This window comes from Lissotriton helveticus, chromosome 2_1, assembly GCF_964261635.1.
Source record: "Lissotriton helveticus chromosome 2_1, aLisHel1.1, whole genome shotgun sequence".
In the NCBI taxonomy this organism is placed as follows: domain Eukaryota; kingdom Metazoa; phylum Chordata; class Amphibia; order Caudata; family Salamandridae; genus Lissotriton; species Lissotriton helveticus.
The window spans coordinates 1,806,009,766-1,806,081,854 of NC_136059.1; positions in this window are offsets into that span (position 1 = coordinate 1,806,009,766).

Consider the following 72,089-nt stretch of genomic DNA (forward strand, 5'->3'; position numbering starts at 1 on the left):
GCCAGTCAACCGAATTCATCAGTATTTGCAGTTGTTGAACTTTAAATGAGACGATTTTGAGATGCTTAATGAAAAAAAAGGCCAATATTAGAAATTGCAAATGTCCAATTTCTCAGCTATGCAATGCATTTCATCCGCCAATGACTGAACATGTTGCAGAGCACACGAAGGAAAGCTGACGTGTGTCGTATGGGTCCCACCCCTGGCCCATGGCTCAGGGTACCCCCTGCCTCAAAACTGGAGACCTTACCGTCCCCGACCGTCACTGAAATAATTAACCACCCCCAGGGCGATGCTCAAATGTGCTTACAGTTCAGTGGCCTAGCATGCAAAAGTTAAATACGCAATCATGCATACGGGTATAAAACATTCCTTCCTTGAACGGATAATTACCTCACCAGCGTGCGCTAATGAGCTAGGGATGTTGCACGGTATATGAACGGGCCTTGCGCCAATGTGTGCGTCTTGGGTTCAATTTCTTGGAGGTAGAAATGGTTAATTACCTCACATTCAGGGGGCTAATGAGTTAAGCACGTGACCACGATACATGCAACGAGGTCACGTGCCAGAGTGTGCGTCTTTCATTCACTACCTGCTGTCAGGGTTTTAGTCTCGCGTACAATGAAAGGTGCTGTGCGTTCTGCTGCATGCGTTATTTTTATTATATATATATATTGGCACGTGGATGGAAACACCGATGAACTGCTGACCAGTGCGCCCATAAAATGGTGAAATTATCTGTAAAAAACGGCTTGGATTATATTAGCCAGAGTTAGTTTACATTGTTGGTCGTTTTATTATCTGACTCAACACAATATTTACAACGTTGACAATAAATCCAAGAGGCTCGTTTAATGGCATGTGGGAATATTGGGCACACAACTCCCACGCTCAATTACATGTGCACTGAGTTTCCAATGAGATTTTGCACGTGATTAAAGGCTTGGCGTAGTAAACGAGGTATAATGCACGCTGGCCGGATTTTTTTGTGGCATTGGTGCATTTTTGCAATGTTTTGCACCCAGTGTTTAACAAATGTAAAACTATAGTGACCTTTAAAGGGATGCAGTCCGTACTGCACTCTCTGATAATTGGACCCTTATTTATTATGAGTTTTATATTGTGCATGGCACCAAGAGATACAGGTGGGCTTTATAAAGTAACAGCGATACCAGCCTTACAATAAAATGAAGCAAGCACACAAACAAGAGCAAGTAATAACAAGAATGGAGGAAGGGTGGATGAGTTAATGGGAGGAGGGCTCAAGCATGGTGAGTGAGAGAGAGCTCGAAGAAGAGAAAGATGAAGTTAGCTAGGCAGAACTGGAAGAAATGGAGGAAGCGGCAAGGTTAGGGAATGTTATGGAGGCTGATGGGGGACAGCAAGAGTGAGGTGAATGAGAGGGAAGCTGGAAGGTAGAGATCAAGGTCCAAGGGTGGGGAAGGGAAAGAAGGAGGGAAGAATACAGGAAAAAGAGAGGGAAGGGAAGTAGGGAAAGAACAGGCAAGAGGGGGAGAGAGAAGGAAGGAAGGGACCAGATAGAAAGAGTGAAGAGATTAAAGTGGAGGAACTAGGACTTTCTATAAAGTCCCATGAAGTAAGCTTCAAACCGCAGCATAACGTGTTGTGTTCATTTCTAGAAGGCACACCTGCATGGAAAAAGTCATTGTTTCAGAAGTTTACCCATAAATACTCAATGCGAGTAGGGAAATACGTTGATTACTTATGAGTAATTCCATTACTCTGATTCTACCTCCATGTTTAGTCCTTACATCATTGTGTGTGAACACACCTCATGATGTAAGAAGTGGCACCTGGGCGAGGAGATAATACCCACTGGGCAGGTGATGTCCAGTTAGCTCATCTGGCATTTGTTTTGTAGGGGATGAAGGGCTGGAGCCATGGGAGGCTGGTTTTTGAAAGCCCACTGCCTCTGATGGCACCGCTGTCGCTCTCTCCTGTTACCCGGTGTTTATTGAAGCAGCTACAGTGAGGGTTTAAGAAGAAAGAGAGAACAGAAATTGACGAGGGGAGGAAGAGGAGAAGATGGAGAGTTTAAAGAGGCATGAGAGTCAGAGAATGGATGGATGGAATTCGTGAGGGGATGAAGGAACAGAGCTGGTTTAAATATTTTTGCCAAAGCTACTCTTGGTTCCCACACGCATGTTCCTCACAAAGTCATCTCCCCAGCCCTCTGATTTCTACCCCCTTCCCCATGATGACCTCTGCCTCACTTTCTTGCTACCTGCTTACCTCCTTACCTCCTCTCCTCCTTTTTTACAGACCGTGTGAGAAGACCCCCCGAAGGTGTCTTCCATTGCATCCTATGTTTCCATCATCAGTTGAGATACAATCACTTTCAGAAAGATAATTTCCTTTGCTAATTTGTTTTCTCTCTCAATTCATCCTTTCTCGTCTCATGATCTTACCACTATCTATATCCATCTCCTCTAGGGGAAGTATGTAACAAAATCAAGTGACAAAACATCATCCTGCTATCATATCTTATCCGGAATATAAACTATTGCAATATGTTGAAGATAAGAGTATATTGGTAAGCATGGATTTACTGTTCTTAACTCCATATCTACATACCTTGAAGATCTATATCAACATGGTAAATAGATGCGGGTTTAAGGATACTAGATCTTTACTGTGGCTATGTAGACTTGTTTTCATGATATTGTTGTAGTCGATATTCTGAATGCAATACTTTGACAGGACTATATTTAAGATTCAGTGTAGTTGAAGAACACCACTATAAGTCACATCATGAATACAAGATGAGTAAAAGCCATAGGGGCCCTCGCTGTTCCATATATAAACTTTGGTGGCTCAGACCTATACAGTCTTGAACAGACTGAAACAGCAGCAACATTTGGGATGATTCTGATTGAGGCAGTAGGAATGAGTGATCGATGACCTTTGGTCACTGAAATTTCACTAGGGTTTCCAAATGAATCTGCTTATGTTCAAGTAGTTTAGGGGCGAGGCACATTGGGCGATATTTTGGTTGAACTACATGTACCCCTCAAGGTTCAGTTGTTTGGCATAGCAGAGAATAATCTTGACTAAACTGGGCATTTCTTGGTATTTCTCTGTATTTCTGCACCATTAAAACTTAAACTGCTGAGCAGTTCTGTAATAATTCCCTTTTATGTTGCCTACCAGTTCCGAATGTGCATTCATCACTTAACGTCCTTCAAATATTTGAATTTAGAAATGTTTATGAAAAGCAGTGGTGATGTGCATATATGACTGCAACACATGCTAAAAAAAATGACGTTTTTGTGTTAACCACTCATATGAGGATACAACATTTCATGGTTTCTCGTGCTTGATTTCCCAGTTCAGGAAATCGACAGAGATTTCCAGCACAATACCATGCGCCGGAGCCACGCCATTTTCATTAGACCGCTTCCATGTTTATCACTGAAAATAGGCACACTTAAGAAAACATACTGCTCATACTGAAAATTATATTGTCAGTGGCGTAAGAAAAAATGATAGAGACCCCCCCTCAAAAGGTGGCAAGGGGCCTTCAGGCTTCCTTATCTCACACATACCCATAGTCTTGGGTTGAAAGGAGGTCCCCTGAAGGGTGGGAGCAGCCCCTGTGCCTCGGGGGCTGCAGGAGCCTGCGTTGCACCCCTGGGTAATGTGACACACTTCGTTATATCTTTTACTAGATATGAAGTAATGCTTTGATCCTGAAACCAAGCTGCATTCACGTAATTAATTATCGAAGATAAATGTAATTCCAATATATACATGTGGGGTTCTATTTTGGAACATTTTTTAGTCTATTTTCTTCACATTTTCAACTGCTTTTTTCGTCCCAGTTCGCCTTTCCACATTTCAATTAACAGTTCTTTTATTTTCTTTAAAAAATAATGAAGTCCATAGTTATTGTCAACGCCCCATTGCAAATCACTCAGCGGGGTCATTTTGCAATGCATTGTACAGCCTGATATTCTACCAATTGTTCTGTCCTCTGAAAGACCTATGTACGTGGATAAAACTAGCTAATGAGGCCACATTGCCTGCATTTTTGGCGCAATACCTGTGGATGCCTTCTCCTTTGGCACAAGTCTTAGGGCCCGGATCCCCCAGCGTGCTCCACGCCCGCCCTACCCACCAATTAGTCAAAACTTTGAGATAAGGTGGGTGTAAAAAAGGCCATGTTTAATGACAACACTCATAAACATGACAATACATGATTAACAGAAAACACATTATCAAAACATTAACAACAGCTATTATTGAAGCATATCATCGAAATTGCATTGTTCATTATTAAATCTGCATTTGCTCTTAAAATATTCTTCTTTTTCCCAGCACCAAGGGGCCCTCTGGTTCGCATCTCCCAGGCCGAGATGCCCACGCAAGGTGCAACCCACCTGCACCCCTGAGTGATGGGCCCCAGCCCTCGGGTCCTTGTCCGCCATTTCCAAGGCCCCACCTCTCGTCCACCAGGCTGCCCAGGATCCCAGGAGGCTCGTACCTGTCGCCCTAGCCTCCCCAACCGGTGGCCTCCATCCCCCTGCGGAGAGCTTACCTTCTCTCCCCTCAGTGCTGGCCTAGGGAGTGCGCAAGGCGGACTCCCGTCCATTTTGTAAGTCTAAATCAATGGTCCAATGTCTCTTTTCCGCAACTCACCCCTACAAACTACTGAATTAGGGGACGGGTGGGTGGGAGTTAACTTCTTAATCTAAGGCGAGGGGTATGGGGTCCGGCAGGGTGAGAGCAGGTCCGGTGTAGGCGAAGGAAGGAAGAGGCCGCGATCCCTGTGTTACTGACCTAACTAGGTCACGGCCTCTGCCCCCGCCCCCCACCGGACGTGCGTCACCTCCCGCCCCGGAAGCACTTCCTCAGGCCGGCCTCCCATAGGGCGGCCGGCCACCTACACTGACCAATGGTGTTGCGTGGGCCAGGGGACCGGGCCCTAAAGGCGTGCTCGTCTAGCCTCACACTTGGTATAGGGCCCGGATCCCCCAGCGTGCTCCACGCCCGCCCTACCCACCAATTAGTCAAAACTTTGAGATAAGGTGGGTGTAAAAAAGGCCATGTTTAATGACAACACTCATAAACATGACAATACATGATTAACAGAAAACACATTATCAAAACATTAACAACAGCTATTATTGAAGCATATCATCGAAATTGCATTGTTCATTATTAAATCTGCAATTGCTCTTAAAATATTCTTCTTTCCCCCAGCACCAAGGGTCCCTCTGGTCCGCATCTCCCAGGCCGAGATGCCCACGCAAGGTGCAACCCACCTGTGCCCCTGAGTGATGGGCCCCAGCCCTTGGGTCCTTGTCCGCCAGTTCCAGGGCCCCACCTCTCGTCCACCAGGCTGCCCAGGATCCCAGGAGGCTCGTACCTGTCGCCCTAGCCTCCCCAACCGGTGGCCTCCATCCCCCTGCGGAGAGCTTACCTTCTCTCCCCTCAGTGCTGGCCTAGGGAGTGCGCAAGGCGGACTCCCTTCCATTTTGTAAGGTATATCAATGGTCCAATGTCTCTTTTCCGCCACAAGGGTGACTAGGGCCCACAGGTCCGTCGCCCTTCCCCCCTTCCGACAAGTTCAGCACAAAAGACCATATCCCTTTGCTCCATGTATCCGTACCAGTGGCAGATACATGAACTCCATCATGGTGACCCATTGCAGCTCCTGGAATCCTCTTTGTGTGGGAGGTGCAGCAAGCGGCCCCTCGCTGAGCACAACTTTGCCAACTCCCCATTGGGACGTTTCACTGACACATTCTCACCGTGATATTCGACGCTCTCAGTCACGCTCTGGGTCCATCCTTGAGATACAACACCTCTCTGGAAACCATTTGGTGTGTGATGCGACACGGGCGGCCCTTCGCTGAGCACAACCCGGTGCTCCGCCCCGCGTGGTATCATACCTGACCATGCATTTTCTATCCAGGGAAATGCACTTCCCAGCCAGGCAAACACGGTTAGCGGCGCCTCTTTGACCATCAGGGACGAATGCCCCAGTACCCCTACCACTTTGGCAGGGCACCCTAATGCGCAGGACAGAAATGGAAAAGTCAGGCACAGTCATGACCAAATTGCAAGCATTATTTAACAGCCACAGCCACCCAGGCTGGATATGAAGATAAAACCAGTGGATCGGCAGTATCCTCCTTTTTCCCAGCTGACCCGTGCCAGCCTAATCCCACCATGCTGTCTGGTAACCTGCCTCTGCAGCTAGCGTCGCTGCACCTATCTTGACAGAGTGGGCCGAGTATCCTAACCCACCTGCCCCTGTCCCGCTAATGCTAAGCCACACAGCTTACCTTGGTACTATACCAACATTCGCCAAGCCTGTGTAAAACCCAGGCCAGCCCCATTCATGCTGTGCGCCTGGCCGAATATTGACCGCAATCGGGCCACCGTGCGGGCCGCTTCCATTGTTTCCAGGTGTCATTGATTCTAACTCCCTTATCCCTGTCTTTAATTACTTCAGGGACACCTCCAAGGCTCCCAGGAGTCCACTTTGCATGGAGGAATTGGAAAAAGTTGAGAAGATCCTTGCCCTACAGAGGCAGCTATATTTTAGCAGCAGATGCGATAATCCACAGGCAAAGTGCATCTTAGCATTCCTCCTAGGTCTATGTGCCCCACCTTGCAATCGTATTGATAGGGAAGAGGACAATATTAGAAATATATTCCATTTTTTTATATAGAGCAGCAGCATAACGAAAACAGGGGGGGGGGGGGCTCCCACCTACCTGTTAGGGTTTACTCTCTAGGATTCCGAATCACTTATCTCTAAGAGAATGATGGCTTATGCTAACCTGTGTTTGTAAGCGTGCCGAAGAGCTGAGCCTAAGATTCAACATTACATTATATCCTTGAATTATATATGTATCCTCCTTTACCTCTTGAATTACCTGTTTAACTCAGCTATATGAAGGTTAGTGCTGTTTCACTGGGGACACCTTGAGGGTATAATCACTCCCTAACTGATAAACAGGGACACCTTTAACCCTCCTGATTCAATAGGAATAGATAAAATAAGGGAAGTTAGCTTCAAATTCTGTAACATCCTCAAATTCGACAATGCATCCCCAAAGAGACATTAATCACCTTTGTCCCCCAAACCCATCCATTTTTGTGAGCTGCCAGTAATACGGTAAATAAAAGTCACCCGTGTCCAATGTAACCTGTAACTCCGCACTTTAAACCTGACAAGGCCATCAGTATTGCTCGGACATCCATTTTCCTCCATAGAATACCATCACACTGGACAATAGCAACCTGACATTTATAAGGTTTAGTGAGGACCTCCCGTCCAGGAAGCGCTAGGCAAGCTTAGTAGTCAACTATCGGAATGTCTCTAGTACCTAATATATATGAGAGCATCGAAAGCTTTTGTCTATTGCTTGCTGCTGCACCACTGCTGTTTGGCACCACTATCGATAACAGGGTTCACTTAACTATTCGTAAGTGTAAGCTGCCACGTCCTTTACCTGCAGTGCATTATGAGGGCACCTATTAACCCATGATGTGACATTCTTGTAACAGAACGATGAGGCCCTCTCAACTCCTGAGGTCGACACTCCTCTCCCCAGCTTCCAGTAAAGGAGCTCCTTGTGTATGCTTCGCAGCTGGCGTAACCTTCACCACGCAATGCAACACACAATAGTAATCGAAGTTTGCTCATGGTCCTTCACATACAAAACCTGTTTCACGTCTCTCTTAATGCTTTCCAGCCCCATTCATTTGTGAGAGCTGCCATTAGTACGTTAATTCACAGTTGTACGTGTTCCCAACCATAGACTCCAGGCCCAAAGCAGCCTGCGCTGCTGCTGCTGAAAGGTTCGGGGCGAAACGCCCACTCACGGCTTCTATAGGCCTTATCCCGCCCTACTATGCTCTCAGCCTGCCCCCTTTCAACGTGCAATATTCGACACGAGAAATAGGGGGGGGGCATGAGTCTCACCGTGTTTGAGTCCGCTGGCACTGACGTATTTAACTCACCCTAGATTTGTGTTACCTATGTATCCCCCCTTCAGAATCAACAAGCAGTAGTGAGATATGTGCCAGCCACAATTTTCAGTGAACCCAGTTCAGAACTAGCCATATGCAAATCAGTATTGACCCTGCGCCTCCTATGAGCAGTCCAACCCGAACCGCTAATTCAGGCCCTCCTTGTGCTAGAAACAAGCCTCCCCTGACAAGTTGATTGTCAAAGCTGGTTAAGGAGGGTGGTATATCTGATATTACTAATAGCAGTAAAACCAAACAAACATTATTACAAGTATACGGTCAACAAACCCACATTCCCTTTGTAATGTAATTGTACCTTAATTTAGACACAGAGGGGCAGATTTATGAAGGCCATGCGCCGCCGGTGCGTCACTTTATTTGACGCAACGGCGGCGCAAACAATGCGCCCTATTTACAACGTGACGCATCTAGGAGATGCGTCACGTTGTAAAGCCCTGCGCCATCAGGAGGCGTTCTGGCGCAGGGTGGGCGTTCCGGGGCAGGTGCGCCTCGCAAAAGTGGCTGAGTGAAATCTATAAGATTTCACTCAGTCACTTTCAGGACAATGCTGCGTCAAAAGCCTGCGCCTGCTTGAAGCAGGCGTAGGTCTTGACGCAGCATTGTGGAGATGGGGCACCCCCGAGCCTTGCTGGAGCTGCGTCGCGCTTGCGACGCAGCTCCAGCAATGCGCCACCTTTTCGGCACAGATGCGTCACGCATCTGTGCCGTTTTTGCCCCATGGTGCGCCGCATTGTAAATGCGGCGCACCATGGGTGGCGGAGCAGCGGCGCAGGATGACTGGCGCATCCCTGGGGATGCGCCAGTCATCATAAATCTGCCCCAAAATATTGATGTCCCAGAGGCAACTATTTCCATGTGATGGAGAGGACATTCTATGGGAGACCATTCAGTGACATTTATAATTTAAACACAGTATTTTACTCAGGAGTCATAGCCAACAAAAGTAGCTGCACTAAGTGCGCCTCCTTTGTTACAAAACCTAGTGCTCGGGAGGAGAAGTCCCCTTCGTGAAGGACCTATTGTGAACTCAGATATGGGGTCATTGGAGAAACATAAAGTAGAGTAGAACACAAGGGCACGTCCTACCTACTAATTAAGGGCAAAATGAAAACACCAAATTTGAAGAACAGCACTAAGCTATGCGAATATTAAAAGAAAGAGGTCTAGAATGCAAACCCTTAGCTGCGCCTTCTGTCCAATAGATTACATTAGCTGGTGAATCGATGTTCCTTTTCGGAAGGCCTTAGAAAAGGAGTTTAGCTACCAGCAATTGTGAAATAGACGCCTTCAACATTTTTACTGGGGAGCACCACGCCCTCAGATCCTAGGACCTCTGTGACAGGAGAGTGGGCACTGCGCCCAGAAGTCTGTAAGCTTGGAGAGCATGAATGCATCGTGGAAGATGAAATGGTCAGGAAAGCCTTTCAATCGGGGGCCTTAGCCAGGGATCACCCGGAGATAAAATGGGAGTGCAGCAAGCACGTGTGCGTTGCAAATCTGTAGCCTCAAGCCCACAACTGTTTTTCAAACCATGACAGCTTCAATTTTGCTGAAACACACCTGCATGCCGATGTAACTGCTGTATGACTTGGGGTGTTGTATGCAGAGGAGAGGATGCAACATGGCACCGTGGAAAATAACTATCACATAACAGAATAAAACCCAAAGGGTCGCAGAGGAAAGGCAAAAGCAGCCGATGCAGCGCCACTGTTCTGTGTTATAATTGAGGCCGTGTACCAGGAAATTATCTGCTATTTATCGAGAAGAACATCACAACATCATACTGCTGTGCAGTTCTGCAGAGTTCCGCCCTCTCAGCCGCAGGCCTGAATCCCACAAGGAGAGCGCCAGGACAGTGCGCGCGTCAGAGGAACGCTCCTCCGCGCGCCCCGCAATTTTTTCCCCCACACTCGTCTATAATTGCAGCATTGGTATCTTCGCACTATCAGGATCCGGAGCCCCCCTGAAATAACAGAACATGCTTGTGGTGTTCTTATATTATTGAGAGAGCACAAGTCTGAAAAATGTATAAGTGCACCATATTTACAAGCACGTAGTTAGTTTAAACATGCTTTTGCACACAAGTGTTTTATATTTAGGAGTGAAATACACAGAGTGTCTTATATTCAGTAGTGAAATGTATAGAATGTTTAAGTAGAGTAACAATAATCATAACTGTGTGAGATTAATGTAGAAATGTTGGAATGAAAATGAAAACCTCATGTTCTCATGTTAAAGGAATCATGTTAGAGTTGAATAGAACTCTAAAAAAATCCAGTATATTGTGTAGGCCTTAGGGCAATTCACAGCAAATCTAAACGTGCTGCTAAAATAATGTGAGATGGAGTTAACCTGGTTCTTCCACAAATGTATTATCGAATTAAGTTTAAAATATATGCTTTATAGATGTGTTATTTTAGAAACGTATGCTAGTTAAGAATGTTGCTGTTTAAATTAAGTTAATGTTTTAAGAGTGCAGGGACCTGCTTCATGTAAATCAAGTAGGCCTGAACTGATAATGTCATATCGTTTGAACTGCCATGTGCTCGTTAGGGAAGAAGTCGAGAGGTGTCCAGCACCGAGCTTTGAGTGTGTTTTACGACCTAAAGATATGGTGGAGTCTGGAATTTGAGGCCCACTGCAGGACGAACTGTATGCAGGTGCGAGGGTCTTAATCAGCTCGAATGAAAGGGACTTTGTTCAGTGGCGCCTGGCGCAGGCCTGTAGGAGTTTCCAGGAATTTCAGGGGGTATCAGCGCACTGGAGAAGAAGCCTGGGAATCAAGGTCAACTATAACGAGGGTCTTGAAGAGTACCATCATGGAGTTTACCGCGCAAAGATGTACCACGTGAGGGGCGTCCCAAGGGGCGTTTCTATTGGAAATGTGATTTGGTATTAGGGAAAGCGACCCGGGAGGAGAGCAGAGCAGATGATTTTGGGAGCCTAAGGAAGCGGATGGGTAGGCAGATCAGGAGAGACCCATTATCAGAGAAGAGACAAAGAGAAGTGCGTGATCTTCTTAGGAAGTCACCACGGCTGACACCTAGAGGGGTAAAGATCTTGTTAAGTAGGGATGTCACTTAGTATAGTGTAGGGACAGACTAACCTTAATTTTCTTTTCTGTAATGACTTTGAGGTTGCAACTTGTATCCATTTTGGCAACGCTTATGTTGTTGGAAGTTGTACTCATTATTCTGTTTTTCAGACTCAGACTATTCAAAAAGTTCATGTTCATAGTGATACCAATTTATCTTCTGAATCTCATTTTGAGAAGTTTGTATCTTCAGTTATCTTTGACTTTATATTAAATCTTTGAAACTTAAATTTTGGTCAGTGGTCATTTAGAGTGGTGTAAGTTCTTAAATTGATTGACTTATTGTTAGATTACCTTTTACTCAATGACAGGTACCAACGATTCAGTCGACTTAGTTTGGGATCTGGTAAGGTAACTAATAACCAGTAATCCCGCGTTAACAGTTGGTAGCAGAGTGAGGATGGTTATCTTCTTGAGGAAGGTAATCTAGAGAGGTTAGTTTACCCCAAGGCCCCGAGACGTCGAGAAACGAGCAGCGGAAGAATCGTGTGCCGAAAGGTGCAGACGGTGCGAGAAAAGCAGCAGTATCGGAGGAGAGTGAGTATAAAAAGGGTCATGCGTGAACAGATTGCGGTGTTTTGTGTTGTATTTGTATTGTAATGTCTTGCGGAGTTGAATGCCTGTAGTGTGAATGAGAGAAGGTTGTGAGCGCGCGCAACCTGGTAAGCTGGTTACCTGGTAAACGGGTGAACTGGTGAAATCTTAAGTTCAGGCCAGAGCTTAAGTGGTTTTGGGTGTATCGAACATCCAGGGTAGTTGTCGACCATAGTACGGAGGTCACGAGGTACCATTGACCGCCGTGGATCCAAGATAGGGGGAGTGTAAGAGTGAGTGTATGAGTAACGGACGCTGGTCGAAAGTTACTGTGTGTGTGAGTAACCTATCGGAGAAGGCGATTGTCTGGAAGTAAACGGAAAGACATTTCGCCAAAGTTAAGGTGACAACTACAGAGAAAGACTGTGGGCGTACAGTCAAGAAAGGTGATCGCTTGGACGGAAGTAATCATTTTTTCAGAGTATGAATGGGACGCGTGCATGACCGAGGAGACGAGCTGAGAAAGGAGGGGAACTGCTGCGAAGGGGGACGGGTGACGTCGGCTAGAGCCGCGCTGTGATTGAGCGGTTGGTGTGACGTTAGCTAGAGCCGCGCTCTGGTTGGGCGGCTAGAGTGACGTCGGAGGAAAGTCGCGTACGGATAGGCCAGTTAGTGTGAACGGGGCTGAGATTGGTGGAATATCATCAGGAAGTAAACAAACGCAGAGAAAGAGCGAAATCATGAAGTGTTTTAAGTGTTTGAAAGGGATTTTTAAACGTAAACGAAGTGAACATTATTACGGGGAAGAGGCTCCGCCGGAGGGTACACCAGCTCATTATATGGCAACGAATGTTGGGCTGCATACGATATTATGGATTGGGGCTTGGAATAAGCTTACGGAAGGGAATGAGGAAATGCAGTTCCCGAGGTACGGGACGTTTAAGTTAGAGGTGTTACATCGGCTAAAAGCAACCATGTCCTCATTGAAACCCTCGCCCAGATCAACACAGTTTGAGGCCCTTAATGCATGGATTAGGGCTGCACACGACAGAAATTTGAACAGGCGTCAACAAAAACTGACGCGATCGGTAAGAGCAGTGCGAGATTCTAAATGGGATGAGGAAGCAAAGCGGTGGAGGGTACAGGTTATTGAGGTGGAAAAAATGTATCCGATGAGGGAGGTGGCAGGAGGAGGAGGAAACCTCATGGAAGAAGACGAGGAAAGCGAGTCGGAGGACAATCTGATAAACAGATTGTTAATGGATAGACCACCTCCGAGAGTGGGGGTGATAGAAGATAGAGGGCTCGCAAGGGAAGATGGGAATGCCATTGAGGGGTATACACCACTCCCTATATCGGAATGGACACCTACCAAAGGTGGGGAGACACCTCAACCCAGCACAGTACAGAGTGTAGTGGGAAGGTTTGTGGTGCAGAAAACGCCAGCCACCGAAAGGGTTGAGTCCTTTGGATTGCCAGATGCTCTTCAAGTGCCTGTTACCATAGGTCCTATAGTATCGATCTATAACCCAGAGAGAGATAGAGAGGAAGAACAGAGGCAGTTGGATAGAGAAAGGATCGAGATGGAAAGGAGGAATAACGTGACAAATGCATGGAAGCAATTGCCAGGTTCGGTAACGTGGAACACCCCATTAGATACATCTGTAGGTCCCAACACAGGACAGGGAGGTCAGAGAGGACCGATGGACCTAAGGGGACCGCGGCCAAAGTCCTATACAGAATTAAGAGCTGATTTGAGGGAATGGGATGGGTCCGCAGTAACCCCGAGTAATAGGTCAAGAACAGAACCAGAATGGGAAAGCAGGGGTAATGGGACTGTATCTCATTGTGGGGCCAGCGAAAGCAGTCAGGGGCGGGAAGGCCAAAGTCAGGAGAATAGAGGAGTTACACGTCCTACGGAGGAGAGGGAACAGCAGGAGCAAAATAGCAGAAGTGTAGAGTGTGAGGAGATGTCCCGTCTCTGGGAGAAAGGAGGAGACCAAATGGTACAGGCTTTTCAGAATAGATTTAGGTGCCCTCATCATACACCCGGGGAAGACGTCCAACATTGGAGAAAGGAGAACAGCGATAGGTCCCGCCACGCCTCGAATAATCAGGAATCACAGGGGAGTAGTGAAGATAGAGGGAGTAATGGAACATCTTACCCTGCATCCCGGGAAACTAGCCAGGATGGGGAGGCGTGAAGGAGTGTTTCACCACCCACCCCGAGAAGATGGAAAGGCATGGGACCTAGAGAGATGGGAACAGGGGAGGACTCCCTATAACTCACCAGTACCTAAACGTAGATCTCGGAGCTGGGATGGGAGAGATGTGGATGGAGGAGCTAAATTGAGTGTCTTGAAAGCTGAAATTAAGGCAAAGAGGCTCGATGTTACTAGTTTAAAATCAGATGTTGATGAGATAATAGATGGAACATTGCCTTTGGAAAGGATAGAATTGTATGAACAGGATGAGTTATTGTTCATGGCAAAGGATATTACTAGGAAAGCTAGAGCGTTTCATGAGAAACTGACTGATTTGGCAGACAGGTATGCCGTGGATTTATCTAGGACAAGGGCATTGCAGAGTAACCACAGATTACAGTACGCAGACCAGGATCTAGATGAGAAGAGAACTACTGGATTAAAAACACACATAAGAGAGCTGGTATCAGGGATAAGAGTGTGGAGAGAATTGGACAAATGGGAAGAAAGGTGGTCGAAAAAGGGCACAGTTAGACGAAGTGCAAATGTGATGACCCCCGAGGGAAGGGTAATGCATATGGAGGCATTCCCTTTGCGAGAAATATCAAACGGAAATTATGTACACGTGCCCTAGAGTAGAGGAGACTTAGCTGCATTTACCAACTCATTTCCGAAGTTAAGGGACAATCCAGTAGAGTGGTATAAGCAGGTAGAAAGGTTTGTCAAGATCTCGAAAGTATTGTGGATTGATTTGAACACGTTGTTTGACATCGTGGTCCCATCTGATTTGTGGACCCCGTGCAAGACTAGTGTTGAATGGCCAAATACTGAACCAGTGAGGGATGCTCGGACTAATGGACCGTCCGAGATTGTCATGTGAAAATATGAAAGGGTAATAGCATGGCTGAAAGATAAGGTACCACCACAGGATATAGATTGGGTGAAAATAGACCGAACAAGGCAGGAACCCAAGGAGACAGTTCACGAGTTTTATGAAAGATTATTGAAAACATTCAAGCAATACAGTGGACTCAATGTAATGGATCCCAAAGATATAGGGCAGTTTGTGTCAAAGTTTGTCTTGGGGTTGAGACCTGATATTTGTTTGATGATACAGCAACATTTAATCTGTTGGCAGAACAAACCACTAGATGAGATTCTACGTTATGCGAGATACTGTAGTGACGAAATAGATTCTAAAGCTAAGAATTTAAAGGAGAAATTAATGGTGGTACAAATGCAGTCCGCTGGGAAGGGGGGCCAGCAGAAGCAGGGGATGGGACGAAAACCAAACGGTCTGAACAAAGATAATGAAGAAGGGCAGAGACCTAGGATAGACTTTGCCACTTTAAAGACAACGACAAAGTGCCATCAGTGTCACCAGGTGGGGCATTGGCGACGCGAGTGTCCCTTTAACCCTGAAAATGGAGAGCTAGAAGTAGAAGAGCAGGTTCAAGAAGTCCCAACTCCAAAGGTGACAGTTCCAGGAGGCAAGGTGGCCAAAGGGGGGACTTCGGCCCCACGGGCCCAGTTCCCACAGCCACCGAAGGTAGTGACAGGGGGAAAGGTCTTTAAACAGATGCCTCTCTTCATCGAGGAAGAAAAGTGTTATTACATTGATCCATTGACAGGACAACGAGTGAGCAGTGAAGAGGACTGTACCCTCGGGGCAGTCCTCGAGGTGGATCAAAGAGGGCCATTTGTTGAGGCAGAAGTGGCAGGGTGTCCCACAACGTTCTTGGTGGATACTGGGGCTACCTGATCAACACTGAGATCGGCGGTGGTTCCAGACTTGCCGATGTCAGGGGAAACAATTCAGGTGGTAGGAGTCGCGAACAAAAGAATGACTAGCCCCTTGACAGAACCAGTGTCTGTGAAGATAGGAAACCATATGAACGAACATCAGTTTGTGGTTTGTGACTCGAGTCCGGTATGTCTGTTAGGAAGGGACTTGTTGTGCAAATTGAACTGCACTATATACTGCACCCCGCAAGGAGTGGAGGTACAGACTACCGATGAAGATGCTACTTTTAAGGTGGCCAATTCAAAATCCTGTGTAGAACTATATCCTACTCTGACAGTAGAAGATCTTCCCCAAGACCTACGAGATGCAGTGGCGTCAGAGGTATGGGATTTCACCGGAGAGGAAATAGGATTGATTAAAGGGGTAGAACCGGTAAAAATACTGGTAAAACCAAATGCTGAGTTTCCAAGAACGCCTCAATACAAATTGTCCCAGGAAACGATTGCAGGAATAAAACCTGTGATCGAGTCAATAATACAACAGGGAATACTGAAAGAAATCGTGGGTAGTCCTTGTAACTCCCCGATTATGGGTTTGCAGAAACCTAGTGGGAAATTCAGGATAGTGCAGGATTTGCGAAAAATTAACAATATAGTCGTTTCATGTTGTCCCGTGGTACCGAATCCTTCAGTGATACTGTTTCAAATACCATGTCAAGCAGAATGGTTCACAGTGGTAGATCTTTGCCAGGCTTTCTTTTCAATCCCATTGGATGAAGAGAGCAGGTATCTTTTTGCTTTTAAAATGGAAGATCGCGTTTTAACATGGTGTCGAATCCCACAAGGATTCACAGACAGCCCATCCATCTTCAATCAGTTGTTGAAAAGGAATCTCGAAAATCTAGTACTACCCCAGAACTCGGTTCTGGTCCAGTACATAGATGACCTACTTGTTGCGTCAGAGACAAAGGAAGCCTGTAAAGCAGATTCAATTGCCTTACTGAACCATTTAGCTGAAAATGGACATAAGGTATCTCCGAGCAAGTTGCAGTATTGTCTGACAGAAGTACAGTATTTAGGGCACCGGTTAGAAAAAGGGAAACGCAAGGTGTCCCCAGAGAGGATTGAGGCGATAATGAAGATGAATGCGCCTACAACACAGAGAGAAGTTAGAATGTTCCTAGGAATGGTGGGTTACTGCCGACAGTGGATAGTTAACTTTTCACTGAAAGCAAAGCCCTTACAGAAACTGACGCACAAGGAGGTGAGTGATCCGGTACCATGGGATGAAGAATGCTTGGTGGCGTTCTTGCAGCTGAGAGACGATTTGTGTCGTGCTCCGGCTCTGGGAATGCCCGATTACGAGAAGTCATTTTCACTCTATTGCTGTGAGAGAGAGGGATGTGCTTTGTCAGTCTTGGCACAGACCCACGGAAATGCCCGTAGACCAGTTGCATATTTTTCGGCTACATTAGATCCAGTAGCCGCAGCGTTGCCCGGATGTCTCAAATCCGTTGCTGCAACGGGTGTCAGCATTGAAAGGAGCGAGAGTATTGTGATGGGACATCCAGTGGTGGTGTATGTACCACATTCAGTTGAATTGCTAATGACCAGGACGAAGACGCAGCATCTGACCAATAGTAGGCTCACGCGCTACGAGCAAGTTATTCTTGCCGCGGAGAACGTGACTCTCAGGAGATGCTCTGTCTTGAATCCTGCTACTTTAATGCCATTACCTACTGTAATAGAAGGCGAAGGATGTGAAGACCACGATTGCCTTGATGTGACTGAACTATGCACGAAACCCAGACCAGATATTGTGGATGAGCCGTTGTCTGACCCCGATGAAATTTATTTTGTTGATGGCTCATGTTTAAGAGACGATACTGGTCGATTGAGAGCAGCTTATGCTGTTTGTACCATTACTGGAGTTGTGGAAGCCGCTTGCCTGGAAGGAGTACATTCCGCACAGGTAGCAGAAATCATTGCCCTAACTCGTGCCTGCATAGCAGGAAACGGAAAGAGAGTCACCATATACACTGTCAGCCAATATGGTTTCGGTGTGGTTCATGATTTCGGGCAGTTGTGGTCTCAGAGGGGTTACATGACCTCCTCTGGTTCGCCCATTCGAAACGGAGAATTTGTGAGATTGTTGTTAGAAGCATTACAAGGTCCAGTTGACATCGCAATAGTAAAGTGTGTAGCACATACTAAAAATACAGATTTTGTGTCACAAGGCTACAGATACGCTGATGAAGTCGCACGTTATTGTGCGGAACAAGATTATTCGTTTTCAAAAGTGGAAATAGATGGTGCTGAAGAAAAGACAGAATTAAGCATGATGTTAGAAACTGTAGACACTTGGGAGGATTTAAGAATAATGCAGGAGAACGCACCTGAAACAGAGAAAAAGGCTTGGGAAATAGCAGGTTGCGTGCGAAGTGAAATGGATTTTTGGGTTTCAGCAGATGGGAGGGCTGTGTTACCTGAAGAATTAGCTAATCCCATGGCGAGAGAAATACATGGTCCAGTACATCTAGGAAGGGATGCTATGATGAGAGTGTTTAGGCAAACTTGGTATTGCCCTAAATTTAGAATAGCAGCAGAATCAGTATGTAAGCGATGTGTTACCTGCCAACAACTGAACATAGGTAAACGAACACCAGTCACACTGAGTCACATTGGGAGGTCGGGGGGGCCTTTCAATAGAATGCAATTAGATTTCATCGAAATGCCAAGAGTAAATCGCCTTCGGTATGTGTTGGTGATAGTATGCGTATTTTCCAGATGGGTTGAAGCGTACCCTACACGTAGGTGCGATACACTCACAGTGGCTAAATTGTTGCTCAGGGAGTTGATACCGCGCTTCGGGGTGCCTGCCTCTTTGGAATCGGACAGAGGAAAACATTTTAACAGCGAAATAGTGAAGATGTTGTGCTCCACACTGAATATCGATCAAAAGCTGCATTGTAGTTATCGACCAGAAGCTTCAGGAATTGTGGAACAAGTGAACGGCACTTTGAAGAATAGATTGGCTAAAGTAGTGGCATCCACATCTTTGAGTTGGCCAGATGCTCTTCCTTTAGTGCTTATGAGCATGCGCAGCACCCCTGACAGGAGGACAGGTCTCTCTCCACACGAGATTCTGATGGGGAGGGCCATGAGACTTCCCACAGTTCCAACTGCTGCCCTGTTGAATATTACAGATGATCTGATCTTGGATTATTGTAAAGGACTGTCTGACGCCATCCATTCTGTGTCCCTTCAGGTGCATGCGGCTGAAGTTCCAGCATCGAGGAACCTGTGTCATGACCTGAACCCAGGGGACTGGGTGTTGGTTAAAAAGCACGTCCGGAAGAACTGCCTAGATGTTCGCTGGCGTGGGCCCTTTCAGGTAATCCTGATAACGAACACCGCGGTGAAGTGCGGGGGGCTACCAAATTGGATCCATGCATCCCATACTCGAAGAGTTCCAGCACCTCTAGAAGAAACAGCTCCTATCCCAGACGAAAGCCCGGAAGTGGAAGAAGAGTCGCAAGAAGGGATTGAAGCAGCTGAGGGGGTGTCGGAAGAAGTTGGGAACGCATCGGATTCAGAAGAAGAGCGAAGGCAGAACGGCAGTGAGACAGAAGACGCAACTGAAGGAGAGAGCAGCAGTGAATACGAAACAGACACGGATCAGTACCAAAGTGATCAAGAACCGAGTGTGAGGACGAGATATAGGAGAACAAGGTGTGAGGCTGCCACTTGGCCGGGAAGAGACAGGAGGCTAAGTTTGAGGTCGGCCCAGGAAGAAACACTTGTTCCTATATCCGAAGACTCGGATCAGGAGGAAGATACCCAAGAGGGAACTGAGGAGGGCCCTAGAAGATCAAGGAGGGTGCGAGTGCCTAGTAGAAGATACTCTACTCCTGATTGGACCTACCTCGTTGCAGATGTCGGTGGGGCACAGAACCGGGAGGGTCAGGGAAGTGAACCTGATCAGAACTGACCCAATCATCACTGTACAAATTCTGTTCCTGCTACCGGGGGCGGAGACTGAAAGGTTGCTGACACTCAACATCGTCTATCCTCCTCTCTTAAGCGGAATAAGAAAATTGATTTTAGAAACAGTTGAGTTTCCAGTTTGCTGTTCGCGATATCCAGTGTTGGAGGGAACTCTCCTTCGGTTAGAAATGCTTGAGCGAGTAGTGGAAGCTCTTGGAATGCTCATTGTTTTGGACTAACACTTTGTTGTAAAAAGACTTTTTGAAAGGACTTTGAAAAATTACTGCAAGATAACCTAGCGCCGAGTGGAAGAAGAAAATTGGTAGGGGTTTCCTTTTAGCGGATGGAGAAGGGCTAGGGTTGTCTATTTTCTACAGGACTTTAAAATGTTTTGCGGAGTAAATTGTCGGCTTCCAAGTGTTCCAAAGAGGGACAAGATGTAAAAGAAAGACTTTGTACAGAGAGAAGAAGAAGCGAATGTCGGAAGAAAGTCAAGAACTACACTGTTTGAGAACATGGAGGCTGGCAACCCGAACCGCAGGGCAAAATGTATAGTTGGCACATTATTGGGAGTGGTAATTTCCCTGATAGTTTTAGTGGTTACTGTTTCATACATAGTGGGACCTGAGAGAGATGCAGCTGCAGTCAAGGAGGTCAAGGGAGTTTCAACACCGAGAACCACTATTGTTAATGATAAGGGAAGCATCAATGATAAAGACAAAGCGTTGTTAGATGCAGAAATAAAAAGGTTACACACAGATGAGTCACAGGGAAATTACAGGTCAAATGCTTATGCTAAATTGCTTTATGAATACGTTGATGCCATGGAGGTGAAGAATTGCTACGTTTGTATGCAATTACCAGCTTCTGTGGAGGAGGGTATCAGATACCATCATCTTCCATTGACATATGGAATCACATGCAGTTTGTTGTTGAGCATATTTTATGGACGAGAAGGATTTGAGTATTATTTCTCGAATTTCGACTCGACATTGCCAGAGGTCCCGAATTTCAAGCATTTGAACAAGTGGGACTACTACAAAAGCGAAGACAGATTACACAAATGGTTTATTCCATGGAAAACATTAGATACTTCACATGCTCGAAGAAACAATCTGACTTGTCAAGTGTCAGAAATTGAGAAAAAGTTTATAGGGCAGGTAGATACTAGATACAGGAGGCAGAAGATTCTGAAGGCCTCAGAACAATGGGAAACTGATTGGACCAAGGAGGAAAGGGCACATCAAAGAAAGGGTAATATTGGTCCAATTGCTTTAGATAAGGAGAAACGGGGGAAACTGTGCATCCACAGGAGTTACTCCTATTATGAGAATTTTTATGTAGGTCAAGTCAATTGTGAACATGCCTTTCAACTGGAGTATTACTCTAAGGACTTTTTGAAAGGGATGCAAGCAATTCCAAATGTATATTTTGTATGTGGAAGAAATGCCTATGTGAAGCTACCAGATAATTGGTACGGATCATGCTATCTGGCTGTTGTCTTCCCTAAAATATATCATGTTGAGAATTTAGAAACGACAAAGAAAGAAATACCAACTAGGTGGAAGAGAGGGCTGGGTGCAGCAGAAGTAGTTGGAGATGTACTCGGTGCTGCATTCCCTTTCTTAGGACTGATATTGAATGACATTAAGATCAGGAGGTTAGCTACAGTCGTAGATAGGCTATCTGCCAGTACTGCTAGATCATTGATGCTGATAGAAGGTGAGATGCAATCGATTAGGGCAATGGTTCTTCAGAACCGACTTGCTTTAGACGTTCTGTTAGCTAAAGAGGGAGGAGTCTGTAAGGCTTTGAAGGTCCAGGAGTGCTGCACTTACATTCCAGACAATTCAAAACCTCTAGAGAAGTATATACGAAACATCACTGCCATACACTACGAAATTGAGGATCTGACAAAGATAAATGTGTGGGAAAAAGTAGGTCATGGAATGGGTAAAGTTGGAAGTTGGTTTGCCAACTTAGGAAAGGGTATCATTTGGTACATATTGAAACCCATCATCATAATTGTGATTTGTGTAATCACTTTGTGGGGATTGGTGCGTTTGTATCAGTGGTATAGAGCAAATAGGTTACAGAGAACTATGAGGAAACAGGAGGAAAAGTTGACAGCGATGCAGGACACCCAATACAGGAGTCTAAAGGCATTAGAGACAATGAAAAGAGGTGGCACTGCCACAACTTCACTTTGAAGGGTTCTACATTTTGTGATGGTGTCTTGATGGTGATGACCCCTGAAGGTCATCAAAGGGGGGATTGAGAGAGCACAAGTCTGAAAAATGTATAAGTGCACCATATTTACAAGCACGTAGTTAGTTTAAACATGCTTTTGCACACGAGTGTTTTATATTTAGGAGTGAAATACACAGAGTGTCTTATATTCAGTAGTGAAATGTATAGAATGTTTAAGTAGAGTAACAATAATCATAACTGTGTGAGATTAATGTAGAAATGTTGGAATGAAAATGAAAACCTCATGTTCTCATGTTAAAGGAATCATGTTAGAGTTGAATAGAACTCTAAAAAAATCCAGTATATTGTGTAGGCCTTAGGGCAATTCACAGCAAATCTAAACGTGCTGCTAAAATAATGTGAGATGGAGTTAACCTGGATCTTCCACAAATGTATTATCGAATTAAGTTTAAAATATATGCTTTATAGATGTGTTATTTTAGAAACGTATGCTAGTTAAGAATGTTGCTGTTTAAATTAAGTTAATGTTTTAAGAGTGCAGGGACCTGCTTCATGTAAATCAAGTAGGCCTGAACTGATAATGTCATATCGTTTGAACTGCCATGTGCTCGTTAGGGAAGAAGTCGAGAGGTGTCCAGCACCGAGCTTTGAGTGTGTTTTACGACCTAAAGATATGGTGGAGTCTGGAATTTGAGGCCCACTGCAGGACGAACTGTATGCAGGTGCGAGGGTCTTAATCAGCTCGAATGAAAGGGACTTTGTTCAGTGGCGCCTGGCGCAGGCCTGTAGGAGTTTCCAGGAATTTCAGGGGGTATCAGCGCACTGGAGAAGAAGCCTGGGAATCAAGGTCAACTATAACGAGGGTCTTGAAGAGTACCATCATGGAGTTTACCGCGCAAAGATGTACCACGTGAGGGGCGTCCCAAGGGGCGTTTCTATTGGAAATGTGATTTGGTATTAGGGAAAGCGACCCGGGAGGAGAGCAGAGCAGATGATTTTGGGAGCCTAAGGAAGCGGATGGGTAGGCAGATAGGCTGATCAGGAGAGACCCATTATCAGAGAAGAGACAAAGAGAAGTGCGTGATCTTCTTAGGAAGTCACCACGGCTGACACCTAGAGGGGTAAAGATCTTGTTAAGTAGGGATGTCACTTAGTATAGTGTAGGGACAGACTAACCTTAATTTTCTTTTCTGTAATGACTTTGAGGTTGCAACTTGTATCCATTTTGGCAACGCTTATGTTGTTGGAAGTTGTACTCATTATTCTGTTTTTCAGACTCAGACTATTCAAAAAGTTCATGTTCATAGTGATACCAATTTATCTTCTGAATCTCATTTTGAGAAGTTTGTATCTTCAGTTATCTTTGACTTTATATTAAATCTTTGAAACTTAAATTTTGGTCAGTGGTCATTTAGAGTGGTGTAAGTTCTTAAATTGATTGACTTATTGTTAGATTACCTTTTACTCAATGACAGGTACCAACGATTCAGTCGACTTAGTTTGGGATCTGGTAAGGTAACTAATAACCAGTAATCCCGCGTTAACATTATTACGGAAAAACAAGGGAGGTGCTTTTGTTAAAGGGGGGCCACCGGAGAGAGCGTTTGCATTGCAAGCCCACAAACGCCATTGTGTGAGACGAGCTTCTTCTTACACAGACTGTTGCACTTTGCTTTCCCCCTGTGCACGCTACGGACAGTCCGGCCCTGCTTCCAGCATACTAAAGATCCTAGAAGTACCATGCGGATTTACGGAGCGCTTCTCAGGAATGCAAGATGTAAGGAGAATGCTTTCGGCCAAGTTAAGAGGCAACCCCCCTATCCAGGTCGGAAGTGAAGGTGCAGATGCCCGGAGCGTACCAACAGATACACGGGACACTGCAGGCAGCCGCGGGCCCCGGGAGACGCCCCCAAAGCACAGTGGCTTCACAACAACAGCCCCTCACCGCCCCCCACGGCTGCCCACAGCTCCCCGGGACCGCGGACACCTTACCTGTCGAGCTGGTTCCCGTGAGAAGGACGCCGCTGCTCTTCGCTGCCACGTGGTCCGGAAGTAGGCTTCTCTGCTCTCTGCCGCCGCCACCACATTCTGCTCCCCTGCGCCAACTTGGGACTAGTTAAAACTAAATTAAAAATAGTTTAAATGAGGGACAAGGGAGGTCATTCCGGTATAGGCGAGGAAAAGTTAACTTCTTAATCTAAGGCGAGGGGTATGGGGTCCGGCAGGGTGAGAGCAGGTCCGGTATAGGCGAAGGAAGGAAGAGGCCGCGATCCCTGTGTTACTGACCTAAATAGGTCACGGCCTCTGCCCCCACCGGACGTGCGTCACCTCCCGCCCCGGAAACACTTCCTCAGGCCGGCCTCCCATAGGGCGGCCGGCCACCTACACTGACCAATGGCGTTGCGTGGGCCGGGGGGCCGGGCCCTAAAGGCGTGCTCGTCTAGCCTCACACTTGGTAATGTCCTCTCACCTAAAACTTGGGGACATATTTACTTATATTTGACGCAAGGCAGCACAGCAACCAGTTGCTGAGCTGCACTGTGTTTCATTAATGGGAGAGATCAGAACAGCATCATATCTATGAATAGAGGGCAATGTTTCTCTCTCCCTGTCACTGGCACACTTTTGGCGACCTTCTGTCACGCACACACCTTTGACCCATGGTGCAAGGTTGTGTGTGATATCTAGCTTAGGCAGGGCTTTAAGTGGGATGCAAAAACTGGGGCGTCTCTCTATGGGAGGTGGCCGATTTAACCAAGGGCATGGCTTAAAACACGTAAGCTAAAAATCTGTGCTTAGCATAGTGTGCCGCCCGACTGGTATTTAGCTGCTCTGTCATTGCATCCAGATATATAATACAAGTAACGTTACACCTACAACATGCCACGACTATTGGCTTTGTCAATTGGTTTAGTTGCGTAAGACAAATAAGCAACAACTATGGCTTTGTGGTATATAATATTGAAAATGCTTCAGTTCTGACATGATAAGACTGTGAAAGACCTACAACGAGTCTCTTTGAAGTTACATCAAAGGCAGGGAAGGGTGGGTCTGCTGCAGAGTTAAGATTTTTCCCACCCCGATGGAGAGGGCAAAAATGGGGAGCCCTATAGTGGCCCGTCTCTGCACCTGCTTTCTAGAACTGCTGTGCTGGGCACCGGCAGGACCCAGCCAAATTAAAGCCCTGAGCATCGGGTTTGGACTGGAAGGGTATATACCCATGGTGTTTGCAGGCAATACCCATGTACCACCTAGGGAAGGGGTGATTACATGGGAATGCCCATGTACCACCTAGGGAAGGGGTGATGTCATGGGAAGGCCCATGTACCAGCTAGGGAATGCCCCTTTGAAGCAAAGTAGTGCAAACTAGCACATAGCCAAGCTTTGCATTACTTCAGGGATACTTCCTAACGCAAAGCAAGGGGCCGATTAGGATCGCGGACGGACTTGAGTCCGTCCGCGACCCCTGAGGAGGAGGGAACGTCCGCATGGGCTGCGGCGTTCCCTCCGAGCAGATTAGGATGTGACCGCCAGGGTGGCGGTCACATCCTCTATCTTTAACATTGCGGCGGATGCAGCTTCAAGCTGCACCCGCCGCAAGGTTAAAAATGCATGCATCACATTTGCATGCACAAAGTAGCAGGCACTGCGCAGTGCCTGCCACTTTGTGCATGCAAATGCAGGGGGGTACCATAGGTACCCCCCATGTGCACCCGCCACCCCCCTTTCACCCAGGGGGCCCACAACGGGCCCCCGAAGTGAAAGTCCGTATGCTTTTCCCCGGCGGAAAAGCATGTACTCACGACCATCCTAATATGGCTGGCGGTGTCTGATAGACACCGCCAGCCATGTTAGAGCTTTTCCGCCGCGGTCGGAAGGCGATCGCGGCGGAAAAGCTGCGGACGGAATTCCAGACCCACCAGCCATCCTAATTTGGCCGTGGGTCTTTGGAGGCTCCGCAGCGGTTTTTCCGCATCCTCCGAGCCGGCGGTGGCTTCCGCCGGCCCGGAGGATGCGGAAAAACTGCAATCATAATCGGCCCCCAAGTGCTGATGGTAAAGTAAATCCCAATTGCACTGGTTTGCATCGCTTGTGGGACACAAACCTGGCACAAAGTGTTAGTAGACCTGTTACTTGCTATGTTATGGCAAGTGATCATTTCTCTATTTGAGATTAAAAATTAATATGGAATGAACATGAATTTGATGCAGCTGTCGGCAATGATCTATCTCGTATGAATACAGTGAAAGGATTTTCTATTATAAATAAATATGTTTTTGCAAACTTTGGCGCCGAATTAGGTTTATAATTTACAGACAGCATCTCCGAAATGATCCCATGGGTTCCACAAAGGTGTCTGCCGAGTTTATCCCGGATCAGGCTGGAACGCGCACCGATTCACGGATTAGAGAGCAGTAAATGCCCAGTCGAGACTAAACGCTGCATCTAAGCTTCTTACCAGGAGGCTTTTGTTTATTCATCCTGGAAAATTTGCACTGACACGTTTCTACAATGTCGATTTCGTTGCGCGGCGAAAACCATAAAGGGGACATGGCCCTGAATCGCTATTGGAGATGTGTCTTGAAAACCCTTATGAAACGGCATCCCTTTGTCACATCGCGTGAGCTTCGGCTCTTTAACATTCTAAACCTGCTACGGCTGCTGGGGCAGTTTATCATGGAAGAATAGAAAAGAGCCCCTGGCATATCAGAGAGGGAAAAAAAGGAAATACAGGGCTCACAGACCGTGCTTTGTGTCGCCAGGGCTCAATGAGCCTGCCTTTAGGTATATTTCATAATGTAGAAAGACAGGCCGATTTTGGCCGCCTCGCCTGGTGGGATCAGTCCTGTCAGGACCATTTATGTGCAATCCCCTGTGATTTCTGTATCCCACAGCCCTTTTACATGAAAATGACCCATAAATGCAGCCAGAGCACCTGCTTTCCTGACAGAGCCCCATTACTGCTCTGATTTATCCCCCAGAGTGAGGGTTGCTGTGTGGCGCCTAAAGGGGCCTCGTGTTGTTTGCCACTTCGCTTCATCTCTCTTTTGAAGGCCATCCTCGACGTGCCTAAGAGTATCTGTGGGTTGCCTCTTTTTGGTACCTACATGCATATTTTGTTCGCCTGCAAATGCCATTAGGAAATCTGAATGTGGGTCATTTATAGTTGTTACATGCTGTTTCCAAAGTTGTTGAGCCAAGCAAAATATTCAACAATTCGAGGGAGGCAATGGTAAAGTTTCACTGAAAAAAAGTACAGTTATAGGTTAGTTGAGGTTCAGTGAATAAAAACGCTGGAAAACACTGAACTCGCCAGTTACCGTAGGCAACACACAACAAATTCATGCCATCCACCATGTTTTTTATTTTGGTAGCCAGGTTTTTACCCTATGTTATTAACAAAATGGTGCATTAAGCATGATAGGTGGTCAGTACCTGTACTTGATGAATCCCAACTGACCGGAACTGTGTTTTTTTCAGTGATATTTCTATTTTTTCTGATACTTTTCATTCTCTTGCCTTGTACTCATTCAGTGCTGTGATTGCCTTACAGCCCTGATCCCAAATCACCGACGATGGTTAACCTTCACCCCGCATGGCTTTCAGGTGGCAAAGTAAAGGCTGTCCTATTATTTTTTTTTATGGGTTTCTGAATGTCCTTGTGGGCTCCCAAGCCCTTGCAAACTTGTGGGACCTTGTTGGATCTCTGCGTGGTTTGCGAACCCATTCTCAGGCACACAAATCCAAAAGGTTACCCAATAAGGGTCCATGAGCCTATGCAAAGGGTTCGCAGACCCTTCTCAGAACAGTGATAAGACTTTGAAAATCCCAACCCTGGGTCATTGAGCCCAGCAGCAAATTCCACTGGTCAAGGGGATCTACCTTTGTTTTTAAAAGCTATTTCCAGCACTTTTTATCCCTAATGGTTGACAAAACATATTTTTAGAGAGTTGCGGTCAGTGAATCAGAGTTTTAAGGCTCACAGAAACAGCTTAGGTCTGCCGACTCGAAATGTTTGACAAGGGAACATTTCTGTTCTTCAAAGGCAGGGTCTTATGATGTTTTTTTAAAATTTTATTTGGGTCTGTGAACAGCTCCCAAATCAAGTTTGATGTTCGGCTGTCTACTGAAATGGGTAAAATATGCAAAACTGCTGAAGATATACACCAAGCCATGAATAGTATTTTTTTCTAAGAAAAATTCAGATTTCATACTAAGGGTAAATATGTATCATATTTTTTGCTGCAGTTGAAAGCAGTAGATCCAAAGAAAATTGGCATGCCAGCCTTTAGCTGTATATGCTCGCAAGTGCCGAATTTGGTGCAAATCCATTCATGGATTTCAAAGTTATTGGAAACTATTTCACAGTTCCTTGACAGGAGCAAATTATGTGGTAAAGTTGTCTAAATTATGTGGCAGAAAGCAAATTATGCAGCACACCCCCTGTCAAGAAAAATCATGGAATATGAAATCTGAAAAGAATGTGGTGAATTATGTTGGCAAATGAGGTAAATCCATCATTATGTTGTAAGTGCTGGATCCACAGAATCACATACATCCACAGATCCTCACCGTCCATGGTCTTAGCAATAATTTATTCATGAAAAATAAGCAACACTTAAACATTCTAATTTCAATCAGTTCTTATTGTTACCTTCTCGCTGAAGAAAACAGCTTTTTCATGCAATCCCCAAATTAAATGTCTCATAAAAATACACAACAGGCAACATGCACTCAGACACTCACTCAGACACTCATGCACCCACTCACAGACCCATACATCCACTCACACACCCATTCATACACTCATGCACCCACTCACAGACCCATACATCCACTCACACAGCCACTCACAGACCCACTCAGAGACTCAGATACTCACCCACAGACCCACTCAGAGACTAACACACCCAATCACCTACCCATTCAGACACTTTTGCACTCACTCACAGCTGACTCACACACACAGAGGCACTTGTGAATCCACTCAGACACTCTCACACCTACTCACAGATGCACAGAGACACTCATTTAGATACTCCTGCACCAACTCAGACATTCATGCACCCACTCACACCCAGTAAGTCACTTATGCAGCCACTCTCAGACCCATACAGATACTTACACCCCACTCATTGATCCATTGAGACACTCACACACACCCTCGCACACCCATTGAGACACAAATGCACTCACTCACACACTCAATCTCAAAGGTTACAGGTTACGGTTAGCAAATACTATTAATAAAACCTTTAAACCAATAGTTACAGGGACATTATAGTTAGGAAACAACATAAAAAAACTTGGAAATTAACTGAAAAAGATTAGCGTTAGAGGGACATTATAGTTAGCAACTAGAATAAAGAAAAACCTTGGAAGTTCACCAGGGACATTATAGTTGAGCTCAGGTTTCACTTGTACAAAACCAGTGAGATTTAGCAGTTATAGTTACCTTAGTTAATTAACTTACACCCCACAATGCACTGCTTATGACCTCACATATTACATCACCCATGACATGGTCAGTGACATGACTGATGACATGACTGATGACATCTCAAATGACATTACTGATGACATCATCCACAGGATCACTCACACACTCACTTATACATGTATTCAACCTCTAATACACCCACTCACACACCCACACAACCACTCACATTCCCATTCATAGACCCATGCTGGTACTTACACAATCACTTACTTATCAATAGAGCCACTCACACACCCATTCAGAGAGGCTGATCATAAAACCAGTCACTTACCCTGTTAGACCTGGTACCATTGGTGTGAGTCTGCCATCCATTTTTTCTGATTGCCTCCTCTGTTTTTTATATGTTTTGCTGGTTTAAGTGCTCCCTATGTTAAATTGACGTATTGATTAGTCACTCCATGATTGGGTTATATGATTTAATTTTCAGACCCTAGTACCATGTGTGCCCATGGCTTGTAAATCAAATGCTGCTGGTGGGCTTGCAACACTGGTTGTGCCACCCACAGAAGCAGCCTGTAAAGTGTGTCTCAGGCCTGCCATTGCAGGGCCTGTGTGTAGTTTGTGACTGCCATGTCGACTTGGCCAGTGCACCCACTTGCCAGTCCCTAAACCTTCCCTTTTTTCATATCAGACACCCCTATGGTAGGCACAAAGGCAGGGTGCATTGTAAGTATAAGGTAGGATATGGCCTGGTGTGAGTGGTATGTCCTAATAGTGGATTACAGCCATTTTTGTTTTTCACTATTGTAAGGCTACCTGTTCTCTTTAGGTCAGAATGGGCAGTTTGATTATTACATCCTATAATCCTAACTGACTCAGGGAACATGTTAGAAAATCGAGTTTAGTATGCCTGAACTCAGAATGATAAAATACATCTTTTAGTGAAGTTGGTTTTAACATTCTGTGTTTGAAAATACCACTTTTAGAAAGTAGGTATTTTCTTGCCTAACTATCTAAGCCTGCCTCTGCTAGGTTGTGTATTGTGTGTCTGGTCCTGTGAGTGACAGGGGCTGGGGGGTTCAAGGAGACAGGGTGAGTAAGCACTGGACTGAAAAGATACATCTACATGCAGTTGGGTGGGAGGAGTTGCACCTGGGACTTGAATAGGGCTGTGCCTTCCCTTCACAATGATGGCTCCACATTCTGTGATGCATCTGATGTCTCTGCCCTGCACTGTGAAAGGAAAGAAGGAGTCATGAAAACAGAGTGCTCCAGGGTTGACCAAAACTGGTTTGGACTAGGCAAAGGCCTCTCTGCCTTCAGAAAAGTAATATAAACAAGCATTTACAATGCAATGGTCTCTGCATTTTTAAAGTTAGAGCTATTGGCATTGTTCATGACATTTTTATTTATGGTTTTGTTTTTAAAACATATAAATAAATGGCATTGTCATTTACAATCCCAATAGCTTAATCGCTCGCAAATGCGAGACCTATTGCATTTGCACCCATACACAGAGCCACACACACAAAGCCACCAACACATACACAGACAGAGCCGCGCACACACACACAGACAGAGCCGCGCACACACACACAGACAGAGCCACGCACACACACACAGACAGAGCCACGCACACACACACAGACAGAGCCACGCACACACACACACACAGACAGAGCCATGCACACACACACACAGAGTCACGCAAACACACAGACAGAGCCACGTACACACACAGACAGAGCCATGCACACACACAGACAGAGCCACGCACACACACAGACTGTGGTAGGATGGCGCGGTGGTGCTGTGGAAGGATGGCGCAGTGGTGCTTTGGAAGGATGGTGCCGTGGTGCTTTGGAAGGATGGCGCAGTGGTGCTTTGGAAGGATGGCGCAGTGGTGCTGTGGAAGGATGGAACAGTGGTGCTGTGGAAGGATGGCGCAGTGGTGCTGTGGAAGGATGGCACAGTGGTGCTGTGGAAGGATGGAGTGGTGATGCTCTGGAAGTATGCAGAGGTGGTGATGTGGAAGGATGGTGATGTGGAAGGATAGAGTGGTGGTGCTATGGAAGCATGGAGTGGTGGTGCTGTGGAATCATGGGGGAGTGGTGCTGTGGAAGCATGGGGGAGTGGTGCTGTGGAAGCATGGGGGAGTGGTGCTGTGGAAGCATGGGGGAGTGGTGCTGTGGAATCATGGGGGAGTGGTGCTGTGGAAGCATGGGGGAGTGGTGCTGTGGAAGCATGGGGGAGTGGTGCTGTGGAAGCATGGGGGAGTGGTCCTGTGGAAGCATCGAGGAGTGGTGCTGTAGAAGGATGGCGCGGTGGTGCTGTGGAAGGATAGAGTGGTGGTGCTATGGAAGCATGGAAGTGGTGGTGCTGTGGAATCATGAGGGAGTGGTGGTGCTGTGGAAGCATGGGGGAGTGGTGCTGTAGAAGGATGGTGCGGTGGTGCTGTAGAAGGATGGCGCGGTGGTGCTGTAGAAGGATGGCGCTGTGGTGCTGTAGAAGGATGGCGCGGTGGTGCTGTAGAAGGATAGCGTGGTGGTGCTGACAGGTTGGAACCAGCTGTGGTAACTGGAAGGCGGCTTTGCTTCTAAAGGAATGCACACAGACCCTGCTTATTTCTCAGAATCAAGCCAGATAAAGCTTTACGATAATTATGGAAGAGAAGAACTCGAAATCTAACCCAAATGAACATAGCAAAAGCAAATTCCATTTAAATGCGTATAGTGTTACAATTCAGATGCATGAGGAACGTAAACATATACATTTAAATGCTTGTTCTACAATGTACATACATGCTGCAATCCCAGAAAAACAGCCAGGCCTGTGGGTGGCGTCCTCCGTGCCCCCTGGCAGCAGCTCTGCTGGCTGAGAGCTCCTGCCCTGCCCCGAAATCCCCACCTCTCCTCACCTCCATTCCCCTAGGCAGATCCATGTGCCCCCCGAGCAGCTTCCTGTCGCCTCTCGTTCTCCTTGCTGTCCTGGAGCAGGGTCCAGTCCCGGGACCCCTGGAAGAGATCTAACAGGGCCATGAAAAGTGTGTGCAGCCAGCTGTGTCCTTTGTGACGGTTCTCCCAGCCCTCACCCTCCCTGAAACCGAAAGTGAAGCTGTCGGGAGTTCAACGTGGAAGAAGTAAACAGCAAACCGGGGAGGGTGATGGTGGGTGGGGACAAAAGGGAGCGGAGCGGCATGTCGGACGAGAGCTTTTTTTTCAGCGCTATACTTAGTAAACTAATACACCTCTGACCTCATGAAGAGATGGGTGTGCAAATGTCCACTCACTGACCCCCCATCCTAGTGAGTTCAACACTCGGTTTGGCTGACCTGTCGCTATTCCTCATCGGTCGCTAGAACTCGCTATTAACAAAACAGCCATTTCTAATCCAACATTCAGTCGAGGAAGGGACTTTATTTATTTATTTATTTAAAGCAATTTTATATAGCGCGAACATTACCCAAAGGTGTCAGAGCGAGTGTGGAGGTGCGCAACTCACCGGGACCGCTGCTGCAGCTCCGGGCTCCTGCAGGCGACGGGTCCTGCAGACTGCTGCCTGCAGAAGGGCACGGTGGCGGCCAGCGGCCTTCTTGCACTTCCTCAGGCAGACGGTGGTGAGCATCAAGCGGCGGAAGAGCAGCAGCTCCCGGTGCCAGCCCTCCAGGGCACCCTCCTCGGGCTCGGGGGTGCCCTCCATCCCCTGCAGGCCGCACTCCCAGCACCGGGCCCTGAATGGGGTTAGAGGGGGCCTGGGGAGATAGAGCCCCACCTGCCCCCCTCGTGGCAGACCTGTGTGGAAAGGCAGCAGAGGGAACATGTTTGTGAGCTGCTCAGACTCCTTTCAAGGTAGGGTGACCTGCCTGCAGGCCGATGGATGGTGTCTCCATAAAGAGAGAGGTCCCCGTCTGATTTTGGCACGGTCCTGTGTTTTTTTTCTCAGACGCCGGGCTTAGCTGGTCAACATCTCATGGGAGGCTATAAACAAAGCTGCATAACTACAAATTGTTTGTTCTCAATGCGCTCCGGCCCCTTCAACGACTCTGGTGAGACCGAACCCACAACCTCTTGTATTTTGAACCTCACATTTGCTTAAGTAATGCGTTCCCTTGCAATGTTCTCCCCCTTGCCTGCACAAAATCACCCCTGGTTCTTTCGACAAGCGCTCGCACACCTTCGCCTTGCAATGTTCTCCCCCTTGCCTGCACAGAATCACCCCTGGTTCTTTCGACAAGTGCTCGCACACCTTCGCCTTGCAATGTTCTCCCCCTTGCCTGCACAAAATCACCCCTGGTTCTTTCGACAAGCGCTCGCACACCTTCGCCTTGCAATGTTCTCCTCCTTGCCTGCACAAAATCACCCCTGGTTCTTTCGTCAAGCGCTCTCACACCTTCGGGTATAGCGCTCCTTACAAAATACGATCTACATAACAATGCTAGAGCTCCTGCTTCCAAGCAGGGGAAGCTGTGCACCAGCTGTGAACCTTCCAACACGCGAGTGCATGAACTAGGCATGAGCGGCGCCTCCTCCCCTACCACACAAGGCAGCGCCAGCACCAGCAGCGCCTCGCCCCTCCCCGCCAGCCGAGGCAACCCCAGTACAAAAGGCGCAACCCCCCACCCCGCAATACGAGACACCCATAAAGGCTCCCTGGCCCACCCCGCCCCGGACCCTAGCCCCGCGACCGCGGCCCGCCAGCCGCACCTCCTCAGGCAGCACACAGCAAGCGAGGGCCAGGACAGGAAGAGGGGAGCGGAGGAGACCGGGCCACTCACCTCCACTCGGCAGTAGGCTCTCATGGCAAGGGGAGAGCGATATATGAAAGGACGAAACGCGCGACAACAGTACGACCAAGTACACAGATGACCACATTTTGGACACCCTTCACTCCCTGCCCTGCTTCCCGGAGCAATGGGAGGTGGCTGTATAATGGCTTTTGTTAGAACTGGCTATTTCTGGTAGGCTAAAGCTGACGCCAAAGCCAGGCAGAAACCACTATTCTAGTCAGGGCAAGGGAGTCACACGCCTAGATAACCCCTGCTCACCCCCTTGGTAGCTTGGCACGAGCAGTAAGGCTAAACTCGGAGGCAATGTGTAAAGCATTTGCGCCAGCACACAACAGCAACAACATCCTAGGCACACCACAAAAGGAACTCCACACAAGGTTATATGAAAATAACTTCTGTATTGTCAAAACACATCAAATAGAAATCACACATGTACATTGTGCCAACTGGCACGGGCAATATTCACAAGGGATTATGTACAAGACAGGGCCACATGGGCCACTGTCAGAATCAACACTTTTAGAAATAGAAATACTGTCAGAAATTAGAATAAAAGGATATAAAATCACTGTAGCACAAATTAGCAAGTATAGTACTCAACCAGTAACTACTGGTAACAGGTAGGTACCACCTACGCAACCCTAACCACCTTAGGAGAATGTCACGCAGGGAACCAGGTCCTCACTAGGTCCACCTGTACTGGAAAGAACAACCACCTAAGAATAAAATACATTTAGGGGTGTAAGCAAGAACACATTACACATGATGCATAAAAACATTCAGAGGTGCAACATAGGAAGAACACATGATGCATAAAAACACATTCAGAGGTGTAAGGGAAGAAAACACATGATGCATAAAAATACATTCAGCGGTGTGAGAACAAGGCACATGATGCATCAAAAACACATTCAGAGGTGCCGGGAAGGAAAAACACATGATGCATAAACCAACACATTCAGAGGTGTAAAATCAAGGAAGACACATGATGCATAAAAACATTCAGAGGTGCCAGAACATAACTCAATAGCGCAAAAACACATAATGCCTAAAAACATTCAGAGGTATAAGATCAAGGTGCGTAATCATATTAAATGCATTACATTTCCTAGCACCATATCACATCTCGCAAAACTCACATTAGGCAATTACCATCACATAGATAATCACATTGCGCCTAAATAAAATCACATACCAGCCCCCTTCTAATACAGGGACTAAAGAGCCCTCTGTCCAGAATGTCAGGGCGCGCTGCCATGCAGCGCCAGTCAGGGGTGCGCCACCGGCACAAACCTAAACGTTGCAGGTGCCCACTACTTGCTGGGCACCTGGGAACAATCACAAGGGCCTAAACGTTGCAGCTGGCACTAAGTGCTGCGCAGCTGTAGCAGGCCTGGCACCACTGTGCCACCTCTGTCCCTCTCAGGGACTCACTCTCCATCTTGCGCCTAAACGGTGAAGCTGCCCACTAATTGCTGGGCAGCTGGAGACTCAAAACTGCGCCAGGGCCATCAGTAGCCCTACAAGCACGTTGCGCCCACTGCTGGAGCCACACAGGCTCTGACGCCAACATGCCCATCGTTGGAGCCCACAGGCCCTTCAAATAACATTGCCCCAGGGAGCACACTGGCTCCTTAAATAGATCTGCCCCCCAAGCACTAGCGCTCAGAAATGGAGCCAGGGGGGTAGCACACAGGCTCTGGAACTAATGGGGCGAGGGAGCCATCTAGCTCCTTAAGGCGAACATGCTCTTAAGCCACTCAGGCTCTTTAAAACAAATATGGCCCCTCTTTAGCTTCGTGGGCTGTACCAATACAAATATGTCCCTGAGCCCCACGGGGCTCGAAAAACAACTTGCCCACACGAGCATCTCATGGCCCGACAATGCCCACTGCCCCCAGGAGCCTCAGTGGCTCTAAAACAAGAATATGGGCAGGGAGCCTCTCTGGCTCTCAATCAGGGAAATGCCCAACTTGTGGGAGCAGCCCTCTTACAACCGGGGCCGCTCTAAGTACAATGCAGAACTGTCCCGCACTCACCGGTACGGAGGAGGCACTCCTCGGGTGCGGCGGGGCTCTTCTCCTGTGGCTCGCCTTCTCCTCTCCGCCGGCAGCTGCGGGGCTCTCCCAACACCACGGGGGCTCTGCTGCGGGACGGGTGGCGTCTCCTATTTTCCCGGGGCTCCCTCAGCACACGGGAGCCCCACACCAGCCCACACTTCTTCCTCGGGCCGGCAGCATCACCCGGTCTCCCCCTTGGCACGGGAGACCGGACGGGGCACAACGAAGGCTTCCCCCAGGCAGGGGGAAGAGGAAACCACGTCCTCCCGGCCCCGCCCACAACCAGGCAGCGGCCATCTTGAGGCGACTCAGGCCGCGGCGGTGATCTCGGGGGCAAAACAAGGGGTGGGCACCCTCGAGATTAAAATGAAATAGAGAAGCGAGGTGGGCACTCGCAAAATAATAAAATAAATGGGCAAAGTCGTAGGGTAGGCACCTGCCAAACCTCACGCAAAATGCGTGATGGCGACACGCTCGCCCTACAGCAGAAAGCGCTCTCAAGCGCTATGGGACCAAATAAAGTGCTCTCAAGCACTAAGGGCAAATACAGCGAAGAAAAGTCCTCCAATACCTCCAGGCAAAGCAAAGGGGTCCCAGCACAGGGTCCATCAGGTATCCAGGGCAAAGCAAAGTCCCCCTAACAGCCCAGGCAAGGCAGAGGGGTCCCCCAGAAGTCCTCCAGGCATCCAGGGGCGGGGCTGGGCAGGGCCCAGGGATTCCCCTGGGCCCAAGCAGCAGCACGCCCCTGGCAGGATTCAAGTTAGAAACAAGAACATTTTTAGAGTGTCACAGCACCCTTTGTATACCCTAAATCCTTTGTCTAAAGGGTGCAGGCAGTGTGAGAACCAGCTAGAACTGGTTATAGGGAATTCCTTTCACTGGCCAGCCTAGGGACATCAGACGCACCCCAGGGGGTGGAGCCAGCACTGTGTGGAGAAAACCCAGTCTCATTCAGGACCCTCAAACCAGAAGGTCAATCCACAAGCAGGCCCAGGCTCACTCCTCCCCTCACATCACCACCGGGGCAGACCCTCCCAGACTCTTGGAGCCAGGCTCACCAGCCAGCCTCAGCCAATCACACGCCAGACACAAATTACACAAATATGCCAACTTCTAAAAGTGGCACTTCTACACTAGACACAATCATGCCGCATATACCATTGCGTAGCATTCAATCTCATGAGTTTGTACATACCAAACTCGACCCTGCACTCCCCACACATCAGGAACTACCATGGGCATACATATTCCCCATTCATTCCTATGGGAGGGCAGGTCACTCACCACACATACACAGAGAGCTCATGCACTTTACACTGTACCACAGTGAAAAAGTGCGCAGAGGCCTAAAATCACCAACACCAGGTTCCAGCAACAGGCTAGGAAAAAGCTAAAAGTTTCGGGATGAACCTGCCAAAAGGGCCGGGTCCAACAGCTTTCGAATAAATAATGCCCCGGACTTTCGATTTCCCTTTCATTATTTTATTCCCAACATGCACGTGAGTTTGGTAGTGCACTGTGTGCCTTCAATACAAGTACAGCAATAGCAACGCCTCCCCCCCGCCGCACGAGGCAGCACCAGCACTAGCAGGGCCCGCAACAGCAGCGCCTTCCCCCTCCCCGCAACACGCAACAACCCGCAACACGTGACAACCCGCAAAGGCTCCCTGGACCACCCCAACCCCCGGCCCCTAGCCCCGCAACCGCGGCCCTCCCCCGCACCTCTTTCAGGCAGCATATAGCAAGTGAGGACCAGGACAGGGAGAGGGGAGCGGAGGAGACCGGGCCACTCCCCTCAACTCGAAAACAGCGTCGGGCAGCACCGCTCGTCGGGGTCCAGGGGGGAGGATCCTTTCACAAGTGGTGCAGCAAAGTAGGTGAAATTAACGATGGACTAAAACGGCCGGACCAATGGGAGAAAGGTTTGATAGGACTGAGTAACAAGCCCCGTCCTTTTCAGATGGGGGGCGTGGTTTTAGCAGTTGAGTGACGGATGACGTCACGGCGAGAAAACTGCAAAAACACACGACCCCCCCATATCGGAAAAAGATGGGGCTTGAACAGAGTGACGCTCCTCTCCTCCAATGGCTGGCCTCTGTTTAGGAAGCCAGCCAATGGAGAAGAGGGGCGGGTTCAAGCCCCCATACTGGTAAAAATTAAATCTCTGACCGAGACTGCGCAAGCGCAGCCTACGGTCCTCGACCTAAAAAGGGGACCCAGAGCCCAAGACTTTAGATCAATTCTGGAACAAGACAAATCTCTGCCAAGGAGAAGAACCAAAGGAAGCTGTAGGAGTGGACTGCCCCCATGCCAGTGTGTTTTGTTGCTGGGTTGGCCTACAGCCGTGTCTTCAGTGCCAAGGAGAGGAGAAGGAACTTTGTATGTACTTCATCATCGAGAACAAGCGTGTCGCCGCCGCAGCTGTAGTCGTCGCATCGCTGGAGAAGCATGCCGCCGCCGCATCTCCACAGAAGCGTGTCTTCATCACAGCTGTCTGCTGTTGCATCACCGGAAAAGCATAACACCACCGAGAGGGTCACCGTCACATCATCGGAAAAGTGTGTCGCAGGATCTGTCATGGCTCCAAAGTACAGAGTCGTCGCAAGGCTGCCAGGACGTGTACACATTGTCTTCGCATCATCGCATCAAGGGTGCCATCTTATCGCATCGCATCACACCGGATTGTCGCATCGCATCGAGGCGCCATCTTGCACATCGCAACCGGGCCGCAGGACGAGAATCTACGCATCACCTCCCCTCCGGTAAGGGTCAAGACACATCCCCTACTCTGCGCAAGCATTGAGGCGCGACGCATCATCTCCCCGAAACACGGTACCAACGCATCTCCCACTCTGCGAGCCTTTTGTTTTTTTGCGCAACGCATCTAGGTATTTTTGTGAGAACTGTGTCGCATTCATCACCAACTTGAACTAAGTAACTCCTACCATCTTTAAGTCAATTTTGAGTACAGTATTGTGAATTATTGTCGTTTGTGGTCTTGTGTTAAGTCTATATAAAGAATACGTATTTTTATAAAACCTGTGTGGTGTCCATCTGTAGTGTTTTCACTGTATTGCTGTGTGTATTCACAAATGCTTCACACACTGCCTCTGAGATAAGCCTGTCTGCTCATGCCAAGGTACCAAGGGGGAGAGCAGGGGTTATCTAGTAGTGTAATCCCCTTTTCCTGACTTAGAAGCAAGGGTCCCCATTTGGTCAAAGGTGTATACCATTGCCAACTAGAGACCCCCAGTTCTAACACACCCATACAGCCACGCACACAGCCACACCCCCACCAATACAGCCACTGACATAGCCAGTTATTATCCTATACAGCCACTCACTCATCCATATAGCCTCTCAACAGAGCCACTCACTCACCCATACAATCATTCCCACACCCCCCCACACACCCACACAACTACTTACATACCCATTCACACATCCATACAACTACTCGCACAGTCGCTCACTCATCCATACAGCCAATGCCACAGACACCAACTCTTCCATACAGCCAATCACATACCAACTCATTTAACGAAACACTCACTCAAATAGCCATACAGACACCCACTCACTCACACATACAGTCACTGTCACATACACTCATCCACCCATACAGCCATTCACACAGTTACTCAGACACCCACTTATACAGCCACTCACACATCTACTCACACACCTGTACAGTCACTCAGACAACCCCTCACACATGGATACACATAGTCACAAAGCAACTCATATAAACTATGTTAAAAATTGAATGACTTATTAGTAGCACACAATGTGTACAAATTTAACTTTTGTGGTACCTTAGTATATACTTTTAACACTCAGAAACCTTTAGAAAACACTCACAATCACTGGATGATGTCATCAGTGATGTCGTAAGTGATGTCACTGAGCACATCATGAGTTATGTAATATGTCATAAGCAGTGCATTGCATGGGATAATGTTATAGTTAGCCCAGGTAACTATAACTGCTGAATTTCAATGGATTTGTATGAGTGAAATCTGAGCCTAACTGTAATGTCCCTTTTGCCTTTAGATTATTCAGTGAACTTCTATGGGTTTTTAAAATTCTATTTCCCAACTATAACGGCCTTGTAACCTTTGTTTTTTTCTATGAATATATAACATATGGATATACCATACCAATACTTCCCAAGCATGGTAAAGGCACAAATACCTGTATGGTAAGGACAGGCCTGGTAAAGGCTGCATGGTAAAGATGTTACATGGTAAAGGCATTGGTGTAAAGGTTGTTCACCCTAGGAGTGCCGTATAGGTGAAAGTATCAGTAGAGTGCCTGATGCTTTCCACAACACCTATTAGCACACTGGTGTCTCTTTATAGATAGCAGGTAAAAAAAGGGCAGTTCCGAGACATTCAATTAGTAAATCATAACAAATACCACTATGTGTGATTTTGATCAGTTAATCTTTGTTAAAATCATTGCTATGTTTTTTCACAAAGCACCTAATTTTTTTTTGTCAAATCTGTTTATTAACATTTTATATTTTCAAGGTACAACAGAAAGAATGAGCAGTTTAGCATGACATTCCGGCCGCGTCAGGTCAACATTCAATCATCGTACATCAATACAGAGTGAAATCATGGAGCCGTGCTGGCAATGTCTTATGAGCAAAGAGCCTGCACTCAGAACTGACTGTTACAGGAAGGGCCTAGTCCGGCACCCCCAACATTGATTCATGTCCATCTGTTGGTTCAGTCTCGCACAGTAATATGCTTGCGGGGTGAATCCTTGTACTATGGACTTGCGTCCAGAAATGACGTTTATCTAACAATTACACAAAAAGAACTTGAACAGTAGTGGAAAAACGCACACATTCATGCTTGTTGATCCTCCTCCCCCTCCTCACCCGGCGCCCTCCCGTGTGTGCAACGTCATCCGTGAGTAAGTATGTATCGCAGACTTGCGTGCCCGAAGGCTGGAAGACTGTGTGACAGGGTATCCGGGCAGGGAAGTATCCCACTGTATGCGACAACCCCTCAGGCTATTAACTTAGGTCGCTTCAGTATCAATTGTCAGCCCCGCCCGGCAGCTGTAGGGCATTGAGCATGCGCTCCCATTGTTCCGCCATAGGTGCTTTTCGGAGCCCTGTCGCTTCCTCCCTCCATTCCACCCGAGCCCACGCCTGCTCAGCAGGTGGTACACGCGCCTTCCACCGTTTCGTAAGGAGGCGCTTCGCCACCACCAACCCGAGGTCTAAGAAGCGGGAGGATGCTTTATCTTTGGGTGACCTCTTGAATTGGTGTAGGATGTACTCAGGCCAGCTAAAGGGAACGGTGCGACCCGTGCTCACCTCGAGCATTCCACATATCGCAGTCTAGTAACCCCCCAGTCTAGGGCAGTTCCATAAGAGGTGGATAATGCCTGCGTCTAATTCATCGCATCTGGGGCAGGACGCGCCGGAGCGGTGGAAGTATCTGTTGATGAGCTCAGGTGTAAGGTATGCCCTATGAACAATGAAGAGTTGAATCTGGCGGAAGCGCATATTTCGGGGAATGCGCACCGGACTTATGAGAACTCTATCCTATTCCTTATCAGCCAGCCCCCAGATCTCGTTCCCACTTGCCCCATAGCGGTGCCAGACTGATCTCTGTGTGGGCCCTTAGCGATGCGGCAAACCAGCGGACCAGGTGCCTACCCCTCCCCATAACGTGCAGGTATTGTACGGTTAAGTGTTGTTCAGGCTCTGTCGCCATGTCTCCCCATCTAGCCGGCATCTTTGCTACGAGTGAGCGATGCAGCAGGAACCCCCCAGGAGGTAGTCCATCCTCGGATACCAGCAACTCATATGCCACTAGTGTTCCATCTCTGAAAATATCGCCCAGTGTCTGGATGTCGGCCTCTCTCCACTGCTCCAACATGGAGTGCGTGAAAGCCCCCCCACCCCCCGGAGAGCCCTCCAAGGGTATAGCAGGCGCATACGGGAGCATCTTTCGAGTGAGGAACAAGGCCCTGCGGAAGCACTTGTATGCCACCGCCAGCAACAGCGGAACGGGCTTCTCAGGCGGCGTCAGCGGGTGGAAGAGCTTTGTGACACGGTATAAAGAGTACGGCGGCTCGGTAGTAGCAGTGTCTTCCCGACCCTTATCTGCCAACCAGCGGGCAATCCATTGTAGCTGCGCGGCCAGATAGTAGTGCTCAAAACAGGGGGCGGCTAGCCCTCCCTTGTCCATTGGCAGAAACAGTTTCGTCAGTGCTAGTCGATGCCGGGACGTGCCCCAGATGAAGTCCCGTAAGATCGCGTTGAGTTTGGAGAAGAAGGGGGTCGGGATTAATAACGGCAAGTTGACAAAATAGTAGAGGAGCCTGGGAAGCAGGACCATTTTGGCAAGGGCTACTCTGCCCGTGACTGTCAACGGAAGCGTGGACCAAAAGCTTATCTTGGATCTGAGTGCTGCCACCGCCAATCCCAGATATCCGTCGAACAGGTCAGCTGGTTGGCGATAGATCTGGATCCACAGATACTTAAAAGTACCAGCCTTCCAATGGACTCTCGTGCCCGCCAAGAATATCCCGGATCTCCCACCCCGCTATCGAACGCGTATAAACAGGATTTGGATACGTTTACCCGAAATCCCGAGATTTCTGCAAACTTACTCAGCAGCTGAGTCAGCTGTTCCGGTATGCAGTGCACATCTTGCATAAATACCAGCAGGTCATCTGCATAAAGAGAAACCTGGTGTGTTGCATCTCCCAGAGGGATTCCCACATCTAGGGTCTGTCGCAGTGCCGCCGCCAGAGGCTCTATCGCCAGTGCAAACAGTTGGGGCGACAGGGGACAACCTTGCCTAGTGCCCCTGCCCACCGCCACCGCCTCAGAGATGTAAGGGCCCAGCCGCACATACACTACAGGGTTGTTGTAGAGTAGGTCGACCATTTGTAGGAAGCCCACGTCAAACTCAAAGCGCATCAGCACCTTGGCTAAATATCCCCATTCCAGGCAGTCGAAAGCCTTTTCCAGGTCAAGCATTAGGCATCCCGCTCTGGTCCATTTCTTCGGTGCCTCAGCCTCTATTCGAAAGAACCGCCGAAGATTCAAGGACGTTGACCTTGCCGGCACGAACCCATTTTGATCGGTATGTATAAGGTGCGAAACCACCGGCGCTAGCCTTTCAGCAAGTAGTTTTGCCAGGATTTTATAGTCGACATTGAGCATTGCCAATGGCCTGTATGAGCCCAGCACTGTTGGATCCCTATCCGGCTTAGATAATGAGACCAGGAAAGCCTCCTGCATGAATGGGGGAGTGAGCCCTTATCAATTGCTTTGTTATACATGCGGAGGAGTAAGGGCGCCAGGGTATCTCTGTAGGCCTTATAGTATTGCTCCGTCAATTTGCGATGGTCAGCATGTAGGAGAGTAAAGTCTGAGGTGACCTTATCGATCCAGCGACGCTTTGGTTTGTTCAAGGGTGCTGCCAATGCATTCCACCGCCGCCAGCACAGTATCCATCTTGCCCGCCAGGGCTGCAGTCGGTCCCATGTTTCCGCTCTGGTGCCCACGAGGCGAGCCAGGGTCTTCAGCCGCGTGCTGCCGCTGTTGGGATTTGTCTCTGAGTCGGCCCATTGCCAGTTGTTGCGCGGTAGGCATCCGCATTGGTCCCCAATGATTAGCCCGCTTGTGACAGGTCCCCACGCAAGAGTTAGGAAAGGGTCCCTCCGTGCCTGCCCCTCCGCAGCTCCAGCCGCATTGCGGTGTCTCCTATCCCCGCCAGGCGGCTACTCAGCGGTGTCTAAGTGACTGGCGCTTCTTGTCCGCATCGCAGGCGTCTCTCTCGCGGCGGTTCCGCTGCCCCCCTTTGCCTTTAGGAGGGCACATTCTGACTCTCTCTTCTTTGGACGTCGCACACAATTCCCCACGCCAACAACCTGTGCTAGTGCCTCTGTGCTATGCAGGCGAGATGCCTCAGGTGTGATAGTCCAGTTCAGGGTGTAGACTTCTGGTGCCTCCTTTGCACACTCTGCTGGAGGGACTTCTCAACTGTGGAGATGGGAGTGGCGACCCTTGCCTCAAGATGGCGCCCAGTCCTTAGCAGGTCCGGGCGTGCTGTCACAGCCCTTGTGTCTTAGTGCCTAGGGGTCGCCTGAGTGTTTCGCATTCCTGGGTCCCTGCATTAATTTGAGTCCCTCACCGGCTTGGTGCTAGCGTGGTCGCCAGTAAGCTGCCAAATATATTGCCTTTAATGTGCCTCAGCAGACAATGATACCTGTGTCTATTCACTGGCGGGGCTATTCTCCCATTACAGGGCCCCAGTGCTGGAACAGTTCTGCCTGAGTGCAATCACTGAGCTCATGGGCGGTAGGCAGGACTCCGAGGGCGCCTCCTCCCTTAGCAGTGTGTTCCCAGTAGGGCTCTGCTCAATACCGCCCGTCTAGGCACTGTAAGTCCCGCGGCTCCGCCGCAGCCATTCCAGGCACCTCAGGTCAGCCCTCTTGCCCTCTTGCGCCAGCGTCTCCGCGGGGCCTCCCCAGTCCGCCCCAGGTCCCGCTCCTCACCGGCCTGTAGCGATATCACGCGCTGCAGTTGTCTGTCTCTCCCAGGGCTGCAACACAGCGGTCGGGTAAATCCTCAGAGCCCCGCAGGCCTCGGGGTGCTGGGGGGCAGCGTCGCAATGCTCCAGGCCGCCTCACCTCTGGTCCACCCTCCCTCAGTCGCTGACTCGGTCTCTCGGCCGCTCCTGCCACAGCCGCTTATTCCCAGCCCTGCTCCAGGCCTCGCTCCAGCGTCCTCGCTCCTCCAGCGGCCGCCAGCTGCTTTGGGTCACGGAGCCCACCGGCCCTGCAAACGACGCTCTTGCACCAGAAAACAGGCGCCCGGGCGGAGAGTGACGCCCGGCACCTCGCTTTACTCCAGTGGCGGCTCCGGGCTTCCTAACGGTCGCCTGGTCTCAGGGGGTTTTCGCGCCTTTCCTTTTACTGCTCCGATCTTCGCAGTTACAGTTTTGGTCGCTGGTGGTCTTCCCAGGCTCCGCACCGCCTTCCGCACCCGCTCAGCAAGCTACAGGCGCAGGGTCGCTTTTAAGTACGATGTTCAGGATAATGTAGGGGTCTCGGCGACGGAGCTCTAGCTGAGCACATCCGCCATGTTGGCTGGCTGGCCTTCTTACAAAGCACCTAATTATCTATTAGGTTTCATTAACATATAAATAAATGGCCAGAATGCAATAAATTAATAATATTACAAATCTAATTTCATATATGTATTGCCATAATTACATATTCGTATTTCCAATATACTAAAAGTCCTCTTTCCCATGTTAGTCTCTAGTTTTGTTGTACAATTGATTCCACAATATGAGCTGATGCATCAGACTTAGTGACAATCAGATCCGATCTTAAGGGCTACCAGGAAGTATCAAAATGAGACACATAATAGACTTCAAAAAACATATAGCCCATAGAATTGCAACAATCCCAGAAAATAGTACGTGCAATTGCTTTTATTGGACCTGTCAAGTTCGTTGTTGAGAACATAATTGCTATTTTATTAACCCTGAGCAAGAACCTGTTCTGAAAATATTGTTTTAATTCCATAGACGTCACTGGCAAAATGTCTGGCAGAAAAGAGCAGAGAATATTCTCAATTCCTATGTAGAAACATAATAACACTATAAATAGATGCATATGTTGCATTTATTTATTCAAAGAGGTAAAGAGGTTTTGTTATTCTAGCATTCAAAATATGATTTTTTTCAATTTCTTGGAACAAATGTTCCACTAGTCCAACCTGCTGCTCATTATATACCACTCCTCCACCTAGAGGGTTGTTTTGGTAGGGTGTTAAATCTTTATAATGTTAACTTGTGAGAGGTAAATTGAAACACATATCTGATTACAAATTGTACTTTAGAGGACAACTTGTGATTAGACTTGCTCTGGCAGACATCAGAAATAACTTATTCTCCTTCGATAAACATCCTCTATTTATACATTTTCTTCCTGGCTACTCTATAACTAAACTGTGCTGAGCCACATAACACTCAGGTATCATTTCTAGACATGGCCCTATACTTGGAAAAAGTAAAGCTTCATTGAAAAACAAGACTTAGAGGTTGTAGCCGTACGTTTTAAGTAATTGAGTGGAGGTCAGATTTTTGATGGGGTTCATACCGGTCAAAGTTTTGACTTTTTAAAACCCACCAGAACCCTTAGGTCCTAAACCAAACACCTCCTTACCCCCTTCATGATTTGCACAACCAGGAATGGCGGAAGACAGTTTTCTCACGTTGCCCCCACTCTGTGGAATTTGCTTCCACTGCCCATACGTATGGGAACCGATCACAGACAGTTTCAGAGAAATCTAAAAACCTGGCTGTTCTGATCTCTTTTCTTCAGGCCGGCATTGTTCCCTCCTTCTGTCTGCAGGGTTTTTGGCCAGCCTTCTGAGACCAATGAGTGATATGTGCACTTAATAAAATTCTATGACTATGACTATATAGTCTGTGAAAAGAAAGTTCAAATACATGAGAGGATCTAGGTCCAAGGCTGTGACTGCGAGGGTACCTGTAAGTAGAATACACCATTGTTGAGAGTTCCCCCTGTAGCAGTTCTTGGGTTCAAAAAGCTCAGGGTAGGACAACTATGGATTTCCTGGTCACTGAGAGTGAATCATCTGTTTTAAGGCAGGCTTTGTTCTTAATGCGCGTTCTGCCTAGGTCCAGGAAGGTTGTGAGTAGGTGGTTGTTGAGGTGCCATATTTATCATATAAACCAGTTTGTGACTGGAGAATTTCTGCACCTGAACCTAAGTGTTTTTTTGCAGCTCCACTTTCTTTTGCAGCACTTCCTCTTTGCCTTATTCTAATTTTATCTCAAATTCCCTGTTTCTATATGTCAGAACCTTCTGCCACTACGCAGGCCTATTTCTAGCTCCTTAGCCATTTACCTATTTAGGTGAACTCTCCTTTCCCCTGACAGGGTCCAAACTGGTTTCCTCCCACACGGCAAATGGTGCCTGGCTGTCTAGGAATGTCCAGAACTAAACAAGAGAAATCAAACACAAACTGTCTTTGAAACACCCTGTCAAAAATGATCACGGAATAGCAGACTCAAGTATGCAAATGGTCCAGCAATTTTGTGTAGCATAACCATTCTCAAAATTGTCTATAGCACCTCTCTACCAAAGTTGTGTCAGCCTGCTTTTATAGAGAAACACACTGAGAAGACTAAGGTTTCATTGCATATAATCATTTGGAGGTAGTTAAGGTACCAGAAACTAAACATTTGGTTAAACATTCAATAGGCTGCGAATCTTTAGTCACATTAGTCATGTAGTAGTCACATGGGAGATGAGGTTGATCAATGGATTTAGAGGTGCAGCAAGATAGTAGGAGGAGAAAAGGAACACAAAACAGGATATGACAGGCTAGATAGTGGATAGAGAGCACAGAGATGATCAGCAGATTCAGTGGAATTCAGTGGTGGGCAGCTGTTTTGCCCTTCTTCGACTTCTTTGGAAGTTTCTGTTCTTCCTGTCCTTTGCAGCCAGACAAGCGATTGAAGCCCTGATCATCTCAAGTTTTGACTTTGGGAACGGCCTCTATTCAGGCATGCCCAAACACCTGATTGATAGGCTGCAGCTGGCCCAGAATGCAGCGGCCTGAACTATTTTTGGGCTCCCCTGTGACTCTCATGAAAATTATAAAACAGCCATTTGTAGAGAGCGAACAGCTACCTCCAAAGAGGTGTCCCAGCGCTAGAGCGATATGTGAGAGACAAGCATCAACCAAAGATCACAGAAGATTAAACCAGGTTAAAAATCTATGTTTTTGCTGTCTTCCTAAATTGTGTTTCACAAGTAATCTGGCGCAGGAAATAGGGAGGGACTTCCATAACATGGACTCCCCAATCATAAACGATCTGCCACCCGAACAGGCTTTCTTCGTGGAGTGCAAAGCAATTTCTGGAAATTGGACCCCAGAGCACGAGTTTGCATGTAGACACCTAGCCTCTGTATCAAATAGCTAGGGCACGTTCCATGGATTGGCCGAAAAGCTAGGGTTAAGGCCTTAAATTTGATTCTATTGGCTACCAGAAGTCAATGTAGTTCTCTAATATGCAGAGAGACATGTTGCTGAAAAGGAACACGTCTGATCAATTGCGCAGCCGCATTTTGAACCATTTGGAGTTTCCTAACAAGGTAAGCCTATATAGAGGCCGTTCCCATAGTCCGGGCAGGCAGTTACTGTGGCAGCGGGCTTGGGGCCGACCCCTGCGGCACCCCCCACCATAAATGCTTGTGTTTGGACTGATGCAGTTGTAGAGCCACCCTTTGAGTGTGTAAATGGAGGAAAGATTTCGGCCAGGCCAAGTCTGTGCCATTAACCCCACAGTCCATAAGACGATGAGCCAGTATAGAGTGGTCAACAGTGTCAAATGCTGCTGAAAGATCCAGGAGCACCAGCATAACTGATGCCCCTGAATCCAATGCCATCCTAACTGAGTCTGCTACCTCTAATAGCGCTGTCTCTGTGCAGATCCCAGCTTGTAAACCGGATTGGGTGTCGCGCAGGACATCGTGGCTCTCGATAAAATTGGCCAATCGACGCTGCACTAACTTTTCTAACATTTTTGCTGGTGCTGGCAGCAGAGATATTGGTCTGTAATTGTACAATTCCCCTAAATCCACACTGGGTTTCTTCTTAAGGGGAAGTAGAGTGGCATGCTTCCATAAATAGGGGAAAATGCCGGAGGTAAGGGAGGTATTCCATATTTTGGACAACACATCGATGGTGGAATGTGCCAACTCTTTCTACAGTTTCCTCATGTGTCAAGTTTTCTTAAGAGTCTTCATTGGTTGCCGGTAAGGAAGAGGATTATCTTTAAGACTCTGCTTGTGACCCAGAAAGCTATATATGGAACTTGCCCAGACTATCTACAAAACAGAAATAAGTTCTATGCCCCACAGAGAAACCTTCGCTCAGCGAATCTCTGACCTGCCAGAATCCCACAAATCAGGAAGGCAAGGTCAGGGGACATAGCCCTTTCTTTCTTGGGCCCTTCCCTCTGGAATAAACTGCCTTTGGCCCTCTGCTGTATCAAGGTCACGCCTGTGTTTCGGAAGAAGCTTAAGACATGGCTTTTTTCCAGGCCCTAGTTATTTTCTTCTTCCCCCGCTGTCACCCTTTCGGCAATAGCGCCAGGATACTCCTAGGAGTAACAGTTGTGCTTTATAAATAACCCTACATAGACATAGACATAGGTGGAGGGGGGAACAGGAGAAAATTAGGTAGGCATAATAGATGTTCTAGGAGCTGGTGGGATTATATGTAAGGTGGAATTTAAATAGAACATTTTTAGTTTCTTTTGAAACATGAGAAAGTCTTCTTGGCGGATGTATGACATTACAACACATGCTTTTACATCGCATGCTTTTACAACGCTGTTTTTACAACGCATACCATTACAACGCATAGTGCTTTTAGGCGCTGGATAGTGAATTGTTTAATTTACTATTCCAACTCCAGTCCCCGTGGATAGTAGGGAAGGTGTTGGATAGTACATTAAACACATTCCCTATCCTAGAGCGCCCCCCAGCGCAATGCGTTGTAATGGTTTGCATTGTAAAAGTTGCGTCGTAAAGGCACTGCGTGGTAAAAGTTGCGTTGTAAAGGATGTTTCCCCTTCTTGGCATATCAGTGCATCTGGAGGGGAGCTACAAGGAGACTGCGCTGCTCCTTGGGCCAAGTGGGCTGCAGCCACATGACACTTTATATTTGTATTCAAGTTTAAGTGTGCCTTTGCACATTACTTGTTCTGCAGGACAGATTGGATGGTTTTGAATGTTTCTATGCCAGTTTAAACTTAATTTAGAAGATAAGTCAATGCAGTTCTTTTAGCTTTTGGGTAATGTGATAGAAATTTCTGGTGCCTAACACCAATCTGTCCACCAACTGCAGGATGGAGGTGGCAGGAGATATCATGAACTTCTGTTCTCCTATGAGAGTGAGAGTACCATAGTCAAGCGGGTTATTACTAGAACATGAACCACTAGATGATGGTCAGCTGGTGGTAAGAAGGATTTTTGTTTTCAGTACCGGCTCCTAGAGGGAGTACTGTGGGGCGATGGAGTGGGGCTGGGTAGGAGGAGGTTGGGGGGTAGTAAACTATGGCATATGGCCGAACAGAGGTAAGTAAACAAATAAATAAATAAAACGAATTTCATTGTGTGCACTGCATTGCCAAATGCGATGCAGTACATGCAATGAAATTTGTTTTATTTGTTTACTTACCTCCGTTGGGCCGTATTCAGTAGTTTACTACCCCCACCCTGCTCCTCCCCCGCCCCACTGCCCCGCAGCACTCCCCCCAGGAGCCGCTACTGTTTGTTTTTAGTAAGACTAATGTAGCTCTGGCTGATTTAAGGATGTGTTTAATCTGAGAAAACATCGATAGTGAGGAATGGATCCAGAAGCAAAATGACATAACTTAATAGTTAAATATGATGAAACCATCATATTTAAGTCCCTTCATCTTTCTCAAAATGAGTTTCTTTTGTAGGTGTATCCCGTGAATTAATTAATTAAAATAATAAATCATTTTTATGCAAAACAGTCCATCATTACAACTAACTACACAGAGAGCTGTTATACCAAATTCCCATATTGCTCAAACTAAGTTTTTCATTTTCTTCCTAGCATAAGGAGGTGGAAATTGACATACTAATATTGATTGAAGGCAGGCATCAATAGCAGCAGCACCAATTGTACATTCCTGGGTTATATAAACACACCTCACTGCACTGGCAGTTAGCAGGGAGATCACAGTGCGACCAAGATCTGCATCCCGAACACCTACTGTTTCCCACATAGTTCACTCCATTACAATATACTCTGTTGATAACACATTCAAGGCCTGGATTGCAACGAATCAGACAACATAGCTTTGGGACTCCACCAGCTGTAGCATCGTCATAGGCAAAATGTAATATAATACAATATTCAAAAATGTAAATTGACAAATACATAAATATCACCCTTTCCATTTGAGTAAATTCACATACAATTCTAGTCAAATCATGACATAGATGCTCATTGCGAGTTGGTCATTATCGGATGAGATCATTATTGCACCTGTTAAAACTGACACCAAGGCGTTCAGAATTGATCGTGTGCAATACGTTTTGGGGAGTAACGTGAATGTGGTGCTTCCAGCATCACAGCCTGCATGATCAAGTATTTGCTGGCAATTATCCCCTCCCTAAACTTTCCAGGTACGACCTGTTGGAATTTACCAGGCAAAAATGAGGTTGTGCAAATTGCAGATATTCTCCCCCTCCTCCCTCCCACTAAATTGTGGCAGGTTTGTCATGGCAGATGAACCAGAGAAAAGTGCAGGGTGTAGTCCTACTGGCAAAAGCTATGACTGCACAGAATTTAGCAAGCATCTCGCAATAACGGCCATAGTGTGAAAGGTGAACATTTGATTTGTTATTTTAGCAAGCCTAAAGAATATTTTCAGAGCATCAAAAGAAGGTACTCCAATAGGTTTTTATATTTCTAATATCTATCAATATAACATGTGTATAGTGAGCTTTGAAGTTTTGTTCTACATATGTGCTAAATGAGCATCAGTGTATACAATGAAAGTCTCAGAAGGAATGAACTTCACAACAATTAAATGATATGTGAATGTGTGTTTCTGAGGCTGCAGGACTGGTTTTCTGGTAGCCAAGATTCTAGACCATAGATACTGGTTGAAAAAGTGGGCTCCCTCACTGTGGTGTCTGGGGAAGCAGCAGTAAGCTTCATGTCTTTTGTAGTGAACTGCTTGCTCAATGTATAGATGAGGTTGTCCGTTCTGCCCTGGAAAGTATCATATGGCTCAGTGTTATCACTAGCTATGTTTAGTTTATAAATTCAAGATGCAAAAGTGAAAAACACAGCTGTTTATACGTACCACATAATTCGTAATTTTTTTTCCATAAAATTCCTTTGTATTTTAAATGTTGGCTGTATTTGAGGGTCCGTACTTCAAGGACTCCCTAAACTGCAACTCAACTACTCCTTCGGGAATCCCCTGGTCACCATATAATTGGTAGGGGATGACACCTAAGATCCTTCACCTTAGGTCCTGCCTGGTGGCAGCCAAATCATAGTTCTGCTGTGATATAGTTAAACTCAGGGAAAAGGTATACATCTCCATAGAAAATATTTGCAGTGATCATAATAAGAGGGATCCATTCGTCATTTAAAAAAAATAATAATTTAGTGTTTGAAATAATTAGTGTGACGGTGATCAAAATTCTTAAGTTGACCTTCGAAAACAATGCAGGTTAAAGAACTTCCACAATCACCTATTTTTAGTTGGAAGCAAATATATTTTTTGTGTGAAAGCTTCACTAAATATTGAGGATGGCTATTGTCTATATTCAGAGATTCAGAAAAACCCACAATTCTTTCTCTTTCTTATCATTAAGCTGTCTAGAAGGTATACATATGGTTTAACATTAGACAGGACCTACTTTTGAGTTTGCCTTTGGGTAGTAGTCCAGTGCCATGAAGCCCTTAAGGTCATGCAGGGAGAAAGACACGCTTGTTTCTCCCACAACATCTGCACCATCCTAGAAGCATGAAAACCTGCTCCAACCTGAGTGTTTGGAACGTTTAATTTTTAGGGATGCACTGACCATGATTGTCAGTGGAGTGTAAGCATATGCATGAGCTGATGAGGATCTAAGAGCTATATTATGACCAATCCACTAAGCAACCAGCTTTATGGCTTGTAAGATGTGGAAATGTGAGCTGGTAATTTTTTCTAGGCAAGACAAAAACTTGTAAAAAGTCTAAAGCTTTCTCTGCATCTTTTACATTGTTCACTGTCTTGAACCCTCCAAACAATTAATGATACAAGAAAAGCTGACAAAAGGGCTAAAATGTCTTCTAAACCCTCTACAGAAGCTGCAGAGGAGAACTGCTCCAACATCTATTCTCTAGGATAGGATAGGATACATGTTTATATAGCACACTAAAACCAGATGGTATCAAGGCGCTGGGTGAGACGAAATGAAGACTGGCACCAACCAGCTAAGAGGCAAAGAACCAGGTCTTTAACATCTTCCTAAAGGACTTGAGTAAATTCGCAGTGGAAATAAAAGGGGGCAAAGAGTTCCAGAGCTTAGCGGCCACCAAAGAAAATGAGCGACACCCCATTTGGATTTGCGAAATCTAGGAGAGACAAGTTTATTCTAGGTAGAAGATCTCAGGGTTCTCCCTGGAGTGTACCAATGGAGCAAGGTATTGAGATGCTCCTGTACCATGCATAGCTTTGTATGCCAAATTCAGAGCCTTAAAGGTGATACGCTTCCTGATCGGAAGCCAGTGCAAGGCACACATTCCTTCCCTAACTGACTGGTGTTTTCAAGTGAGTCTCCTGATACTGTGACTCTGCATGGTGAGCATTCCCAATTGCACCAGCAGTCACCTTTTTTTAGCTTTGGAAACCCATGTCTACCTAGCTGTGCTTGGTATCCAATAGCCTCCTTCTGAGGCCTCACCGAGCATCTCCCTTGTCTACCTAGATATCCTTGGTACCCACTTGCTTCCTTCTGACACCTCACTGATCATCTCCCTTGTCTACCTAGCTATCCTTGGTACCCACTAGCCTCCATCTGATACCTCACTCAGCGTCTCCCTTGTATACCTAGCTATCCTTGGTACCCACTAGCCTCCTTCTGACACCTCACTGAGCATCTCCCTGTCACCAACCTCTTTGCCTAGGTCTTGGAAAGTCTCCTGCCCTATATGATTATGTAAGAACCCGGCATCAGACCAGTGTGCCTGTTCTGGTACATTGTCTGCTAGGTCCTTTGTGTGCCCATTTGTCCTTGTGGGCTTTAGTCCAAAATGACTCCCTTCAACTACAAGATCTTTGCAGACTAGGTGTGGAGCAGTGGATCGGTGTCACTAATATGTTAGGGTCATATCATATCCAACATTTTATTTGTGAGAAAACCCTAGATTAGAAGTGTTAAGCCTTTCTGATCAAAATGTGTATGTAAAGTGTAGTAATATAGCAATTAGGGAGTACCTGAGAAAGCCACAAAGCACACCAATTTTAATTAGGTTCCTAGTCTCTTTTTCCAAGTGCATTATTTATGGGGTGTTCAGTGTAGTATGACCTATATTAGAAGTGTTTGGTTAGGTGCATGAGACTCAAAGACATGCCACTGACATGGCATGGAGAACATTACTGTGTATAAGCATGATGTATACCATAGATTGTGGGGATAATCGTATTGATACATACCTACAGATTTTAGCAGTGGTCAGAATCATGTGGTTGAGGCAGCCCCTAAGTGCTTACCATCCACCAAAGTTTACACTTAATGGAATCCAGCCAGAAGCTTTAGAGGCCCAGTTCCTCACTGTGCACTGTTAAGCACCAAATGTGTTTACCATGTGGGGTCCAGAGAAAAACCACAGCGGACCAAGCCTCAATATACCAAGGTATTTAAATCAACATGGGGAACACCCAGAAGTAGCAGAGGCTTAACCTCCAGTGTGTGCTGTTCATCAACAAGGGCATGCATCATGTGGGGGTCTATCCAGAAGCAACAGAGGCTCATCCTACCTAGAGGCACTGTTAATCAGACAATGAGTGTAATGTGGAGGCCAACCCAGAAGCAACAGTGGCCTGTTACTCTCAACTCCTCCAGTATGTAGGTTAAACACCAGGATATGTACCGTGCAAGGTCTAGTAAGAAGCAAACAAGGTCAATCTCCCCGTGATAGACTGTTAAGCAACTAAAGTATGAACCATGAGATGTCGACCTGAAAGCTGTGGAAGATGGATAGTCTATAAAACAATATATTAATGAATGTATTTAGAAATGTGCTTGAGAGTCTCTTAAGAGCACACACATTCTATTAAGTGGGATAGCTAGGATTTGAGTCTGCATGCAGCCACTGCATATAGTACACCACGCATTGCATTGTCTGTAAATGTTCAGGGAGAGTCAATCATTGCATTGTATGATTAGACGTTATTGAAGTTATATAATTTAATGTACTAGTTGTAAACAATATTTTAAAATTAAACCATCTTGTATTTTTTTTAAGTTTTAAAGATGTTTATTTGTTAAGGAATGAAGCATAGTACAATAATTCAAAAAGTAATACACAAATGTAGAAAAATACAGGTAAAATATTTGAAAAAATTGGAAGAAATACATAGGAAGAAGAAAATAAGGGGGAGAGAAAGGCAAAAAGAGGGGAGGGATTATATAACATCCTTATTAAATAGTATATTTCCAAACATGACATTTATTCATAAGCAATTTTCTTTGTTAGATTGTTCTATGGTAACAGTATAAACATGAACTAGGTAATAAGAACAACAGTAATTATGAAATTCAAGGTGGTTTGGGTACTTCTTCAATGCAAGGGTTATGTGCAGGCAATATGTTAGCTGAAATGGTCAAGAAGGCCTGTTACGTGCATCTAAAGTAATTCTCTCTTAGTGGCAAGTGTGTGTGGATGCACATAGGCTCCATCTAATCTAAGATTGTAGCAAATTTCATACAACCATGCTTGAAAAGATACCATGGAAGTGTCTTTCCATGATTTAGTAATCTGTTGAAAAGCAACAGCAATGAGTAGATAAATGATACGAAAGGTGGTAGGGGAGGAAGACCAGGCTTCAGAAGTACTGCCTAGAAAAATATGCGATTTGGGAGTGACAGATAGTGGTAACTTGTCGCCAAACTTGGGTCCAAAAAGTGTAAATTGCCAGACATTCAAAAAGCATATGTTTGAGATCAGCAAAAGAGGCTTTGCATGACCAACAAGTAGGAGGGATGGTAGGGTCAATCTTGTGTAACTTAGCTGGCGTGATGAGAAGTCTATTGCAAATAAAAAATAAAGTTTGTGTAGTGTTTGCTGCTCTAGATGACTTCCTTAGCTTAGTCCAGATTTTATTCCACACTGGGATAGGAAAGGATTCTCCCAAATCAGATTCCCAACTGCCTTCTAAGTCAGTTTTATCATGAGAGATAGGAATATCCTTTAACTTTTTATATATTAAAGAGGCGGGAGGGGAATCAGCTAAAATTGATATTGTAATAGGAGCTGGGGGGTGGAGATAGGAGAAGACTGTAAAGAATTATAAGAAGATTATAAAGCCGGTATTAAAGAAGTATACTTGGATTGTTATGAAAAGGGAAGATAAGCTGTGACTGTATTATTGGGAAGGGCATACAAGTGCCATTTTGAAGAGTCCATTTTAGACCACAAGTTAACCTATCCATCCAGAAAATATATCTGTTATTGATTTTAATATTATTATTATACCATATGGGTGAGTTTAAAAATTGCGAGCCTTCATCTTGATCAGAAGTAAAAAGTGGTTGGAAGATCTTACAAGCATTTTTAAGGATGGGAAGAGACAATGATAAGGGAACGTGGGAAAGGGAAATGTATTCTTCGAAGGAAAATGGATGAAAGAAGGATTTTTCAACAGCAACCCATAGTGAATGTAGGTTAGGGTCAGGTTTATTGTTAGACAATAAAAAGGAAGAGTGTTTCAGAAAAAATAAGGTATGGTATGAAGAGAAGTCTGGAAAATTACCTCCGCCCATGTGTTTGGGTTTCTTAAGCTTACAAAGAGACATTCTAGGTTGTTTAATTTGCTATACAAATTTTGAAAGAATACTATATATAGTTTTGTAAAAGATTTAGGGATATTAATGGAAATATTGGATAAATAAACAGAATCACTGGCACAAGCATCATTTTGACAGAATCTAATCTACCCCACCAGGATAAGAATAAAGGATGCCAGTGTGATACAGAAGAGGATAAAGATGCTTGAAGTTCTTTTAAATTTAGAGTAACAGTATCTTTAATAGAGGAAGTAAACCATATCCCGAGATATTTAATTTTAACTGGATTCCAGTAAAAAGAGGAAGTTAAAAAATCAGCATGAAAGCAAAGTTTATTTAATGGAAGGATTTCGCATTTATCAGCATTAAGTCTATATCCAGAAACAAAAGCAAAGTCAGTTACTTTTGGCAAAAAGCTGGAAGGGAGGATTGTGTATTTGAAATGAATAATAAAATGTCATCTGCACACACTGAACGTTCTAACTGATTAGTACCAAATTAAAAACCTGTAATATTAGTATTTGATCAGATTTGTATTAATAAAGGTTCTAGGGCAAGAATAAATAGAAGGAGAGACAATGGGCATCCCTGCCGAACACGTCTGTGAAGAGGAAAAAAAGAGTATAAAAGACCATTGGCTAAAATCTAGGGGATGAATAAAGTGAAGAAACATAGTTAATGAATTTTGGGCCAAATCCAAACCAAGCAAGTGTAGAGAAAAATAAAAGGCCAACTGACTCTTTCAATAGCTTTTTCAGCGTCTATAGAAATTGCTGATAAAGAGTGTCAATATGATTTAGATTTACATATGACATTAGAAAAGAATCTTGTATTATCAGACAAATGGCGCTCCTTGATGAAACCAAATTGTTCCTTCCCAATCAACTGGTGTAAGAATGAGTCTAGGCGAAGGGCGAGGAGTTTTTGCAAAAATTTTATAATCTAAACTAATTAAATAGGTCTATAATTTTTACAAAAAGAGTGGTCCTTATTTTCTTTTGGGATAAGACAAATCAGAACTTCCAGAAAACATCCGCCTGAATTTTGGGTAGACAAGAAGTGAGAGTAAAATTCAATGGTAAAACCATCTGGACAAGGAGCTTTCCCTTTTTTAATAGATTGGATAGCGGTAAGAATGTCACTAACATGAATGTCTTCCTCCAAGGAAGAAAAATCTACATTACTAGAATAAGAAGGTTGAGGTATATTGGATAAATAGTGATCAATATCAGACTGTTGAGAAGGGGATTCAGGAGTATAGAGATTTTGATAAAAGTTCATAAATTCTAAAAGAATATCTTTATTTTTGTTAACTGTAGTGTTAGTTGAAGTTAAAATGGATTCAATTTTGGTACTTTCTTTTTTAATTTTGAGATAATTAGCAAGAGGATTTCCAGCTTTAGTTTGTGCACTATAATATTTAGCACTAGATTTAATTAGGTTTGGGTTTGCAGATTCAGTGGAAAGTTTATTAAAATTAAATTTGGCTTTGATCAGTTCAGTTAGGATAGATTGGGATTTTGTGGAGTAGTAGGAGTGTTCCAATTGCTTAATTCGCGAATTAAGCGATTGTATGGTTTGGGAGAATGTCTTTCTCTTCTGAATTACAAAATAACTAATGAAGTCCCTAGAAGCAGCCTTAAAGGTGTCCCAAAGAGGTTGAGGGGAAGATTCATTTTCTAAAAAGAAAGTTTCTGCAAATTGTTGAAAGGCTGGAGTAAATTTAGGGTCTATGAGAAGAACATTATTAAATCTCCATCTCCTGGTTCCTGTCATGGAAGGGAGTAGGTCCAGGTCTAAAGATACAGGAGCATGGTCAGAAATAATATAGATCCTATGTCAGAGTGGAAAATGTGTTTAGTAAGGGGTTTAGAAATAAATAAATAGTCTATACGGGATTGTGAGGAATGTCCTGGTGAGAAATAAGTATATTCATGAAGAGTGGGATGACATAATCTCCACGCATCAACAAGTGATCTTTGAGCTATAGTAGAGGTAAACTGCTCATGAATGGTGGAAGGAATACATTTAGATTTAGAGCATCTATCTACACCGGGTCCATAACCATATTACAGTCTCCTCCCAATATCAAATAATCATCAGAAAATAACATCAGTTTAGATAAGACCTGAGGCCTAAAGAGTTTATCAGGGGTGGTGGGTGCATATTAAAAGTAGTCTCAGGAATTTTATTAAAAAGCAACAAAACTGAAACCCATCTACCTTCAGAATCTGCTTCCTGATGTATAAGTTGGATATCCAAACGCTTATGGAGCAGGATAGCTACACCATTACGATTGCCCGAACTCGATGATGCATAAACTTGACCTACCCATTGTTGGCGGAGTTTAGCAATGTCTTTATCTGTCACATGTATTTCTTGTAATAAAACTATATCCCCTTTTAAGGCAGCAACATGCGATGAAACTCGTTGATGTTTAATGGGGGAGACCAAACCTAAAACATTCCAGGATATAATTTTTAACAACATCAATGTAGTTAAAACTATTTAGAAAAACTTAATTTGAATTGTGAGTAGTAAAGCACAAAAATGTACCACAAATAACTGTTTCAGTAAAATGAAACTAAAATATACAACATTAAGCATATGCATAAAGGAGAATAAGTATAGTATAATGATACAGAAGATGATCAATAATGGAAAGAGAAAAAAGGAAGCAATAAGATACATAGGAAGGAAGAAGTGGATGTAAAAGAGAATTAAAGCATGTATGAAAGGGGGAGATAACAGAACAAATAAGGTAAGAGAAAGCAGAAAAGAATATTGATAGAGAGGAATACAGGAAGGAAAAGAATAGAAGAACAAAACCGGGACTAAAAAACATACCACAAACATATACTGAAGACAGGGGTGGTGGACCCACATGAGGAAGATGGCATGACCAATCAAGAAACTCTAGGACGAAAACGAGAAAAGGAAACATCCTCCAGGTGGGAAAAACGGGGGGATCTTGTAGTGGAGGACCACGATATAGCACACCTGACAAGGAAGAAGAAAATTGATTAAATAGGGTAGAACAAACAACAATAGGAACTAAGAAATAACAGGACTAAAATCTGGATACACAATAAATGACAAGAAGACACTCAAAACATTGATGTAGGAGGAATTTCCATATTTTCTTCTCTGCAGTTGTCCAAGAAGTGTTGTTCATGAGCTGGCTCTTCATAGGAGATGGTCTTATTATTATAAGTCACTTTCATAAGGCAGGGGTGAAACCAAACATATCCAGCATTTAGACTTTGCAGAGCAGGTCTCATGTCCAAGAATTTCTTGCTCCGGTCTGCTATTACCTTAGCATAGTCTTGAGCAAAAAATAAATTGGAACCTTTCAACATATTTTTCCTTTGAGTTTGGCAGCGTGTAAAACCATAAGTAAATCAGTATACTCCAAGAAGTAGAGGATAACACCCTTTGGTTTAGTTGAGGAAGATGAAGATTTTGGAGCTTGACCAAAAGCGATGAGCTGTTTGAATATTCATTTTTTGTGTTTCAGGGAGGTCTAGTACCTTCGGAAGAAAAGATTGAAAAAAAGAAAGAGGATTTGTACCTTCAAGCCCCTCTATAATTCCATAAATGTGAAGATTATTAAGCTGATTGCGATTTTCCAAATTTTCCACTTGTTGTTGCAGGCGCAATATCTCTGACTGTAGGGGAGGAACTTGTTTGCCCAGACCCTGAATTGGATTCACCCATTGCTCCATGAGAGTAATCTTTTGGTCAGTAGCAGACCTGATAGATTCAAGATTTTGGAGACGCGTATTCGTATCTTGATATATAGGGTTTGAGAGAACGAATTTCCTCCAACAGCAATTCCATGGAGATTGTCGCAGAAGAATTAGAAGGAGAGGGTGGGTCTTTCTTGAGGCGTTTACCTGTTATAGACACTGAGGCAGCAGGAATTTTAGAAGATTGTTTTGAGGTATTGCAAAGCACAGAGGGTGACATATTTCCTGTGGCGGCAGAGTTTGAGAGTCTACTTCATCCATTTTGTCTCCCAATATTGTAAAAGGATTATAATCTTCTAGTGAACTAGAACTAGAGGGAGTAATAGTGCCATGAGTGAAGTGCGGTTTTGCCATGAAATATAAACCAAGTAGGCACCCTTCGAGTATAAAATGCAGGCTGAAGAACAAATATTAATCAAAAAATTAAAACAGGAAAAACAAATCTGTAGTAGAGTATCCCCAGAAGAGGTGCTATATATTATACAGGACACATGAAAGGAAGGAGAAAGTCACAGTGTAAAACAGCAGATTAGCCTTAACAAAGCTCTGGCTACTTGAGGCACAAGACTGTATCGAGGAATCAGGTCATAAAAAATAGTATCTTTAGCGCTCACCTTGAAGTGCAGCAAAGCGGCACAAACAGGACATTAATCATCCCAAAACGTGTCCTGCAGGTAGAAATTTTCCAAACTGGAGAGAAAGTGCAGCGTAAGGGGAGTGTTTGCCGGCCGATTTGTGAGACAAAATGTCAGTCGCAAATATTCATGCGGCGTTTGGAATGCAAAAATGAAGTTCTAGTGCTTACCTAACAATGCTGTAAAAACAGCGAAAATATGCCCTTAGTATTCATACATCGTTTCCTGCAAAGTGTTGAACATTGCAAGCACTCACCCCAGTCAGCTGGTCTGGGTTTAATCCATTTTCATTCTTTAGCTCACTCCGCCACCCCAGTTCAGACATGGCCATATGCTAATCAGTCTGACCCTGTGCCTCATGGGAACAGGCCAGCCCGAACTGCCAAGCCATATCTTCCCTGGACCGGAAACAAGCATCCTTGGACCGATTTCTGGCTAATCAGCCATCATCAGCCAGGCTAGCTTGAATCCAGTGGCAAAGTGAGCAAGGGAGCCACGTCTGGGCATACCCTGACAACTTAGGCCGAATAAAGCAAAACCACAGGGGATGATGGAAGGATTGTTGAACATTGCAAGCACTCACCCCCAGTCAACTGCTCTGGGTTTAATCCATCACCATTCTTTAGCTTACTCCGCCACCCCAGTTCAGACATGGCCATATGCAAATCAGTCTGACCCTGTGCCTCATGGGAACAGTCCAGCCCGAACTGCCAAGCCATGTCTTCCCTGGACCGGAAACAAGCATCCTGGGACAGGTTTCTGGCTAATCAGCCACCATCTGCTAGGCTAGCTTGAATCGAGTGTGGCAAAGCGAGCAAGGGACCCACGTCTGGGCATACCCTGCCAACTTAGGGCGAACAAAGCAAAACCAAAGGGGATGATGGGAGGAGTGTTGAACATAGCAAGCACTCACCCCCAGTCATGATAATTCTTTCTATGGATCCACTCGTGTTTAAGCTCTTACAGAAAAGCCAAACCACTGGCTGGGCTCTCACTTTGAATCTGCTCACATATTCCCCACTAACAAGCAGTAACGTTTGCAATTTAGGCATTCTGTGATAAATTCTTGTTTTGTTTTGGTTCTTACTCCTCCTTTTACCAAGCATCTAGCACCGATGACAATGACAAGAATTGAACAAATTAAACCGCAGTCTAAATAATTACGATGCCTCCTTGTAAGATAAAGAGCTTAAACTAAAACTCTATCTTCTATATGTGTGTCCTTATATTGAAAAGTACATAGGGCTATTAGAGCAAATACCACTGGTATGTTCCAGAGTTTCTACTATTTAAGGGGAACTTTTCAATACCACCTAACTTCAAGGGGTTATCCAAAGGAGCCAAAGGAGGGTAGTTTTCTGCATTTTAGAAACAAATAGGAATCTACGGAGATGGTCTATCTCCTTACTTTTTGAAGGGCAATGGGGCTCATTTATCAGAACAGATGCAATGCTGAGTGTTGGACCTTAACCTTTTGAAAAGTTTATCTCAAAACGTTTTGCCTCCTATTTTTTCAGGCCCTGTTTTCATTGGCTATAGGATTGTGGGCACTTTACAACTGCTGACCAGTGCTAAAGTGCATATGCTCTCTGTATAAAATGTGACAATGATTGGTTATCCATGATTGGCATATTTGATTTACTGGTAAGTCCTTAGTAAAGTGCATGGTGTGTGCCAGAGCCTGTAAATCAAATGCTACTAGTGGGCTTGGAGCACTGGTTGTGCCACCCACATGAGTAGTCCTGTAAATATATCTCAGAACTACCACTGTAGTGCCTGTGCGTGCAGTTGTAAACTGCCATGTTGTCTTGACAAGTGCACCCACTTGCCAGGCCCAAACCTTCCCTTTCCTTACATGTAATGCACCCCTAAGGTAGGTTCCCAGGTACCCCCATGGGCAGTGTGCAGTGTATGTGAAAGGTAGGACATGTACTAGTGTGTATGACATGTCCTGATAGTGAAATACTGTATATTTCGTTTTTCACTGGTGAAAGGCTATCTGTCCCATACGCTTATCATTGGGGTTGCACTGTAGCAATTTTACATGTGCAACTTGCAATAGGGACAAGATAGGAAAGTTACATTTAGACTCTCTGAACTCAGAATTTATCAACGCACCTTTCTATGAAGGTGTTTTTTAAATCCTCTGTTTGAAAATGGCACGTTTAGAAAGTGAAGATTCGAGGGTGGGACTGCACACCTATGAATTGATAAAAATGTGGGGAAATATGGAGTTGTGAGTGAATTTTTGCGTGCCTACACGTGGACCAGGGAGAGTACCCGCTTCCCTTGGAAATCGTAATAATGCAAAAAACTAAGTCTCTGGAACCCCAGAGACTACGAGTCGCACAGCTATGGGGCCAACAAAGCCTAAGCAAATTAATCAAAGGTTCTTAATGTACATATTACCAAAATTAAACACAAGTAAGACATTCTTTTTCAAAATGAGGTTTTTTCAAATGATCAAAAGAAAAATATACAAACGATATACAAAGCATATACAAGTACGAAACAAAAGAAACCTATACGCTATAGTTTCATTCAATATACATTTGTATCCAAGAAATGTTCTGTTAGAAAACAGATAAATTCTTCTTTGATAAATTCGTCCGGATCCTACTGGCGGGCTAATACTGAAACTCAGGAAGTAAATCTCGTCACGTGACTTCCGGGTGGCATCGCTTCATTTGAACGACTACATACGTCCTAGGCATTTCTGCCGAACTAATATTGGAGACGGCTTTCAAATTGGGCTAATTCGCACATTAGCGTTTCTACCGATCGGAATTGACTCCACATGCTGGGCAAGCTTACCACTAGTCGGACATTCTAGGTCCTATTAGAAAGACGGGATTTACTTCCTGAGTTTCAGTATTAGCCCGCCAGTAGGATCCAGACAAATTCATCAAAGAAGAATCAGCCCACAGTATACAATATTCAGTTTGTTTATGTATATACCCCCTGAAGAAGGGTCAGGACTGAACCCGAAATGCATTGGGAACTGTTAATCGATTTGAACATCTGTTGGATTCTTTGTACTGTTTTCTAACAGAACATTTCTTGGATACAAATGTATATTGAATGAAACTATAGCGTATAGGTTTCTTTTGTTTCGTACTTGTGCATGCTTTGTATATCGTTTGTATATTTTTCTTTTGATCATTTGAAAAAACCTCATTTCGAAAAAAGAATGTCTTACTTGTGTTTAATTTTGGTAATATGTACATTAAGAACCTTTGATTAATTTGCTTAGGCTTTGTTGGCCCCATAGCTGTGCGACACGTAGTCTCTGGGGTTCCAGAGACTCCGTTTTTTGCACCTTTAGAACGTGGGCATTTTCCCACTTCTCCATTCTGTGTGCCTCTGACTGATTGTGTATTCAGCGCCTGGTGTGTGACAGGAGCTGAGATGTGCATTCACTCTAGACAGTTACTGGTGGGGTTGAGGTGTGACCTGCCTTGCCTGAGTGACTCATTTCAGGGCTACATAGACCTTTTACGCATTTAGAGTGGTGGGTGGAGTTTTGCTTACACCTGAATAGGCAGTGTCTCCTTTTGCACAATGCCGTCTCTGCCTCCTGTGGTCATGCTGCATCAGGGAGGACAGGACTGGTTTGGACTGGGTTCAGAGACCCTTGCCACAAAGAGAACAAAGACATTTTGGGGTATATGTATTAGACTTAGAATCCCAGAACTTTAGATTCATTCAAGGAACAAGAAGAGCCTGCCAAGGAAAAGAGCTGGGGAGCTGTAAGGAGGAGCCCCTATCCTGTGTGCTGTGTGGGTCTGGTCTGTAATTGCTGTTTCTGTCTGTGGTGGAGGAAATGGACTGACTCTTTTTGCCCTGCTCTGGTATCCTGCCTGTGAAGAATCTCCAAGGGATTGTCTGTGCTTGTCTCCTGTTGGGAGTCTCAGGGAACTCAAAGCCGTCACAAAATATCCTTGCTGGAAGGAGAGGACTGTGTGAGGAGCCTGCCCCTGAGTTGTGTGAAGTGGGGCGACCTGTAGTTGCTGATCCTGGCTTGAGCAGGCAAAGGACTGGATTGTTCTGCACCCCTCCTCTTTAAAGAAGATTACATACTGAGTGCTTTATAATGGCTCCTTTGGAGCGTGTAGTGAGTGCTGTATTTTCCAGCTTGTCTGAAACAAGAGCGAATGAGGAGCGCTTTAACCCATTCAGCTTTTCTTAATGGGGGAGCTTCCATGTGCTCTAGTGATTGGGAGCCTCAGTGGGATTTCATTAAAGTAAAAGGCTTGCTGGCCGTCTCTCTCCGGGGTGGGAGAGAGCTGGGAGTCCCTGGCGCGGAATCTCATCATCGAAGCAGGCATAAATGAGCCCTGATCATTGCCCAGGTAACCTGCAGAAGCCGGCAGTACCTGAGAGACAAATACGTGGCCACACCCAGCAGGACACCGTGCAAAGAAACAGAGTGGAAACTCTCCCTTACTCCTGAAGCAGAAGTCCCCAGCACTGCACGGTAGGCGTGCCGCCCGGAGTTTCGGGCATTGCCAGAAACACTTAGGGAGCTCAAACGAGGGCAGTCCCTGCAGCCTACGACCCCATGCAAGCCAACGCGGCTCCTGGTTTGAGAGCTCCACCCCACCATAGCAGCCGCACATGGCCGGTGGGCCAGGCTCGCTGGAAGCAGCCAGCATCTTGAGTCTCACGCTGCAGAGAGCAGGACTGCCTTATCGCAGAGACCTCAGCAGTTCACTCCCTTCCGGTAACCAGCTACTGGGCTAGTGGATCCGTCCACTGTTTTGCCTTTCCTTTTACAGGAGCAGCGTGGAGGGTGCAGGGGAGGTGAGCTACCTCTACCAGTATATGAACCGGTTCACTGTGATATGGGCGACACTGCTTACTTGGCTAATGAGATTGATTCAAGTGATTTTTGTACAAATAACCACCTTTGTGTTTGAGCTCTGCCAATAATGTCTTCCTTGCTTTTAATTCCTGATGCCAGGAGTTATATTAGGTCCTGCCCTATGTTAGTAAGTGATGTGTTTTGTGACTGGTGCAATTTATGAGCATTGGCTTTGTTGCCCCAAGTGTAATGTTACGACAAATGTCTAGTGACAAAGTGATTATGGAGTCATGTGAATATAACCTATGCTACTCTTATGACAAGTGCTTAGTGGCACAGTGATTATGTGAGAGGTGGTTTAAATGTACTTTACATACTACCAAATGATTTATAAACTATGTGACGTCATGACAAGTGCCCAGTGGCGCAGTTATTATGTAATTGTGGTCTAGTGTGTTTTCGTGTGCAATACAAAGGATATTTTTGATGCAACCTTGTGTGGAGCCTCTCCTTTTGTGGTGTGCCTAATGTGTCACTGGTGTGTGTGTGTGTTGCGCAAACGCTTTACACATTGCCTCTGGTATAAGCCTGATTGCTCTGCCAAGCTACCAAGAGGGTGAGCAGGGGTTATCCTGGGTGTGTAACTCCCTTAACCTGACTAGAGTGGTGGGTTGTGCCTGACTTAGGTGCATACCCTAGCCAACCAGAAACCACATTTCTAACACTGAGGAAAGGCAGCGATGCGTCAGAAATACTTGCACTGAAGTACGACAGTTCCAAACACAGTGAAAGTATCATATTTACAACATGGAGCACCATGTCGTAAGGTCCCAAGGCGCATAAAAAAAGATGTATCAGTGGGACGAATGCCGCAGAGAAAAGTGACACTTGTGCAGCCAAAGTGATGCTAAGCAGCTTTGCGGGTTGTAAAGCAATAACTACATGCTGAGAATCAGCTTTGTGCCAAATTGGAGTTCATCATGTGTCAAAAACACCTTAAAAAGTGAGGCATTGGAAAAAAATCCTTTCCAAAACATCACAAAGGAGACTCGGAGCAGGCAGCAGCAGTCAGGACAGCAACTCCAACAACCCCAACCTTAGCTAGGATGGCCATACAGAACCCCAGGGAAGAAGTAGAGTTATTTTAGTGAGGAGAACCACATTTTAATAACAGAGGTGACACAGCATAAACATCATCTCTTTGTCACCTCAAACTTGCCATTAGAGAAGAAAGAAGCCATTTGGCAGTCCATAGGGTAGAAGATAAACAGTGTAGGGCAAACTAAAAGGACAGTGCCAAAGTGCAAGAAGTGGTGGCATGACTATAAGTGAAAGACCAAGAATAAACTAGCCAACAACCTGAAAAGCAGCCATGTGAACCGGAGGAGGCAGACCTGAGGACCAGGAGGAGCTAAACCCCTCGGAGGAGCAGGGGTTATCAGTCATTCCAGCAGAGTCGGTGGCAGGAGTGGCAGAACAGGACAGCACTGTTAAAGGACCAGGAAGATCTACAGGGTAAGTGGCCAAAAGGGACAATATGGTTACAAATATCATGCTGTGCAGCACAGCAACCTACATTCCTGCTCTGCACTGTGCTATGTGAAATGGAAGGGCAGGAATCTCTCACTTGTCAATGAATTCATCACATAACTGTAAGTCATACTGCTACGTTACATGGTATACAGCCCAGTCCACCTCCGTCAAGTATGTCCACTCCAAGTGTGATGTGCAGCACTAGTCCAGGTTCACCTTTGCATTCTGGGACTTGTCGTGGAGTGTAAAACACGAGTAACCAGAACAACAAGTCCCACAATACCAAGTAAAATACCTGGTCTGGAGCAGTACATCATGCATGGGCACTTGAACCCTGACCAACCTGACCCTGACAATGCAGGCCCCTCTGCACCATGAGTCTAATGTGTCCAACTTGGGGCCCTGCAGCCAAATCTGGACTGTAAAGCAATGGAATGGAATGGGGTTACCAGTAGATCAACTCCTCATCTGAGAGGGGGTTCAGGTTTGAAATATGTGAAGTATTACCAAATAGGATATTGCAAACAGCCACGTGTACAGTTACTAGTATGAAACTACTTTGCACGCAGCTGTCCCGATGTTCGTGGTGGGAGTACACAGGTGTTGGATACCATGTCAGAGACCATCCTATCTCCTGTCATCTACAAATGCATACTGGAGGTGGATGTGAATGCAAGTGATGCACAGCAGAGAACCATAATTGTTTGTTGACAGAATAGATGGTGTGAGGTTGTTGGACTCCTGGTAGAGTAGTGTGATGTAGGTGTGGCCGCGCACATTGAACTGGCTTTGTGTCTAATTGGGGAGCAATTGCACAGCAAGGAGGTGAGGTGTGGTGTGCGTACTGCAAGATAGCCTGAGTGATAGTCATGCACTGCTGTGTCTAGTAGTGTCACTCTTGTGTCACAGCTGTGAAGGGATGCCATAGAAGAGGGCATTGGTGGACTGCATCTAACATGTAATATTGACCAGGGTGAAGATGTAGCAGGTGTCATGAGGGAGCCCTAAAACAAATGTATGTCTATGCAACATATGTCAAAGCAGGAGGATGTGAAACAGGTAATAGTGAATTGACAGGATAAGATTGGTTTCCACGATGATGGACAGGTTTTTCAGATGGTTGGAGGGTGATGTGCATGGGCCTAGGTGTGTGGTCAACCAGGGTAGGTAGATGTCACAGAATATCATTGCTACTAGCATGTGGGGTACAGCTTTAACTATAGCTCTCAAATGCAGGCAACCATGTGGGTGAATTGCATCTGGTAACTTATATTAGTGCTGATGGTGTCACATGAGGGTCAGTGTATGATCTGAGTGCCAACAAACAGTGTGTGATCTTAACTACTTGACTCCTTGGTCTATATGAGGATTGACAGAGGAGACATGTACAGGTACTAGTGAGCGGGGCTGAGTTAAGGAATGTGTGATGATCTGCAGATAACCCACTCTGACAATGAAGAAATTGGATGAGCATCAGCGGTAGCAATTTTCAAACCTTGACTGGGCATATCTCCCTCAGAGTGTGTACACAGTGCCTACTGTTCTGAACAATGCAGACAACTGTGTGTGTAATGAAATTACATGTGTATACACACATTTTCAAACTATGATAAGCACATGCCCTTTACAGAATCCTGGGGTTTAGCAACGTGGGCAACTTGTTTAGAGTTGTGTGGATGCATGTGAAATATGAGCCCTTGGTCACATGAATGAACAATGTGCATGGAAGACAGCACAACAAGGCAGACTGGTGTGGTTCACTGTGTGAATGACAGACAGCAGGATCAAATCAAATACATGACCAAACCTACATCACTTTCCTAAGAGTTGTGGCCTGAGTAGTGGTTAAAGGGAATTAATGCAACCTGGTCACTTGCTGCAATGTGCATAGTAGTGATGTCAAGAAGGGAAACTCTAATCAGTATAGCCATCATAGAAATGAAAGCTAGTCACCAAGGCAGATGTGGCCCTTACCTCAACTTACCCTCACAGGCAGGGCAGGCCAGCAAGCTGTGTCACTGCATTGCAATGTGTGGTATGACACATAAAGGCACTGTTGTCACACAGTGGTTGTGTGAGCAATGTAAACATATGGCATCAGAAAGGACACTACAGTGCAAACTGACCTCCTTTCCTACGAGTAGCATATGTCCTACACATCAATATTTATCTGAAAGTGAATGACAATAAAGTATGAATATTAGCCAAATTACTCAAGTCAACATCTAGAAAAGATTCCCATTATCATATTCCTATTACATTGCAGCAGGAGAAACAACACCTCCTGACCACCAGTCTGGCCTGGATGACCAGCCTGTTGGTAATTACATCATGCCTCCCATTGGCGATGACATCTTCGAGCAAATTCTGAACTCCATTGGAACACCCTGTCCAGTATTGGCAAGGGGTGACAGCATTGCTGGGTCTCTCGTGACATACCCCACCTGCCTGCCAAAGCCCAGCTCTGGACTCTGAGAACCCCCAAGTTGTCTTTCAATGTGCAGTGGTAGGAGTCCAGCAGTAGCTGGTAGGTGAGGTGCCAACGGGAATGGACCATTGCTGGCACCGTAGAGGGAGCCCGTAGATGCCTCAGTCCCAATAAGGACACATCTGAGGCAACCAAATGCACCTACCCTACACTCCATAGAATGGAACAACCTGACATTGCTTGTGTCATGAGGCAGAGGCAAGAACGATGTGACACCAGTGAGGTAGTCACCCAGCTGGGGACCATTTGCGCCATCCTCCAATCTATGGAGTGCAAGCAAGACTCCTATATCGAAGCAATGGGTGTCTTCCACAGCGAAATTGTTGCTTTTGTTGGCAAGCCATCCGGTCCTGGTCAGGGCTGTGCTGCCTTCCTTGCTGGCACAGTCAAATGCTGCTGTAGACAGGGGACTCACAACTTCTGCCCCTGTTGTGTGAGTGCCTCTGATGCATCCCACACAAACACCACCACCCACAGGGGAGGCACAACACACATCCGGAAAAATGTAGTCTTCACCAATTTTGGCAGAAAAGTCCCCAGTAACATTTGTCTGTGCATGTCTGTGTCACAGAGGCGCTTTTCAGCAGAATGGGTCTCCCGCAGCCCGGGACGTGCACGGGCGTGCCCGGGTCAAGGGTGGGCCTGTCCACGCCCAATGGAGCCCAAAGGAGACTGGGCTCGCCCTCCCCCTAATGTGTGTGATTTTAACAGCCTAAGCACCTCAGGTAGTGGTCTGCAGATGGGGAAACGAAAGTCAGTAAACAACAATGCCTAGAAGTGAGCCTACCAACACTCTAGACTCCTTTTTACTAAGAGCCACTGATGCGCTGGACAAGGAGATCCAATCTGTTGAGCATAGACTATCCACGGGAGGCTTGGGCGCAGTGGGGCAATCAAGTGAGCCTTTACATAGTGGGCCTCCAGTGGTGACCGTAGCTGACACTTAATACTCAATGCCAAAGCCAGCTACTACTCGCTCAAACTGCTTGGTTCCCAGCACAGAAACCATTATACTTTCACCCCGGTACCTTTAGAACCACCCACAAAGAAGAAAAAGGGGGGAGTAAGTAAGACAAGTGCAGCAGCTCTCCACATCCAATTGCGATCTCTCTGCCCATTTCGGATATATTAATTTAAAAATTGAACAGTCAATCACCGTTTTACTCCAACCACTTGTAGACAAACTAACCAGAATTGCCCCCCCATATCACATGGACATCACATGGACAACTTGGGTCCGATGAGAGTGGACAATAGCGGAAGGCTTAAATGTTCTTACTTAGGCGGTACGACAGCAGGTGCCCATATAACCCTTGTTCTACCTTCAACGCAGCTATCTAATCATTTGCCCTTCCACCCACCCTCTTCAAACTTAATGCCTCACAGTACTAGGGGACAACCAAGGGTCTGACATCGCTACCAATGAATACCTTATGGGTCGAACAAATTGAATACAGGGGGCAAAATAGCCTGCGATACGAGACTGGCCCTTCCCCCAGCAGTTTGTCCTTTTGTTGTAATTCTGGCAAATGTTCCTAAATTACACAGCAATCAAAAGGAAACCACAGACCAATTGATGTCCAAAGCATGCTATTGGATTAGCAAACATGTGGGGGGGAGCAGGGGGAGATGCTGTCCCGAATTCTAATGGCAAGAAGGGTGGCCAGGGTAAGGGGACTCAAAGAAATCAATTGAGGGGGTCTGTGTGGTGGTTAATTTAAACTCGTACCAACTGGTTCAGCGATTGTTTTATTGGATTCCGACAGGGCCATCATTGCTCACCCAAATGTTTGGGTTACCGCTGGGCTTTTTTTTTTATAAACCAGTCAAGACCAGCCCCTGGGGACTAGATCCTGCAGCCCCTCTTAGTTTTCCCTACCCTGAGCCTCAATCCCTTCCGTTGGGACAAACATTTCTCTCTTTTTCTATTAATAACTGATTCAACGTATTAACAGACTTAGAGGGATGTGACTGACAGAGGATGAACAGGAGGACTCACACTCCTGTTCAAAGTCGCATTATATTAAGTTCAGGAAGCCCCAAGCTGCTGGTTGCAATATGTGATCAGACCAATCACGTCAAATCTATTACTCGCAATATTGCCGGTTTGAGCACCAAATTGTCCGACCCTGATTGTTTAAAAATTGTCATCATCTAT